The sequence below is a fragment of the Salmo salar genome, chromosome 09, assembly GCF_965601325.2.
Source record: "Salmo salar chromosome 09, fSalSal1, whole genome shotgun sequence".
NCBI lineage: Eukaryota > Metazoa > Chordata > Actinopteri > Salmoniformes > Salmonidae > Salmo > Salmo salar.
Window position 1 is genome coordinate 85,280,304 of NC_138299.1, and position 72,089 is coordinate 85,352,392.

Below are 72,089 nucleotides of genomic sequence, written 5' to 3' on the forward strand. Positions count from 1 at the left end.
GTTGTAATATTAATGCTTGCTCTCAAAATTGGTGTTGCTACTGTACATTATCCATGTAAGAAGGAACTTCTATTTCAGTCTCTCTCTCTCTCTGCGACCTCTCTCTCCCTCTGGGACTTCTCTCTCTCTCTGGGACTTCTCTCTCTCTCTTGCTCTCTCTCTGGGATGTCTCTCTCTCTCTGGGACTTGAAAGAGGTGCAGATTTGAAGTACATTTTGGAGCACATTTAATTTCATTGGACAATATAACCCAGCCGATTTCAATTGCAGATTAATGATAGATTTGAGTGAGTCAACAAATTAAAGTGTATTGAGATGGCTTTGTGTTGAAGTCCAACCCTCACTCCATTCACTCCTACCTGCCATTATCTTCCTGATTAAGTTACCATAAACAACGACCCTTAGCAGTAGCAGCTAGAGTCTGCTTGAATCTGATAAATGTGCCCATTACCCTATTTCATTTCTAAGAAATAAATGAATGCAGTAAAGTGTGACTGGAAGTGGCTTCTGAGGGAACGTTGATTTAAAATGCAGTGTGGGTGAGGAAAGAGGTTCTCCTCACAGTGTCACTGCACTGCTGCAGTATTAGACCTGCCAGAGAGAGGAGGGCTGTCTGTATACACAGGTGTGAGCCATGTGGTTCATCAGCTAGAGTGGGGGGCTGTTCATCCCGTCGAGATGTGTAATTAAGTATTTAATGAATTTGGGATCTGTTGCCATGGACGAGTTGGAGCACTTGGCTCCGTTCAAGGACAGAGTCAGTCCTCAAGTTTTAAATTGGGAATTAGGGAGGAAATGCCAAGAAATGCCAAATGTCCGTGACTGGTTAATGTAATGTAAATGTCATCCCAGAGGACGTTGGAGAAGTGTGGGTATGACAGACACTGTAGACCAGGATGCTTGGGCCTGGGCCTCTATTGTCAGCTGGATGAAAGCCATATAGAAAAGACATGATTTCATAATGCCTCTATAAGGGTCCCCAATGTGGTTGTGTATGTTACATACGTCAAGGGCCTGATCTTATTTGATGTGATTTCCCGAAAATGCGTCAACCAAAAGGTATTATAACTCCATGCTTTTATTACAGTTGATGTCGGAAGTTTAAATACATTTTAGCCAAATACATTTAAACTCAGTTTTTCACTTTTCCTGACATTTAATCCTAGTAAAAATTCCCTGTCTTAGGTCAGTTAGGATCACCACTTTATTTTAAGAATGTGAAATGTCAGAATAATAGTAGAGAGAATGATTTATTTCAGCTTTTATTTCTTTTATCACATTCCCAGTGGGTCAGAAGTTTACATAGACTCAATTAGTATTTGGTAGCATTGCCTTTAAATTGTTTAACTTGGGTACAAACGTTTCGGGTAGCCTTCCACAAGCTTCCCACAATAAGTTGGGTGAATTTTGGTGCATTCTTCCTGACAGAGCTGGTGTAACTGAGTCATGTTTGTAGGCCTCCTTGCTCGCACACACTATTTCTGTTCTGCCCACAAATTTTCCATGGCATTGAGGTCAGGGCTTTGTGATGGCAACTCCAATACCTTGACTTTGTTGTCTTTAATCCATTTTGCCACAACTTTGGAAGTATGCTTGGGGTCATTGTCCATTTGGAAGACCCATTTGCGACCAAGACTTAACTTCCTGACTGATGTCTTGAGATGTTGCTTCAATATATCCACATAATTTTCCATCCACATAATTTTCCATCCTCATGATGCCATCTATTTTGTGAAGTGCACCAGTCCCTCCTGCAGCAAAGCACCCCCACAACATGATGCTGCCACCCCCTTGCTTCACAGTTGGGATTGTGTTCTTCGGCTTGCAAGCCTCCCCCTTTTTCCTCCAAACATAACGATGGTCATTGTGACCAAAAAGTTATATTTTTATTTCATCAGACCAGAGGACATTTCTCCAAAAAGAATGATCTTTGTCCCCATGTGCAGTTGCAAACCGTAGTCTGGCTTTTTTTATGCCTGTTTTGGAGCAGTGGCTTCTTCCTTCCTGAGCGGCCTTTCAGTTTATGTCGATATAGGACTCTTTTTACTGTGGATATAGATACTTTTGTACCTGTTTCCTCCAGCATCTTCACAAGGTCCTTTGCTGTTGTTCTGGGATTGATTTGCACTTTTCGCACCGGAGTACGTTCATCTCTAGGAGACAGAACGCGTCTCCTTCCTGAGCGCTATGACGGCTGTGTGGTCCCATGGTGTTTATTCTTGCATACTATTGTTTGTACATATGAACGTGGTACCTTCAGGCGCTTGGAAATTGCTCCCATGGATGAACCAGACTTGTGGAGGTTGTTTTTCTGAGGTCTTGGCTGATTTATTTTGATTTTCCCATGATGTCAAGCAAAGAGGCACTGAGTTTGAAGTTAGGTCTTGAAATACATCCACAGGTACACCTCCAATTGACTCAATCAGAAGCTTCTAAACCCATGACATAATTTTCTGGAATTTTCCAAGCTGTTTAAAGTCACAGTCAACTTAGTGTATGTAAACTTCTGACCCACTGGAATTGTGATACAGTGAATTATTAGTGAAATAATCTGTCTGTATACAATTGTTGGAAAAATGACTTGTGTCATGCACGAAGTAGATGTCCTAACCGACTTGCCAAAACCATAGTTTGCTATCAAGAAATTTGTGGAGTGGTTGAAAAATGAGTTTTATTGACTCCAACCTAAGTGTATGTAAACTTCCGACTTCAACTGTAGGTAGACATGTTTATTGCCTTCTGTAATATGAACACATCCAGGACTGCAACAGAGAACATATTATTGTTGTCAGTATGGTGGCCCTATCTCAGCAAGCAAGTGCAACACAATCTTTTAGAGTATTTTTGTAAGAATTTCAAGGGGATTTTTTAAAAATCTGCAAAAATTCTCAAGTTCATATGGACATTTGCTTTTGCACCAATAGGCCTCCTACTTGGAGACAAAAGTTTGTCTAAAACAAACGTTTGGCTAAATGATCATGGACTCTTTAAAACTACCCATCAAGACAGGATATCATATGAATTTATCAAGATCTGCTAACTAATTGGTGTCAGAGAGGCACAACTTGAAATATCAGCATTTTTCAGATCTCACATTAGCGTTGCAGTCTCCCTGACAGCTTCAACCTTAGAGGAATGTTTGTTCACACTATAAATCAACTGTAGGTGTTCAACTTCTTCTCAGCCACGAGGTGGTGTTTTAACAGTACATGTTTGTGATGTCAGCTATTTCTCACTCTTCAGAGCTGTTTTGCTTAATTAATTAATCCACAGGTCCTGTATTTGAGATCGCATCCATGCAGGGGTATATGCTTTTAACCCCTCAATCATTGCTAACACATCTCCTATTATGTTGAGGGTCAATTTGACCCTCTTCCACTTTTGAGTTGCCTAAATGCTAGTTAACCTCTCCTTTTCTCCATTAAATTAAATTACTTTTCCTCATTTAGGGTCATGAACCTAACTTCAAAATGTGGACAAACTGATGTGTTGTGGAATGTCTGTGTAGATTTTGTATACAAACATGATGTTGTGGGTCATTTTGAACCAGAGGCTTTCATGTGTATAGCTAATTTTCCCACAACATCGGCCACACCCTAACTACGGACATTCTCTAGCGGTTGGAGGACTAAATCACCTCAAGCTCAACATATAAATGGACTGGAAAATAACGGTATGTTTTGTAACTTAAGACACCCTTCTAGCTAGCTGACCGGCAATTATTTTATTGCAATTTACATTAGCTAAGTTAGGTTTTGAGAGTTTTCCAAAAAAGTAACATGTATACAGATTTTGTATATCATAAATTCGCCTGCGCGACAGACCACACATTGTAACGGCCGTCGAAAGGAGAGGACCAAGGTGCAGCGTGGTACGTTTTCATGATGGTATTTATTTATTTATTTTATCTGAACACTGAATCAAAAACAAAGTGGAACAAAACGCACAGCTCTGTCAGGTGAAAAACACAAGACAGAAAATAACTACCCACAAAAACCCTGTGGGAAAAGGCTACCTAAGTATGGCTCCCAATCAGAGACAACGATAGACAGCTGTCCCTGATTGAGAGCCGTACCCAGCCAAAACAAAGAAATACACAAAACATAGAAAACGGAACATAGAATGCCCACCCTAGTCACACCCACACACATCATTTAATATCCAACTTTTTACCTCAGAAATATAGCTAACTGATTTGCTAATGTTGCTAGTTTGGTTGCTAAATGTTGATATAACTGCTAAGTGAGCAAAAGGAAATAAATTGTAAGCGTTAGATAATACATATCAAGAAAACAACTGAATGTTGTCAAGCTTTACCCTATCAAAATTGGAGTCCTCTGACAGGGGCATTTTGCACAATCTGCAAAAATGTATTTTGAACTTTGAACCATTAACTTTTTGACACCTATCACCGTAGGCTATGTTTAATCTTACAACAGCTACGTAGAGGCAGTATTTAGTCAAATATTACAATTGCATCAATATTAAACTAATTGTAGCCTAGTGGTTAGAGCGTTGGACTAGTAACTGAAAGGTTGCTAGATCAAATATCCGAGCTAACAAGGTACAAATCTGTCATTCTGCCCCTGAACAAGGCAGTTAACCCACTGTTCCTAGGCCTTCATTGAAAATAAGAATTTGTTATTAACCTGTCTGGGCTAGAGGGCAGTATTTTCACGGCCGGATGAAAAACGTACCCGATTTAAACTGGTTACTACTCTTGCCCAGAAACGAGAATATGCATATTATTAGTAGATTTTGATAGAAAACACTCTAAAGTTTCTAAAACTGTTTGAATGGTGTCTGTGAGTATAACAGAACTCATATGGCAGGCAAAAACCTGAGAAGATTCCAAGTAGGAAGTGGCCTGTCTGCGATTTTATAGTTCTCCTTTTGCTTGTCTATCGAAACTACAGTGTCCGTGGGGTTATGTTGCACTTTCTAAGGCTTCCATTGGCTCTCTAAAGCCGCCAGAAAGCGGATTTGGGCGTCTCCTGTCTCAGGGCAAAGTATAGTAACTCAGTGGTTACTATACTGGTGTGCCTGAGGACAAAGGGAATGGAAATGCGCACTCACGAGACCTCGCCATTTTTTCTCTTCCTTTTTGAATGAATACAGCATTGTCCGGTTGGAATATTATCGCTATTTTACGAGAAAAATACCATAAAAATGTATTTTAAACAGCGTTTGACATGCTTCTAAGTACGGTAATGGAACATTTAGAAATTGTATGTCTCGAAATGCACTCGAAATGCACTACCCTTTGGATAGTGACCTGAACGCACGAACAAAACGGGGATATTTGCACATAACTATGGATTATTTGGAACAAAAACAACATTTGTTGTGGAAGTAGCAGTCCTGGGAGTGTATTCTGACGAAGAACAGCAAAGGTAATCCAATTTTTCGAATAGTAATTCTGAGTTTAGGTTGTCCCGACGTTGGCAGGTGGCAAATTAACTAGCCGTGATGGCTGAGCTATGTACTCAGAATATTGCAAAATGTGCTTTCGCCGAAAAGCTATTTTAAAATCTGACATAGCGATTGCATAAAGGAGTTCTGTATCTGTAATTCTTAAAGTAATTGTTATGTATTTTGTCAACGTTTATCATGAGTAATTTAGTAAATTCACCGGAAGTTTTGGGTGGGAATGCTAGTTCTGAACATCACATGCTAATGTAAAAAGCTGTTTTTTTAATATAAATATGAACTTGATTGAACAAAACATGCATGTATTGTATAACATAATGTCCTAGGAGTGTCATCTGATGAAGATCATCAAAGGTTAGTGCTGCATTTAGCTGTGGTTTGGGTTTTTGTGACATATATGCTTGCTTGAAAAATGGCTGTGTGATTATTTTTGGCTGGGTACTCTCCTGACATAATCTAATGTTTTGCTTTCGCTGTGAAGCCTTTTTGAAATCGGACAATGTGGTTAGATTAACGAGTCTTATCTTTCAAATGGTGTAAAATAGTCGTATGTTTGAAATATTTGAAATTATTGCATTTTTGAGGTATTTGTATTTCGCGCCAGGCGATTCCACTGGCTGTTGAATAGAGTGGGACGCTAACGTCCCACCTAGCCCATAGAAGTTAACTGACTTGCCTAGTTAAATAAAGGTAAAATATAAATTATAAAAATAAAATCTCCCCTGGCTCGTCCCACTCTCCATGCCATCCTGCGGTGGGGCGACCAGTCCAAGTCTCTCCAGGTACACATCGACTTGGGGGCTGATGTGAGTCTCATGGACGTTACCCTGGCATCCAAGCTGGGCATCCCCACTCAACCCCTCTCTATTCCCATGGGTGTTAGAGAGATGGATGGGTGCTCTATAGGCCGGGTCACCCACCAGACCACCCCTGAGTGTTGGGGAACCACAGCGAGACGATCCAATTCCTGCTGGTTGAGTCTCCACAGGTTCCCATGGTATTGGGATTATCTTGGCTCCAGTGACACATTGACTTCCTACTGGTGCCACAGTGGGCTGGAGCCCATCCTGCCACACTCTTTGCCTGAAGTCAGCTCTGCCTGCACAAGGATGTCTTCTGGGGGGGCTTAGAAATTGCCCCGGGCCTCTCCGCCAGCTCCGCAGAGTACTAGGACCTCTGGGAGGGGTTCAGTAAGGCTCAGGTAACTTCTCTTCTGCAGCACCACCTGGTATTCAAGAAGGTCAAGCCTGAGGCACTGGCATGCCGCTATAGTGCTGCGGCTACACCCCCGGAAGCCGAGACCGTTCCCCCCTGCTCCAAGGTCATTAGCCCCTCTGCTGTTCATCCTCTGTTGCCCGTACCCTCTGTATTTTTCCTAACTTTTCTGTGTCTAGAGTTAAAACCATGTCTGAATGCTCCTTGTCTCCTGTTTCCAGGCCCACCCCTCTCCACCGTCTCATCGACGGCACATGGTGAGACGTCTCCTGAAGGTTCGACCTAGGGGCAGGGGAATCCAGTACCTGGTTGACTGGGAGGGTTATGGCCCCGGGGAGAGGTGCTGGGTCTTTGCTAGGGACATCTTGGACCCAGGCCTCAACTCTGAGTTCCATCGCTGTCACCCTGCTCAACCAGCGATGTGCCCAGGCAGGACGCCACGGTGCATCCCTAGTGGGGGTACTGTCACGCCCTGATCTGTTTCACCTGTCGTTGTCCTTGTCTCCCCCACTCCGGGTGTCATCCATCTTTCCCATTATCCCATGGGTACTTACACCTGTGTTTTCTGTCTGTCTGTGTGAGTTTGTTTTGTTCCTCAAACCTACCAGCATTTTTCCCCTTGCTCCTGCCTTGGTCTATTTTCCTGTTTTCTAGGTTTCCCAGTTTTGTTTTTTCTGCCTGCCTTGACCCAGAGCCTGCGTGCCATCCGGTACATTCTCCCCACTACTCTGTATTACCGACCTCTGCCTGACCTGACCCTGAGCCTGCCCGCTGTCCTGTACCTTTACCTGCCCGTGTTCCAATTAATAAACTTTTGTTACTTCGACATTGTCTGCACCTGGGTCTTACCTTCAAACGTGATACAACCCATCTTGTGTATTTCTTCTCTGTATTTAATCTCAGCAACACAAACAATTAAAACACTGTTGGAGTTCATTAAAATGTACATGACTGAAATTAAAGTTGTATTTATTTAAACTCATTCATATTTTAGTTTAAACTTTTATCTACTTTCTCAAAGCATAAGATTAATCTGCAAAACAAATGAGACATTATTTGGTTACAACACTGAGTATGTCGGTGAAGAACCATTTTTTAAAGTACACAGGAAAGGTGCACCGGGCTACACAATGAAAAGTTGACATGCAAGTATTTTTTTTTACAGATTTATATTTTTAAACAGATATATATTGTAATTGAATAAAATAGTAAGTTGGCCGATAATATGGGACGTAATATTTTGCTAAGCCGTTTATCAAAAAGCTGATAGTAGTAGTATTTCCAATGAAATGTCAAACATGCTAATTGCTGACCCGTTAGCTAACATTTTTACGACACCAATAATCACAAAACATTGATGGCTTGATCACAAGATAACACTGTTGAAGGTAATATATTTCTTTAACGCTGTTGAATATGCCGATAGTACGGGGTTCCACACTAGATATTTGCATAGTTCCAAATTAAACAAGTGTATTTGATGTATATTGTTTTGACTGGTTCTGTTTGCATTTTTATAATTACGCTTGGGTGAAGAGGAGTTGTCCCAAGCTTCTCTCTCTCAGTGCGAGAGCAGCAGATCTCTGACACAGACATTCAAAAATGAGCTTCAAAAGATTTTCAGTCAATGAAGTCTTATCACAAATTCTGGACTTTGACAGTGAAATAGAAGAGGTTTTTCAGAGACCGAGGACATTTCAGAGATGGAGGACAATGCTGATGATGATCCAGATTGTGAATTTTTCTTTGGTTAAGAGGATTCAGAGGAGGAGTCTGCTATACCATCCCCTCCATCAGATGAGAGAGAGAGAGCATGCAACAACCATCATCCAGAGAAGAGAGGACATGGAGGTTTAAAGATGGTAATATAGAACGGTCATCGTCACCACAACAAAGTCAAGGTAGGCTGTAAGCTTCCAACATAATCAAAATTGTTCAAGGCCCTACAAGACTTTCTCTGCCCCCCTCGCCAAGACAGTAAAACCAGCACCAATTGTGTAGAATTGTGTAAAATGCAATAAATACATCTGCAGAAAGCACAAACTTACATTGTGTTCAACATGTGGAGAGAAAGACTGAAGGGATCATTTTGACCAATAGGGTCAAATCCAACCTACAGTTGAAGTCGGAAGTTTACATACACTTATGTTGGAGTCATTAAAACTCGCTTTTCAACCACTCCACAAATGTCTTGTTAACAAACTATAGTTTTCGGTTAGGACATTTACTTGTGCATGTCACAAGTCATTTTTCCAACAATTGTTTACAGACAGATTATTTCACTAATAATTCACTGTATCACAATTCCAGTGGGTCAGAAGTTTACATACACTAAGTTGACTGTGCCTTTAAACAGCTTGGAAAATTCCAGAAAATGATGTCATGGCTTTAGAAGCTTCTGATAGGCTAATTGACATCATTTGAGTCAATTGGAGGTGTACATATGGATGTATTTCAAGGCCTACCTTTAAACTCAGTTCCTCTTTGCTTGACATCATGGGAAAATCAAAATAAATCAGCCAAGACCACAAGTTTGGTTCATCCATTGGAGCAATTTCCAAACGCCTGAAGGTACCACATTCTTCTGTACAAACAATAGTACGCAAGTACAAACACCATGGGACCACACAGCTGCCATACCGCTCAGGAAGGAGACGTGTTCTGTCTGATAAAGATGAACGTACTTTGGTGCGAAAACTGCAAATCAATCCCAGAACAACAGAAAAGCACATTATGAAGATGCTATAGGAAACGCGTACAAAAGTATCTATATCCACAGTAAAACAAGTCCTATATCAACATAACCTGAAAGGCCTCACAGCAAGAAGAAGCCACTGCTCCAAAACCGCCATAAAAATCCAGGCCTACAAACCAGGCCTTACAATCCAGGCCTACAAACCTGACTCAGTTACACCATCTCTGTCAGGAGGAAGTGGCCAAAATTCACGCAACTTATTGTTGGAAGCTTGTGGAAGGCTACCCAAAACATTTGACCCAAGTTAAACAATTTAAAGGCAATGCTACCAAATACTAATTGAGTGTATGTAAACTTCTGACCCACTGGGATTGTGATGAAAATTTTTAAAGCTGAAATAAATCATTCGCTCTACTATTATTCTGACATTTCACATTCCTAAAATAAGTGGTGATCCTAACTGATCTAATACAGGGAATTTTTACAAGGATTGTCAGGAATTTTGAAAAACTGAGTTTAAATGTATTTGGCTGAGGTGTATGTAAACTTCTGACTCCAACTGTAAGTGTTACTGTTTCTGGGAAATACAAGAAAAGTGCCTACTTGGGGAATTAGAAAATGAAATGCTTGTTTGTGAGAGGAAATTATGTTTAACAAATAATTCTTAAGTATAGAGTTTTTGAAATCAAATGTTCTTTTATTTCTTCTTTCTGAAAGGTCTGACAAGACAAATACATTTTGGCTCTTTTTACTTGATTCTTTGACTGTCTTGAGTTTGTTTAAACTGTGCGGGTCAATCTGACCCATACCACAATGGACGTAATTTTTTTTTAGCAAAGCACAAGGGTTAAACCAGTCAAAACATTTTGGCTCTTTTTACTTGATTCTTTGACTGTCTTGAGTTTGTTTAAACTGTGCGGGTCAATCTGACCCATACCACAATGGACGTAATTTTTCTTTGTCTTCAACCTTGTGTTTCGTTTTGGGGTTCGTTGACTTTGTTAGACCTTAGCTGCAGCTTGGGGTCACTTAGTCTGATATGTTAATTCTTCACTCTCCTGTCTTATACCCTAGGGTCAGAAGTGGGCGTAACCGCCTTTAGGGCAATTCTCTGGGCGGACCAAGTAAAGGGGCAAGGCCTAGATTTGACTAAAATCCTATTTTAGACACTACCTTCACATCTCATCTTTACCAAAACATTCTCTTTGATTTGGATATTTTCCACACAACGTACAATGTATAAACATCAGGCATATACTGGGAAAACTCTTAAAGGTACAATGTTTTCATAATAACGTCATCTCTTAACCTTTAAAAAACAATTCAAAAGTTACATACATTTTCATATTCCACCTCTCGTCAGGACCACCATTGTGGCTGACGGAAACCATTGTTCCAAAGTCCCTTTATTGCATGTTTTAATGTTCTGAGGCCAGTTCTCCATAGTGAGAGGACAAAGGAATTTCTCAGTGGCCTAAGGTTTATTATGGCGTGAGGGGTCATAAAACCCCCACATCTTCAGACCCCTAGATCTCTCCTCCTCTGTTGGGGTTTTGGGAGATAATCTGTAGGGTGGTGGTCTCCTGTACCCTGACCTGATCAGGACAGTCATGACAGTCCCCCTCTGGTAGGTTCAACTTGGAATGATTCTGCATGTTGCAACCCACCATAAGAATGACCATCGGATGTCCTGGTCTGTGGATCATCAGAGCAGCCCCCCCCCCCCCCTTTGGTGGTTCACCCTGGTAGGCTTTCCGCAAGCTGTGGATCACCACCAGAACGGACCTAGGAGGTCTGGCAGTGGCTCTGTGTTCCGGCCCGTCGTCCGGTTATCCCGGCTAGTGGACCTAGGCAGTAACTTGGCAGACGTTAATAATGCACAACACTCAGGCAATACATCATTACATTTCCTCCCCAAACGAGCGGCGTCTTTGCTCTAAGGCTTCCTAAGTGTCAAAGGTAATGAAACGAAAAATGTGAATAAAAACATAAAAGTATACGAAATATGTCTACCACACCTTAATCATCTAATATGGACTATGTTCTATATATGTCCAAGGTCTAGGCTAAATAGCTCTATCATGGCATTGTCTCTAATGTCATGTCTAGGGTGATCCTACTTGCAGGTGGGTAGTTAAGGCACTTGGAAAAACTTGGCCCCTGAAGGCCAAAGCTTACATTAGGGACATTACTGGGCTGACCTAGCGAGTTCAGGAGAGGAGGCTGGGACTGGGCCCTGTAAGAGGGTTTCCGGATCCGTTGCCAACTTTCCAAAAATCGGGATCGCTTCCGTCCCACGGGTGATCCTAGTATAAGACCTCATTAGGTCTTCCATTGCACGTGTGCGCCTGTGTACGTAGTAGGTGCACACGCCAAGGGAAATGAGACCAAGGATCATAGTCACAGTCAGGATACTGTCCGGCACCGTCCAAGAGTGGGCGACAGACCAATCTTTTGGTCTGTAGTCAGTCGGGTCGACTAACAGTGCCTCATCCAGTACGCTAAGATCAACAGTCATGGGTCCCTCGTACTGGATTTGGTATTGAATGGCTTGTGGTAACTCAAGGGAACGTTTAGCAAAAGCGTCCGGCATTTCAATCTCTGTGTCTATCCGGTCGTCGGGAAGGTGGTATAGAGCGAGGTCGTCTACGTGAATAATCGCCCCCTCTGGTACCGTAACAAAAACAGTCTGGTTGGGGAGGTTCAATTGGGTGATGGAGTCATGGCGTTCGTAAGTCATAGTGGCGGACGCGAACGGTGTGTTGACCAACCATCGGTTCCCTACCACCTCCACTTGTGTGGTGGTGGCCCCATCCTGGCTGTTAGTTTGGCTCTACAGCGTTCTTCACTGGTGATAGCTTTAATACCACAAAGACGCTCGGTGTTATCCCTGACAAATGGTTTGCTAGGACAAAGGTAGTGGACATCTTTGGTTAGAGTACACATTAGCAGGTTAGGGGTGAGATAGAAATCTGGGTTGGTTTCCTGGTAAGCTACAACTGGGGGCGTGGCAATCTTTACGTGGGTACTGTCGCGCCAAAATCCTACATTGAGAACCGTTTTCAATCTATAGATATTCCCCAGTTCAACAACCGGCAGCGTCAGTAGAAAACCCACTTCATTACGATCAACATCAACGTGTATTGGGATGGTCGACCCCAGACTATAGGCCAAATGTGACTGTAACGGCCTTATCGTGGTTGAAGTAGCTGAGGTCAATATGTCGTGCACCATTGAGAGGGGCACTAGATATGAGGGGATTCTATTCATGGCCAAGTGGTCCATAGAAGAGCTAACTTCACGGAGAAAATCCTCCAGTAACAATCGAACCAATTGGACATGGGCATAGTCATGGTTCATGACCTCTGCTAGCTTTCCTACAGACAGGATAGTTTTGTTCAGGAGAGTAGTGTGTGTGTTGACCACCAGAATAGTGTCCTGGAGAGACTTTCCCACATGTTGCAACCTAAGGGCCTGTGCCTTCATCTGTTGCTGGATAAGTGGCATTTCTTCAGTAATCTCCCTAACATTCCTCTTGACTGTGGCTAGACTGACTGCGTTGACGGCAGTGGTACCTAGGGCAAATAGTGACCCTTCGGCTGCCCCTATCGATAGTAGCGCCCCGACGAATCGTTTTTCTCGCCTGGGCTCAGCTAGTTCTGACTGTGTTACTGTGAACTTTTGGAGTTGGGCCAACATATGGGCAGTGTCTAGCTGGGCGTGCTTAATTGCCTGGCTGGTCCAGTCAGCCCCGGCCCAACTCAAATGCGCCGCAGGTGAAATGTGTTGGCGGTACACATTCTCTGCATCTAGGCGGACATATACCCTCTGCGTGTGTACTCGGCAGTGAGTTATGAGGAGTCCTGGATCGTCGCGGAGAACGATTCCCGTAGGGGGTCCGTTCGTGATTACGTCTGCTGGGTTGGTTTTGACCAGGGCGCAGAGTGTCAGGATCATCCAAAGGAACTCCATCCTACAGAAACGCATAATCAGAGATTGTTGGATTATTTCAGTTATTTGTATTCGTAAACAAAAATTGTTTTGACAACTATTTTTCTGTTTTTCTTATTTTTAATCAGTACAGCGCAGGACGATATCACTAGTGACAACAGATGTATATCTGGTAGCTGGGAAGAGAATAAAAGATATTAGGTGCAACGTACTGGTCTCCTGGAAGGGATCAGCTGAGGGTACATAAGAATTTTCTTAGTACCTCTGGTTTTGCTAGGGTTTTTATCTATTCGGTGCTGGCTAGCACCCCTTCTATTCCCATGGGGGGAGTGTACAACTTGATTTGGTTCCGGTGGACCCACTTTAATGTGGCGTTTTGTCGACCTTTGCTGATTTTGATCTGGTAAGCTACAGGTGATAGCTTCACCACAATCTCGTGTGGCCCCGTCCAGTGGGGCAGGAACTTTGTTGCGACGCCCGCGGGTTTGGTGTATATGTAGTACCACACCTTATCTCCGACCTCGAACACCTGGTGTGAGGCCTTTTTGTCGTAATAGGTCTTGTCACCTTCTGCACTTCTTTCCAATTGTCCTTGAGCGTACGCAAAGGTAGTCTGGAGATGGTTCCGCAAGTCGGTCACGTATTGATGAGCCGTGTAGGCGGTGGCTGCGGCGACATCTCCGGGTTGGTACAGGAGATGCAGTGGAAGGGTCATTTGCCGGCCCGTCATCATCTCAAAGGGTGTCATTCCCGTAGACCTGTTGCGTGTGGCTCTGATTGCCATCAGTACCAATGGGAGTTTGAGGTCCCAATCTTTGTGGTTGGCTGCCACATATTTCCTCAAGATTCTGACAATTGATTGGTTGCTCCTTTCTACCCCCCCCCCCCCCCCCCCCGAGCTCCTAGGGTGGTACGCGATGTGGAGTTTAGCTTTGACTCCCAGGAGTTTCCACAGTTCGGTCATTACAGCTGCCGAAAAGTGGGTTCCTCTGTCGCTGTCCACGGTTTCTCCTGGCAGGCCGAAACGACTGAAAACGTGGTTTAGCAAAAGAACGGCAGTGGTTTCCGCTGTGTCATTGGTCGCCGGCAGGCACTCCACCCACTTTGTGAATGCGCAAGTCACTGTGAGGAGGTACTTGTTGCCTCTGGCCGACCTGGCAACTGGGCCGACCCAGTCGATCTGGATCGAGCTCCAGGGGTAAGACACACCCTTGCGTTGCAGGGGTGCTCTGTGAAGTGGCTTGGTTGGTTGAAACTGGCAGCAAACTAGACACCCCCTCACGTATCGTGCCACGTCTTGTTCCATGTGAGGCCAGTGGGCCACCTGTCGCAATGTTTCACATGTAGCCTTGACCCCCGTATGGCCTCCACATGGCTCGTCGTGGGCATGAGCTATCATTATCCCCCTCTGTGTTTTAGGAACCACCCACCTTCGAGCGGTGTCGGTTTCTGAAACATACACCAATAGGTCATCTACAAGTGTGAGGTGCTGTTTAGTTGCGTACAGCGAACGCAAGTCGTGTGAACCTGCCAAAGCCAGTTCAGGCACTGGGTGGTTGACAGGATCCGACAGGAATGCCATCAAAGTGGCGAGGGACTCATCTTGGTGTTGCATTGCTACCAGGTCGCCATTCATGAATGAATGCGTTAGCAGCACATTATGTTCGTGCGAAGACGTCTTCCGTGGTGCTACATGGCTACGTGTTACCGCAGACACCATAGCTTCCTCAGTGGGTTTCTCGTCTCGAGCATCAAACACCCAAGGGGTGCCGTGAATTGCACCAGATTTCGCCATGCTGTCAGCATGGTCGTTGCCAAGTTTGTCACGACCAGGTGATTTGGAGTGTCTCTTGACTTTCTTCCAATACACCTGTATGTCGTGTTTGGTGATGAGGTCATCACAAGCTAGAATAAGCTCTTTGTTTTTCACCTCTTTACCACTTGAAGTAGTCATGTGCTTTTGTTTCCAAAATGGCAAGTGGCATAAGAAGGTGAGTCTCGCGTAGTTTGAGTCGGTGCAGATCGCCAGTTCTGCCAATTCGTGTTTTACCGCTGTTTGCAGGGTGATCAGCACGCCAGCCACTTCTGCAAACTGGCTGGTCTTGTTGCCGAGCTGAAATTTAAGTGGTTTGCACGGAATGTCATTGTGCCATACCAATCCCACCCCAGCTTGCAAGTGGTCTAGATGGCGGTAAGAACAGCCATCTACAAATGCCATCGGCATGTCGAGACACACGTTCTCTTCGAAATAGTGATGGTTCGAAGGCAATGGCGGAGCGATGTCACGCGGGGGTGGTCCGGAGTCGGTTTCATCGTCACCACAGTGTTGACACACCGCCAAAGCACTGCCCAAAGGCAGGTTTTTTGCTTTTGGCGTAGTTGATTACTACATCATGGCTCTGCAGCGTCATGAGCCAAGCCGCTATCCTGCTGTTGTGTACAGCACCCTCACGGATTCGTTGGCTTTTCAGAAAAGTCACAGGCTGGTGACATGTTTCTATGATCACCTTTTGTCCGCCGACATAACTGGTGAAGTGTTTGATTGCCCAGACTGTCGACAGCAGCGCTTTTTCGCAGTCTGAGTATTTGTGTTCGGCGGGGTTGAGTGTTTTGCTCGCGTAAGCAACCACACGTTTGTCTTGGTCGTATTTTTGGTACAACCCAGCGCTAAGGCAGTGCTCTGAGAAACCGACTTCCAAAAAGAATGTCTTGTCTTTGTTGGGGTATACCAGGCAGGGTGCCTCGCAAAGCAGGTTTTTCAAGGAAGCCACCGCTTCGTTGTGAGTGGCATCCCAAACGAATGGCGTGTCTTTCTGAAGAAGGTGAGTCAACGGTTTTGACAAGTCGGCGTAGTTTTCGATGAATTGACGGGAGTAATTACATACTCCCAAGAAACTGCGCACCTCGTGAAGGTTTGTAGGTGTTTTGATGTTGCGGACTGCTTGGATTCGGTTAGACTGTGGCAGGATGCCCTCGGCACCCCCCAGAAGCCCAACGTAGTTTACCTTGGTCCTGCACCATTGTCCTTTCATGATGGCCAACTTAGCCCCTGCAGTCCCGAGTTGGGTGAGAACGTGGTCCATTTCATTGAGGTGATGTGACCAAGTCTCACTTCTCATGAGAACGTCGTCCACGTAAATTATCGTCCCCCTAGAGGCTGCGTCTGGCATCGCCTTGTGCAGGAAGATGTTGAACTCTGAGGGGGAGTTCGCATACCCGAATGGGCAACGATTGAACGTGAAGAGCTTGTTCGAGAAAGAGAAAGCCAACGGGTCGACTGTCATGGTCCAGAAACCATTTGCCACGTCGACGGTGGAGAAGTACTTGGCGTTTGCCACCTTTGGCAACTCTTGGTCGAGCTGTGTCATTGGCCAACGAGACAACGGAACCAGTTTGTTGAGTTGTCTATAGTCAATGGTAAGACGCCATTTACCCGTTGGTTTCAGAACGGGCCACACGGGAGCGCTGTACGTACTGTTACATTCCCTGATTATCCGTTTAGCTAATAAGGAATCGATAATCTCTTGTACTGCTGCGGATGCTGCGAGCGGGATTTTGTATTGTCTAACAAACGTAGGAGTTGCTCCGGGTGGCGTAGGAATACGCACCACATGGATACCCGTAACCCCGCAATCCAGCGAGTCTGTCGACCAGATCTCACTGTGTTTATTAAACAATTCTCTCAACTGATGGCGTTCAGTGTCATTGACAAGAGCATCAGCCTCCGACAGTAGTTGTATTACCTGTGCATGGAAACCAGGATATGGTTCGGCGACATTGTACAGGTCTTCATCGGGTGGTGACGGCATGTCACTTTTGGAAGAGTCATCGGTTGTTACCTCACAAGAGTGTACTTCGCATGCCGGAGGAGACGCAATATCATCCTCCGTGACGATGGAGTATATTAACAGGTTGCTGTCAGGATCGACATCCAGCCGGAACGCCGATGTGTCGTCCAGTGGCAATACGGGAGTTAGTGGTATTGCTTTTGACTGACAAGTAAACAGTGTACCTCCCTCGCCATCTAGGTCTAGGGAGGACGGAAGAGGCCCAATCACGGGAACAACTAGTTCAAAATCATGGAAGGCGTAATCGATCAATGTTCCTAGCTGAGTGTGCCGAGGAATGGAAATATCCGCTTGAGTCAGATTTTGTACCAGGAGGTAAGTGGATCTAGCGGTTAGTTCCAACAGTGGGTTGCCATTGATAGTTAGCCCCAAGTTGAATAGTTTTGGAGAGGGTTGGAAGAACGCAGTGGTGGCTTCCATCCGGTATCCGGGCGCCAGGTTCAGTCTTACAGAAGGAGGCCCCAATTCACTGTGGGCCGAATGGCCAAGAGAAAGAGGCTGAAATCTCCTGTCATCTACCTTCCCTCGTTCTCTTAGATCCGGATGTGAGCTAGGTTGCTTGGTTTGGTTGTCCCGCGATAGCGCGTGACTGTTCTGGAGTTCCTCCAGATGATACCTAAGGGTGGTGTTATGCTGCATCGCAGAGTCCACCTGGGAGTTGAGGGTGTTTATTTTCGACACGTAGGTGTCGCCCTTGCTTCGCTCGGCCTCATACTTATCTGTCATGGTTTGCAGGGAGAGGTCGTGAGTGTGGAGTGAGAGATCCAGTGATGCGATGTCCTCCTTTTGTTTAGAGGTCACATTTTCCAACTTTCTCACCTGGTCTTTCTCATCCTTCATTAAATCAGCGACTTCAATGAGTTCTGCTGTTTTGTCCTCCAACTTGGTCATTGTGTTCATTAACTGATCGTCTTTGGTCTGCAGCTTTTGGAATAGAGCGGTTTCATTCACAACCGCTTGCAGGGCATCAATTTGCTCGCCCCGTTTTCTAGCTAGCTCGTCCGACTCATCTAGTTTCGCGTGGACTTCATCGTATTTAGTTTTAGCTAAACCGAGTTGTTCTTTTAGAATACGGACTTGGTCAAGAGTTTGTTCGCGTTCTTTGTTATAAGTGTTAGACAGATCTTCCAATTTATCTGTTCTCACACACAGTTCCTCGGCTAGCAGTAGCTTATCTTTTTCGGCTTTCGATGCCAGCTCCCTGGTTCTCTCCACCTGTACCCTGAACTCCCCAGCTTCCTGCTCGTGCCTCTGCTGGGCACTGAGGTACTGGTGCACTGTCCATCTCTGCTGGTGGGCATAGTTGAGGGCTAAACTGGAGAGAACCTTCACAAGGCCTCCGCCCGATGGTCTATTTTGAAGAGCGTCTGTCGCAATGTCTGCATTTTTCTCGCTTATGGCATTGAAATCTAACATTTTCAGCCCCTCGGCATAGTTAGGATTTGCATCGTTGCTGAGGTCCGCGATCAATCTTTCCGTGGGTGAAGGTCCGCTGATTAGAGGGGACATGGGTGGACACCCATCTAATGGATTGCTCATTATTATGATTGTCAGTTACTTCAATTTACGTAATGTTTGGGTTTTTTAGTTGGAGGCTGCAAACACGATTTAACTTAGTTTGTAAACGTCAATGAATCATCAAGACTGGGTCAGTAATGTGAGTTGGTTATTACCGAACTTGCCAAAACAGGTTTAATTGATTAAATCGATTTTAATGATAAATCTAACCTGTATAAGCTATTTGGGAATTTTAATTTTAATTCACCTGAAAGAGTTGCTATCTCTAAGTTAACGTTGAGAAGTTTAACTATGTCTCATTGGTTACATTTACATTTAAGTCATTTAGCAGACGCTCTTATCCAGAGCGACTTACAAATTGGTGCATTCACCTTATAATATCCAGTGGAACAACCACTTTACAATAGTGCATCTAAATCTTTTAAGGGGGGGTTAGAAGGATTACTTTATCCTATCCCAGGTATTCCTTAAAGAGGTGGGGTTTCAGGTGTCTCCGGAAGGTGATTTAGATGCACTATTGTAAAGTGGTTGTTCCACTGGATATCATAAGGTGAATGCACCAATTTGTAAGTCGCTCTGGATAAGAGCGTCTGCTAAATGACTTAAATGTAAATGTAAAGTAGACCCCCCTTCACACTGCTTTGGTCAGATATACAACAGGGGTCGTTATCTTCCGACCAGTATCTGGGTGAAATGGAACGACACACACACTTCTCTCCCGCACTATAGCTATTAATGGAATGTATGTATCTTGCTACACAATTGATATGGAATAACCCAACAGTGCGGCCTAGTCCTATCTTAGACTCCTCACAGGGGGCGCCATTTGTCGTGACGTTGTATTAGTTAATGTGACGACTGTTGCTCATCGAATGATTAACGGTTTATAATTGCGTGATTAAATGAATTAAGCGATGAATCAAGCAATTATTAACTCATCAACCTGGGGCACCATGGGAACAGTATTTTGATTGAGTTTCTATTTCCCAAATTAACTCAAAGGATATCAGAATATCGATTTTACAACAGTCGCTAAATTAATCAATTTCCTCTACAGTCTCATTCTGAACGTCGCATAATCCGGGAATCTGCACGGACCCGGGCTTCACCAATGAGTTTACCACACCAATCTTAGTTGATTATTTATTTACTAGCAAGCTAAAATGATGATAAAATTACACATACACAAAACACAGTCTAGATATTGATTAGGACTTAGTATAACGGGCCAACACACTATGGCGCGTGTTACCCAAAATGGGGATTTAAAAGAGAGAGAAATCAAGAAATTACACGAGAGAAATATACATTTGGATTCATTTGTCAGCCATGCTTATTTAAACCTAGCCTTGCCCCGAACTGCCGCTCTTATGGGTCAGAATATAATGATGTAATTACGTGTTGGAGGTCTCAGGTGGGAAGCTCCGCGTGTGTCGTTTAGGCTTCTCAATGACGCACTTCTCCGGCGCAACTCTCTGGTTGTCCTCACGATGTCAGTGTCCTTCTTGGCTAAGTGGTCTGATCCCTCGCCCTTGATCTGAAAGGGGTCTTCTGAGGACAGACAGCTCTGTAGCTCAGAGCTCACAGCTTCGGACTCGAACGGTGTATATACCACAATTCAATGGAGAGTGTGGTTCGGCTTGAATTCACCCGCTTAGACACAGCTACTCGTCCGTAGCTCGTGTAGAAAAAGATTTCTTTGTCTTCAACCTTGTGTTTCGTTTTGGGGTTTGTTGACTTTGTTAGACCTTAGCTGCAGCTTGGGGTCACTTAGTCTGATATGTTAATTCTTCACTCTCCTGTCTTATACCCTAGGGTCAGAAGTGGGCGTAACCGCCTTTAGGGCAATTCTCTGGGCGGACCAAGTAAAGGGGCAAGGCCTAGATTTGACTAAAATCCTATTTTAGACACTACCTTCACATCTCATCTTTACCAAAACATTCTCTTTGATTTGGATATTTTCCACACAACGTACAATGTATAAACATCAGGCATATACTGGGAAAACTCTTAAAGGTACAATGTTTTCATAATAACGTCATCTCTTAACCTTTAATAACAATTCAAAAGTTACATACATTTTCATATTCCACCTCTCGTCATGACCACCATTGTGGCTGATGGAAACCATTGTTCCAAAGTCCCTTTATTGCATGTTTTAATGTTCTGAGGCCAGTTCTCCATAGTGAGAGGACAAAGGAATTTCTCAGTGGCCTAAGGTTTATTATGGCGTGAGGGGTCATAAAACCCCCACATCTTCAGACCCCTAGATCTCTCCTCCTCTGTTGGGGTTTTGGGAGATAATCTGTAGGGTGGTGGTCTCCTGTACCCTGACCTGATCAGGACAGTCATGACACATGCTTCGTCAAAAAATAAGCTTTAGCATGAGGGTCTGCTATACCAATTGATGGAAAGCGGTGTTTGGGGAAAACGTACAGTACGACATTATAAAATCCATGTAGACAAACAACAAGTGTATGGTTGAAATTGGCAAAAAACACAGATTTATTTCCACTGGGCCATGGGGTGAGAAAGGGATGCAGCTTGAGCCCCACCTACTTCAACATTAGATCAATGAATTGGAGAGGGCACTCAAACACTCTGCAGCACCCGGCCTCACTCCACTAGAATCTGAAGTCAAATGTATACTGTTGGCTGATAATCTAGTGCTTCTGTCCCCAACCAAGAAGGCCCAACCAAGGAGGACCTACAGCAACCCATAGATCTTCTGCACAGATTCTGTCACACCTGGGCCCTGACAGTAAATCTCACTAAGACAAAAATAATGGTCTTCCAAAAAAGGTCCAGTTGGCAGGACCACAAATACAAATTCCATCTACACACCATTGCCCTAAGGCAGACAAAAATCTATACCTACCTCGGCCTAAACATCAGCACCATCGGTAACTTCAACAAAGCTGTGAAAGATCTGAGAGACAGGCAAGAAGGGCCTTCTACACCATCAAAAGGAACATACAATTTGACATCCCAATTAGGATCTGGCTAAAACGACTTGAGTCAGTTATAGAATCCATTTCCCTTTATGGTTGTGAGGTCTGGGGTCTGCTCACCAACCAAGAATTCACAAAATGGGACAAACACAAAATTTAGACTGTGCATGCAAAATTCAGCAAAAACATCCTATGTACAAAGTATAACACCACCTATTGCATGCAGAATTATGCATTTTTGCCGATAATGATCTAAATCCAGGAAAGAGATGTTAAATTCTTCAACCACCTAAATGGGAGCGATTCCCAAACCTTCCACAACAAAGCCATCACCTACAAAGAGATGAACCTAGAAAAGAGTCCTCTCAGACAGTTGGTTCTGGCACTGTTCACAAATACAAGCAGATCCCACAGAGCCCCAGGACAGCAACACAATTAGACCCAACCATATCATGAGAAAACAAAAAGAAAATGACTTGACACTTTGGAAAGAATTAACCAAAAAACAGAGCAAACTGAAATGGTATTTAGCCCTAAACAGAATGTAACAGCTGTCGTGCGAGAGAGTGGACCAAAACGCAGCGGAGTTAGTGTTCATCATATTTAATTATAAAACAGAACACTATACAACTACAAAATAAGAAACTGACAGCCAAACAGTCCTGTCAGGTGAAACACAATGACAGAAACAATTACCCACAAAACCCCAACGGAAAAACATGCACTTATGTGTGACTCCCAATCAACAACAACGAACTTCAGCTGTGCCTGATTGGGAGCCACACACACGGCCCAAAACAAAGAAATACAAAAACATAGAAACAGAACATAGAACGCCCACCCAATGTAACACCCTGGCCTAACCAAAATAAAGAACAAAAACCCCTTCTCTATAGCCAGGGCGTTACACAGAATACCTGACCACTCTGACTGACCCAAAATTGAGGAAAGCTTTGACTATGTACAGACTCAGTGAGCATAGCTTTGCTATTGAGAGAGGCCACCGTTAGCAGACCTGGCTATCAAGAGAAGAATTCTATATCATACACTGCAGTTGAGGAACAATGGGAAAGTAATTCTAACATTAGGCTAACTAGCAATGCAAATGGATTTCTGATTCGAATAATATTACTACACAGATTGTACACGTACCATTAGCTTGCTAACTAACAGTATGCTTTAACTTGCAATATTGCTTTAACTTGCAATAAAAATGACTTTCTAACAAAATGATAAACTTATATCTGGAAAATATAGCTAGACTCTTACCCGTTTATACATGGATGAATGCGTCACGGCAGACTGGAACCATTGAACTATTGTTTTGCAAGCTTTGTGTCAAGTCAATCCGGTTCACACAGACAGTGGCGTGTGCAAGAAGTAGCCCATCACTTTTGACTGATCTGTCAATAGCGCTTGCTAAATTCAGGGCATCAATGTTGTTGAGAAAAGTAGCAAAACTTTTGTAGTTCTCGATGGCTAACGTTATATCTTTCAAAAACGGTGTGGTAGAAAGGACTGTCACCACATACTAAACAGCTCACGTTATAAACAGAAGCGTGCTACATTGTAGACCAATCCAAACTCATCTCCGGGCATGTCCAGCCCATACATTATCTCAACCAGTCATGGCTAGTGGGAAGGTTCCTGACTTTTTCCATGGCTAAACCAACTAGGCTCGTAATTTAACAATTTGATTTGTATTTATGGATGGAAAACACATTTATTATTAGGGCACATGAATGTTCACATGTTTCAGAAGGCATTTCTCCCCCCAAAATATTTTTTTTACGTTCAAATGCTGCTCCTATGAAGTAGTGACGTGCGACATAAGCCTAGTTTCCTGAAACGAGTCACATATTTACATAGACCCACAAATAATTTGAAAACAAATCCAATTTTGATAAAAGCCCATATCTATTAGGTGAACTACCACAGTGTCACATCACAGCAGCAAAATTTGTGACCATAAGGGCAACCAGTGAATGACAAATACCATTTTAAATACAACCCATATTTATGTTTATTTATTTTCCCTGTTGAACTTTAACTATTTGCATATTGTTACAACATTGTACATAGCCATAATACCATTGGAAATGTCTCTATTCTTCTTTTGTGAGTGTAATGTTTACTGTTCATTTCAGATTATTTCACTTTGTTTATTATCTATCTCACTTGCTTTGGCAATGTAAACAATAGTTTCCCATGCCAATAAAGCCCAATTAATTGAATTGAATAGAGAGAGAGAGAGAGAGAGAGAGAGAGAGGAGAGAGAGAGAGAGAGAGAGAGAGAGAGAGGAGAGAGGAGAGAGAGAGAGAGGGAGAGAGAGAGAGAGAGAGAGGTAGCAGAAGTAGAAATGGGAGAGAGAGCAAAAGAGAGAGAGACAAAATGTCTACCTGCTCTCTATTGAAGCCTAATAGCAGCAATGGCCTCTGCATTAAAGAGGAACATATATATATTTCAATGAGAACATTTTTAAGTACCGTGGGATTAAGTATGTGCATGATCACTGCTCTGCCAAGGGTGAGAACAGTCTCTTCTAAGCCACAGATCATCTCCACCAGCTCTTCATGCTAAGCTCACTAAATTAAATTTGGCTTGTATTTCCGTCAAACCCCATCTGAAGTGTGCCAACACTGAACTAGATAAGCATCCTGGTTGGGTTAAATCCTCCTTGGGTGGTTGTCTTTCCTTTCCCCCTCCCCACTGTGTTTAATATTAGATTGCCCCCTTGTGGCTTGAGATGCAGCAAGGTAACTGTTGGAGGCGCACACATGGTTAATTTCACTGCAGGAATAGCACAACAGTTTGTAGAAGTCAGAATAAATTATATCTTAACGCAATATGTCTATCACCATTGTTATGCTGATACTACTCTGTCTGGCCTTGGCCTGAGGGTGCCTCAAACAGGAGTCTATAACATTAAATCATTATGAAATCATCAGTGACTGTATAGTGAAGATCACAATAACCCCAGTTGCCAGAGTAAGTAGTATCACCTCCTTCTACTGAACAACTATTGAGACAGATTAAAGCAATGTCTGATGCAAGAATAGTTCAAATTACAAGAATAGAGAAAATACAAATGGTTTCCTGCTTATATGCCTTAACTATAGCCTACGTAACCATCAAACACAAAGTGTCTATGCCCTCTTGAAGTTTTCATTGGAACTTTTAATATTCCCCTCCCGTTTCAAAATGCACATTTGTCCTCCAAAGTATTCTAAGGTTGCGCTTTGATCAGGAGAAGAAAACATTGACTTTTATAAATGCAGAACAATGGATAGAATAGACCTTGGTTCTCTATGGTGTTTAGGTGAGAGCGTGACTGGGGGGGGGGGTGTTCTAGTCATTGTATTTCTATGTTGGTGAGTTGTATGGTTCCCAATTAGAGGCAGCTGGTAATCGTTGCCTCTAATTGGGGATCATATTTTTCCCACCTGTGTTTTGTGGGATATTGTTTTGAGTGAGTGCATGTAGCACTACGGTACATCACGGTCATTGTTTGTTTCTTGCTTTGTTTAAGTTTCACTAAAATAAAGATGTGGAACTCCAATCACGCTGCGCTTTGGGCCGTCTCTCCTCACGATCGTGACAGAATATCCCACCACACAAGGACCAAGCAGCATGTTCATGAGGTAAAGGAGTTTTGGACATGGGAGGAGATCGTGGGAGGACACGAGTCGCAGAGGACGCAGGAAGGACAGCGACGACACCGGGGACCGAGGCCACAGAAACCCTCAGAGTGCCAGAGCCCAAAAGGGAGTCTCTGGAGGAGTTCAATGAGGGATACCGGAGAGAGGTTTTGGCTATGAGTATGCTGCAGCGCAGGCGTGCTGAAGAGCGTGACACTAGTCCGATGCCATCTGTGCCAGCTCCCCGCCCTGAAGAGCCAGAGACCATCAGGGAGGCGATGGAGAAGTTGGAAGAGAGAGAGAAGAGAGAAATGTTATGTAGGTGTGTTCTGCACAGCATTCGACCTGAAGAGCTTGTCAGTAGTCTGCTGAGTCCTGTGCCAGCTCCCCGCGCCCTTCCTGAAGTGCGTGTCAACAGTCCGGTGCCACCTGTGCCCGGCTCCATGCACCAGGCATCCAGTGCGTCTCACCAGTCCGGTACGTCCTGTGCCAGCTCCCCGCACCCTTCCTGAAGTGTGTGTCACCAGTCCGGTGCCACCTGGGGCCGGCTGCACGCACCAGCCCTCCAGTGCGCCTCCCCAGTCCGGTACGTCCTGTGCCAGCTCCCCGCACTCGCCCTGAAGTGCGTGCCACCAGTCCGGTGCCCCCTGTGCCGGCTCCATGCCTCAGGCCTCCAGTGCGCCTCCCCAGTCCGGTACATCCTGTGCCAGCTTCCCGCACTCGCCCTGAAGTGCGTGTCACTAGTCCGGTGCCCCCTGTGCCGGCTCCATGCATCAGGCCTCCAGTGCGCCTCCCCAGTCCAGTAAGTCCTGTGCCAGTTCCCCGCACTCGCCCTGAAGTCGGTGTCAACAGTCCGGTGCCACCTGTACCAGCACCACGCACCAGGCCTCCAGTGCGCCTCCCCAGCCCGGAACCTCCAGTGACAGTTAACAGTCCAGAGCTTCCAGCGACGATTCCCGGTCTGGAGCTTCCAGCGACGGTTCACGGTCTGGAGCTTCCAGCGACGGTTCATGGTCTGGAGCTTCCAGCAACGATCAACGGCCCCAGTCCAGGCACAGTGTCCAGTCCCGCTCAATGGTCGGAGCATCCCTCTGTGCCGGTGCCCAGTCCTGGCACGGTGTCCAGTCCCGCTCCATGGCAGGAGCCTTCCTCTGCACCGGGGCCCAGTCCAGGCACGGCGTCCATTCTCGCTTCATGGTCAGAGTCTTCCTCTGTGCCAGTGCCCAGTACAGGCATGGCGGCCAACCCAGCTCCATGGCCGGAGCCTTCCTCTGCGCCGATGCCCAGTCCAGGCACGGCGTTCAGCCCGGCACCATGGCCGGATCCGGGGTCTGGGTGGGGGCTACGACCCGCACCGGAGCGGCCACCGACACTAGGCACCCCCCCACCCTCCCCATTTGTTTTCAGGTTTTGTGGCCGGAGTCCGCACCTTTGGGGGGGAGGGGGTACTGTCACGCCCTGACCATAGAGAGCCCTTGGTTCTCTATGGTGTTTAGGTCAGAGCGTGACTAGAGGGGTTTTCTAGTCATTGTGTTTCTATGTTGGTGAGTTGTATGGTTCCCAATTAGAGGCAGCTGGTAATCGTTGCCTCTAATTGGGGATCATATTTAGGTAGCCTTTTTCCCACTTGTGTTTTGTAGGATATTGTTTTGAGTGAGTGCATGTAGCACTACGGTACTTCACGGTCATTGTTTGTTTCTTGGTTTGTTTAAGTTTCACTAAAATAAAGATGTGGATCTCCAATCATGCTGTGCCTTGGTCCGTCTCACCTCACGATCGTGACACCTGAGGTACAGCGTCTTCTCTCCTGTAATAGTAGGGATTACTAACACTAGAGAATTATCTCTGGAAAGAGACCACTAACTCTAGAGCAAAAATAATGAAATAACAGGTTGTTTCCCCCTTAGACAGAAACCTTTCATCCTTGCCTTGCTAATGTTGAATGAAATAAACAAGTCCAGTCTAGCTTTGTTTATTTTGACGCATACTTTAAGAATGTACTGCAGAAAACAACTCGATGAAACAAATGTGTGTGTGTGTGTGTGTGTCTGCGCATCGGTGACTGCAACTATCCAACCATCTCTCATTGGCAAAAAAAAGGATCTTGCCATTAACTGACACTTTATGATAATAGGGCAATATGGCAATGAATAATTGAAAATATTGTCAAACATGAAATTAATATCCAATATAGGCATATAAGTAATTGATGTTGTTTTTCACCTCCTATCTGCACCTGTACCATCAGTCCAAATAAATGTAGCCACCCATTTTAACCCAGAGAAGCTGTGAATTGATTAACATAAACTTCTATCAGGAAATGAGGGTGTCAATGTGTTGAATGTGTGCTTTATTTTCCATTATCTTGACTGCATTTCCAAAGATCTCTTGAGTAGGGTGAGGAAAGTCAATGGTGCCAAGGAGGGCGACAGAGATTGAAAGCTAATGGTGGAATCTGCTAAAGCAGGGAACAGTGTCAAAGCACTGTGAACTCCTCTCTCTTGACAAAAATACTTTTCAAATGCATGAGAAATTCACTCTCTTCTTCACGTAAAACACAAACTTACAGCATCCTCAGTAAATTTAGAATTTCCAAAAATGGCAAGCTCTCGCTATTAACAATATTTACCATAACTGTAACAGGAACCACACAGGGTTTTGATTAGTCTCTAACTGACTAATTAGTGAATATGATTACCGCCTGGTAAACTGCTCATTCACCTCTTTCTGAAACAGGAGATCTCATTACAACAGCCATCGTTTGCAATCAAATGAGTGTGATTAATTAATAAGGGAATAAGATTTTGACTAGATTGAATAATTACACATGGGGCTGCTCCATGTTGTGGAGAGGTTGATACAAATTAAGAGGTGGGAAGTTCCTTAAAGGTATGCTATTCTGAGGTGTATTCTGTAACCCACAAGGCTCCATGGTTCCTTGAGATGTGCATAGCCAGTGGGCTCCACCCTGGTCACTCCCTAGCCACACCCATTGTCACTTCCTCGTTTGAGGGGGTGTGTCAGAAGGGGAAAAGCATCTTGGCTATATTTCGTGGTTGGAAATGTTGGGTAAGGGTGATTCCGTGGCAAAAATAAAGTTAGTATTTTCCAAATGAAGCCACATATATAATTATCTTTAAAACTAGAATCCTTCATTGGTGAAACCTCCCCGTCCGTTTGGGATATTACAACAGCAAATAAGTTACTGCAAACAACAAACACAGTTTTTTTTCTGACATCCTTGCACGCGCAATGGATCAGCCCAATATGTAATGCTTTTTTACCACACTGCCGGACGCTCCTCTCCTCCGTTTCATCAACAAAACAAAAGCAATAACAAAGGCGCTGGGGGAACAGTGGTGCTGTTTCCCAATATGAGGATTCAATCTTTAAGGTCTACAGTACTGTATGTTGGAGTGCAGGCTTTATTTGATCAATTTAAGTAGGAAAGTGCATGAATTTTGGCTGTTAAATAGTAGGATGCCAACTCTCAAGGCTTTTCGGTCAATCATATTTCATGGCTTTTTCGGAAAGAGCACAGTGTTTGTTAAGAAGTTGATATGTTAAAAAAGCAATACAGACCAAATGTAAGTGTCTTAAGATGTGTTCTGCAGTCTTGTAAAGCGGGGGTTATTGGGACAGGCAATTGTAACATCATAGTATTTCAGAAAAAGGTATTGTAAAACCTCACATCAGACCCTGAAACTGTCTCTGTGAAGCTAACTTTCTTCAAGGTTTAATAAGGTATATATATATATATATATATATATATATATATATATCAGTGTCAGTAGAATTGTTTTCATTACGATACCGTCACATCCATAAAGACTGTGCATCATATCTCAGCTTCAGAAGACTGTGCATTCACCACATTCTGCATGCTTGTTCTGTGTTGTGTTCTTCACATTATCACCGAAGCAATTGTTGATATCTTGAAAATTATTTGTTTTAGGTAAGATGTTCTTAGAAAACATATGTCGAAAAGCATTTCTCATACATGGCAGTAGTGTTTTTTAGATAGAAAGGAGACACGTATTTGATTTTGCATTTCCAGATGATTCAGAGACTGAGCCTATACATTTGAGAGATATTTGGGTTTTATTCTGTATGCTATCTGATGGGTTTGATTCTGTATGCCAGCTGATGGGTTTGATTATGTATGCAAGCTGATGGGTTTGATTCTGTATGCTAGCTGATTGGTTTAATTTGGTATGCTATCTGATGGGTTTGATTCTGTATGCCATCTGATGGATTTGATTCTGTATGCTATCTGATGGATTTGATTCGGTATGCTATCTGATGGATTTGATTCTGTATGCCAGCTGATGGGTTTGATTCTGTTTGCTATCTGATGGGTTTGATTCTGTATGCCAGGTGATGGGTTTGATTCTGTATGCCAGCTGATGGATTTGATTCTGTATGCTATCTGATGGGTTTGATTCTGTATGCTATCTGATGGGTTTGATTCTGTTTGCTATCTGATTATGAATACACATCATTATTTGCAAGACATTTGTGCCCTCCATTAGTTTTCCATTTAGGTGTTGGGTGTATTGCTATCTGACCGTTAAAATTCAACAAGACAGATTGGTAGTGATTGTTAGCACTAGCTTTGTTCAATACGCCTTTGGATATCTTCTCTGTGTGCACAAACTTGACAAAACAACATAGTGGATTGGCACTGAGAGAGAACAGAATAGTATTTTAGTAGTATACACAACCAGAAACCCTTGTAATGAGCACAACCATGGCTGGTAAGGAGGACAAGTGGGAATGGGATACACTGTGCACCTGACACAGTCGGAGGGGTGACGAGGCCTACTACCCAGGGGACTAGATTGGAGCACAGCCTGACAAGACAAAGGCCTGCTGGAAATAGTTACAGAGCAAGAGTTTTCTCCTGCTGTTTTTGGCAGCGCTCTTGTCAAGCCCAAACTTGCAGGTATCGTTGTCTGTGCTCTAACTGAATGTGACTGCATTATAAAACATTTCTGCCAAAGCCCTAAAACCTTGTTAAGATGACATCTCTTTTGATTAAATCACGGTGCATGTACCTCTGATGATTTAGGCTAAATGCATTAATTATAATTAATGTTAGCATCGCTTGGCTAACATGCCCATTGGATGTTGAAAAGTACTGATGTAGATTAGCAGAGAAAAGCTTCAGTCCACACATCTCTTTGGGATAAAAGAAAGTTAGAGGATAGTTCTGGAGGACTTTAACATTTTCAGGGTAAAGAATGACCATTTTACTATAACAGCATTGGTAACAGCCAGTGGTGTAAAGTACTTAAGTAAAAATACTTTAGAGTACTACTTAATAAGTCGTTTTTTGGGGTATCTGTTAATTTACTATTTATATTTTTGACAACTTTTACATTTACTTCACTACATTCCTAAAGAAAATTATGTACTTTTTACTCCATACATTTTCCCTAACACCCAAAAGCACTCGTTACATTTTAAATGCTTAACAGGATGGGAAAATGGTCCAATTCACACACTTATCAGGAGAACATCCCTGGTCATCCCTACTACCTGATCTGGCGGATTCAATAAACACAAATTCTTCTTTTGTAAATTATTTCTGTGTGTTGGAGTGTGCCCCTGGCTATCCGTCAATAAAAATAAAAAAAGATAATTGTGTCGTCTGGTTTGCTTAATAGAAGGAATTTGAAATAATTTATACTTTTACTTTTACTTTTGATACTTAAGTACATTTTAGCAATTACATTTACTTTTGATACTTAAGTATATTTAAAACCTAATACTTTTAGACTTTTACTCAAGTAGTATTTTACTGGGTGACTTACCTGAGTAATTTTCTATTAAGTTATCTTTTCTTTTACTCAAGTATGACAATTGGGTACTTTTTCCATCACTGGTAACAACACTCTGACTTCAGAGAGTTCCCCACAGTTTTGACAGTATTTCAATGCTGTGCTCAAACATCCACATTAAAATACTCATATCTGAGATGCCTTTGACATCCAGAGATCTACTTGTTGGGCTTAAGAAAAGAAGAAAGGGGAGAGATGACAACAGCATATCATTGCCAGATTTACACTATATATACAAAAGTATGTAGACACCCCTTCAAATGAGGGGATTCCGTTATTTCAGCCACACACACCCGTTGCTGCCAGGTGTATACAATACAATCGAGCACACAGCCATGCAATCTCCATAGTTAACGATTGGCAGTAGAATGGCCTTACTGAAAAGCTAAGTGACTTTCAACGTGGCACCATCATAGCATGTCACCTATCCAACAAGTCAGTTCGTCAAATTTTTGTCATGCTACGTAGAGCTGCCCCGGTCAACTGTAAGTGCTGATATTGTGATCGTGGAAACATGTAGGAGCAACAACTCAAAGTGGTAGACACAAGCTCACAGAATGGGACCGCCGGGTGCTGAAGCGTATAGCGTGTACAAATAATCTGCCCTCGGTTGTAACACTCTCTACCGAGTTCCAAACTGCCTCTTGAAGTAACGTCAGCACAAGCACTTCTCGTCGGGAGGTTCATGAAATGGGTTTCCATGGCCGAGCAGCTGAACGCAAGCCTAAGTTCACCATGCACAATGCCAAGTGTCAGCTGGAGTGGTGTAAAGCTCACCGCCATTGGACTCTGAAGCAGTGGAAACGTGTTCTCTGGAGTGATGAATCACTCTTCACAATCTGGCAGTTAGACTGACAAATCTGGGTTCAGAGGATGCCAGGAGAAAGTTACCTGCCCGAATGCATAGCGCCAAATGTAACGTTTGGTGGAGGAGGAATATTGGTCTGGGACTGTTTTTCATGGTTCAGGCTAGGCCCCTTAGTTCCAGAGAAGGGAAATCTTAACACTACAGTATAAAATTACATTCTAGGTGATTCTGTGTTTCCAACATTGTGGCAACAGTTTGGGGAAGGCCCTTTCCTGTTTCAGCATGACAATGCCCCAGTGCTCAAAGTGAGGTCCGTACAGAAATGGTTTGTCGAGATTGGTGTGGAAGAACATGACCGGCCTGCACAGAGCCCTGACCTCGAACACCTTTGGGATGAATTGGAACTCTGACTGCGAGCCAGGCCTAATCCTCCAACATTTGTGCCAGACCTCACAAATGCTTGTGTGGCTGAATGGAAGCAAGTCCCCGCAGCAATGTTTCAACATCTAGTGGAAAGGAGAAGAGTGGAGGCTGTTAAAGCAGCAAAGGGGACCAACTCCATGTTAATGCCTATGATTTTGGAATGAGATGTCCACATGCCTTTGGTTATGCAATGTACCAGAAATCAGGATTTTGAAGGGATTTTGAAGTTTCTAGACTTATCCCAGCCTCCATAAGCATTGAGAACACTGATGAACAATATGTACATTTGGTACCTCGATGGTAACGTTTTCTCTCACATACGCCTTCAGCCATAACATCAGGGAAATGTCATGCATACTAACTGATCTGACCAGTGATTTCATCATTCCTTTTGAATGCTGTTTTATAGACCATCACTACCCGTGCACTATGCCTGTGGAATAATGACAGAATGATTACATGATCTTTATGGGGATACTGATGTGTACCATTGAGATTGGTATTTCTTTGATTATTTAATTAATGTAACGATTAATCTGTATAGATGGATAGAATGTAAAGTTAAAGATACTGTGTATAAGCTTGCCAGCCAAGCAGTTAAATGATGTCATGTTTTCACAGTATGCTGCCCTGGGTAAGGGCGTCTCCATGTCCTTGATGATACAATGATAAATTAATTAGTAAATGGGCTTTATGGATGCAAAATACCTCCACTGTGTAGATGAAGGCTGTTTGGCCTATAGGGTTTACAGATAGCTACAGGGCCAAGCCTCTCCTGTCAGGCTAAATGTCACCGGCAAAGAGGGACATCTCGTCTGTCAGCATCTATGCCCAGGAGCATCTGAAACGCACTGCGTCCATAGTGACCTTGCAGCGGAGTCTGCAAAGTACCACCCCATCGCTCTTCAGTGTGATATTGTGTGTGTTTGAGCGTGTGTGTTAGTGGTGCATGTGTGTGTGTGTGTGTACGTGGTGTCTGTGTGTATGTGCGAGTGTGCGTGTGTGTCCTTCCCTCCTCACACAGGGCCACTTCCTGCCCTCCACTGAGCGCCTTCTGTCCCTCCCCAGCTGGCCCAGGCCTCCCTCACAATCCCCACTCTGTCTCTGCCTGGGACAGGTACTCCCCAGACCCAGGCCTGCCCTCCCTACCCAACCCGCCTCCGCTGCCCATAACGGGGTTCTTTATGGCAGTGCCAGGCTGCAGAGAGAGGGCCTCCTCCCCATTCAAAGTAAAATAACCCCAGCGTCCCAGCCTCACTGTAGCCCAGAGCGCCAGCCCTAGGCCTGTTCACATGGCTAACTATAACTTTTCTCTCAACCATTAATTAACAACTTGTCCTTTTGGGGGCTTTCAGCTTCTTACAGGAGACCACATAAATACAAACTCAATACTAAGTAATTTTTACAAGCATGACTTGTTTGACAGATTGTTTACTCCTGCACAATGCATTTTGATAGGGTTGTAAATTTGCTCACTTGTGTTTTGGATCCCACTGCATCCTACTGTGTAGTAGTCTTGATTAACGGTGATGTACTTAGCTCCCACTGCATCCTACTGTGTAGTAGTCTTGATTAACGGTGATGTAATTAGCTCCCACTGCATCCTACTGTGTAGTAGTCTTGATTAACGGTGATGTACTTAGCTCCCACTGCATCCTACTGTGGAGTTGTCTTGACTAACAGTGATGTACTTAGCTCCCAATGCATCCTACTGTGATTAACAGTGATATATATATATATATACTGCAGCTGTGACAGGTGCCCAGCTGGAAGTGTGCCCTAAACCTAATGTAGATTAGACTGAAGTGCCACAGGGAGCAGAATCTGCTATGCAAAAAAGAGAGAAACATAAGTGAAGCTACATTGCCATCTTGTGGAAAATGTTTTACTTACATGCTCAGAGCAATGATTTGTTACAGTATAGTTGGCCACAATATAAATCAATGTACCATTACACTGGACAAAAATATTAACACTACACGCAAGATTTTACTGAGTTACAGTTCATATAAGGAAATCAAGTCAATTTAAATAAATAAATTAGGCCCTAATCTATGGATTTCACATGACTAGGAATACAGATATGCATGGTGGTCCCAGATAGCTTTTTAAAAAGTTAGGGGCGTGGATAAAAGAAAACTGTCAGTATCTGGTGTGACCACCATTTGCACCGCGACACATCTCCTTTGCATAGAGTTGATCAGGCTGTTGATTGTGGTCTGTGGAATGTTGTCCCAGTCCTCTTCTATGGCTGTGGGAAGTTGCTGGATATTAGCGTGAACTGGAACATGCTGTTATACACGTCAATCCAGAGCATCCCAAACATGCTCAATGGGTGACATGTCTGGTGAGTATGCAGAGTATGGAAGAACTGGGACATTTTCAGCTTCCAGGAATTGTGTACAGATCCTTGCGACATGGAGCCGTGGATTATTATGCTGAAACATTAGGTGATGGTGGCGGATGAATGGCACAACGGGCCTCAGGATTTTGTCACGGTATCTCTTTGCATTCCGATTGCCATCTATAAAATGCAATTGTATTTGTTCTCTGTAGCTTATGCATGCCCATACCATAACCCCACCGCCAGCATGGGGCACTCTGTTCACAACGATGACGTCAACAAACCTCTTATCCACACGAAGAGCACACTTCTGCAGCATGCCAGTGGCCATTGAAGGTCAGCATTTGCCCACTGAAGTCAGTTACAACGCCGAACTGCAGTCAGTTCAAGACCCTGGTAAGGAAGACGAGCACCCAGATGAGCTTCCCTGGGATGGTTTCTGACAGTTTGTGGAGAAATTCTTTGATTGTGCAAACCCACAGTCTGGGTGGCTGGTCTCAGACGATCCCGCAAGTGAAGAAACTGGATGTGGTGGTCTGGGGCTGGCGTGGTTACACGTGATCTGCAGTTGTGAGGCTAGATGCACGTACTGCCAAATTCTCTAAAACGACGTTGGAGGCGGCTTATGGTAGAGAAATGAACATTAAATTGTCTGGCAACAGCTCTGGTGGACATTCCTGCAGTCAGCATAACAATTGCACACTCCATCAAAACTTGAGACATCTGTGCCATTGTGTTGTGTGACAAAATTGCACATTTTAGAGTGGCCTTTTATTGTCCCCGGCACAAAGTGCACCTGTGAAATGATCATGCTGTTTAATCAACTTCTTGATATGCCACACTTGTCAGGTGGATGGATTATCTTGGCAAATGAGATTTGCTCACAAACATGGATGTAAGCTAATTATTGCACAAAATTTGAGATAAATACTATTTTTGTGCGTATGGAACATTTCTGGGATCTTTTATTTCAGCTCATGGAACATGGGACCAACACTTTACATGCTGCGGTTATACTTTTGGTCAGTGTAGATTAATACAAACATACGGATTTAGTATCTATAGTTATCAGTGAGAAACAGGTTTTCAATTGTATGCTGCGTTCAGTTCCCTAGCACTATTATAAAGGCTGCCATGTTGTTTTGTTCTGAATGAGAAACTTTGACAAAAGTGAGGCGATTGTATTGTCGAATCCCCCTACTGCCTTGATAGCCTATCCGTCTCCTCTACAGGCTAAAATGACTTATGCATTTTTGTGCTTCTAACATCAGCAGTTTTATTAATAATTTATACCAGAGGGTATACATAGCAGCATGTTATTGTTGGCCTGCACTTTGTCTTAACTGCTCCATTTGTTATCAAGCTTTGCAAACACTGTGACACATAGTCCCACAACAGTGTTATCTGGTGGACACCTTGGCACACAGCTATACAGAGAACTCACAAGAGCTACTACTCATTGTGACAGGAATATGGCATTTATTCAAAACAGTTTGTCAACAAAAAAGCAGGCTTCAAATGCCACCTAGAACAACTACTGTAGGAGAAGGATCAATACAATTAGACTTCCATGCCTTTTACGTTTTAACCCTTTACTTCCTCCAGGAAAAGGGCATATAATGCTCACAATCTAGCCTGTGACACTAGGGGTCAGTATTGCATTTTGATTGGATATTAAACACTGCGGTAAGATTCAGTCAGGGCTGGGGTTTGTTTTCTCTCTGCCCCAGGTTTTCAGTCATTTGGAGGTCTTATAGCAACAGTGCACCCACTCACTCCCTGCATCACATCACCTTGGCTTAACCTTTTCAGATCACAAAGTGACAACAGACACATGAATAGCAAACAATGCTAACCCATGGGAGGATGGGGAGTGCGTGCTCACTGCAGAATGTCATGGCAGAGATTTAGTCATAATGATAGATAGTCATAATGATAGATAGTCATAATGATGGATAGTCATAATGATGGATAGTCAATGATAGATAGTTAATGATAGATAGCCAAGGATAGATAGTCATACTGATGGAGAGTCATAATAATGGATAGTCGTGTTGATTTATAGTCATAATTATGGATAGTCAGAATGATGGGTAGTCAGAATGGTGGATAGTAAATAATAGGTAGCCATGATGTTGGATAGTCAGACTGATGGATAGTCATGATGATGGAGAGTCAATGACATATAGTCATTGATAGGTAGTCATGATGATGGACAGTCAGAATGGTGGATAATCAGAAGGTTGGACAGTCAGAATGGTGGATAGTCAATGATAGGTAGTCATGATGATGGATAGTCAGAATGATGGATAGTCAGAATGATGTATAGTCAGAATGATTGATAGTCAATGATAAATAGCTAATGATAGATAGTCAATGATAGATTGTCATACTGATAGATAGTCATACTGATAGATAGTCATACTGATAGATGGTCATACTGATAGATGGTCATAATGATGGATAGCCAGAATGATAGATAGTCATACTGATAGATAGTCATAATGATGAATTGTCATAATGATAGATAGTCATAATGATGGATAGTCAGAATGATGGATAGTCAGAATGATGGTTGTCAGAATGATGGATTGTCATAATGATGGATTGTCATACTGATAGATAGTCATACTGATAGATAGTCATAATGATGGATAGTCAGAATGATAGATAGTCATACTGATAGATAGTCAGAATGATGGATTGTCATACTGATAGATAGTCATAATGATGGATAGTCAGAATGATGGATTGTCAGAATGATAGATAGTCATACTGATAGATAGTCATACTGATAGATGGTCATACTGATAGATAGTCAGAATGATGGATTGTCATACTGATAGATAGTCATAATGATGGATAGTCAGAATGATGGATTGTCAGAATGATAGATAGTCATACTGATAGATAGTCATACTGATAGATAGTCATACTGATAGATGGTCATACTGATAGATGGTCATAATGATAGATAGTAATACTGATAGATAGTCATAATGATGGATTGTCATAATGATAGATAGTCATAATGATGGATAGTCAGATTGATGGATAGTCAGAATGATGGATAGTCAGAACGATGGTTGTCATAATGATGGATTGTCATAATGATGGATTGTCATACTGATAGATAGTCATAATGATGGATTGTCAGAATGATGGATTGTCATACTGATAGATAGTCATAATGATGGATAGTCATACTGATAGATAGTCAGAATGATGGATTGTCATACTGATAGATAGTCATACTAATAGATAGTCATAATGATGGATAGTCAGAATGATGGATTGTCATACTGATAGATAGTCATACTGATGGATAGTCATACTGATAGATAGTCAGAATGATGGATAGTCAGAATGATGGATAGTCATACTGATAGATAGTCATAATGATGGATAGTCAGAATGATAGATAGTCATACTGATAGATAGTCATAATGATGGATAGTCAGAATGATAGATAGTCATAATGATGGATAGTCATAACGATGGATAGTCAGAATGATAGATAGTCATAATGATGGATAGTCATAATGATGGATTGTCATAATGATGGATAGTCAGAATGATGGATAGTCATACTGAGAGTTAGTCATAATGATGGATAGTCATAATGATGGATAGTCAAAATGATGGATAGTCAGAATGATGGATAGTCAGAATGATGCATAGTCATAATGATGGATTGTGATAATGATGGATAGTCAGAATTATATAAATAGTCAGTGATAGATAGGTTATTGAATAATAGTCATAGTGATAGATAGTCATAGTGATATATAGTCATACTGATGTGTAGTCATTTATAAATAGTCAGTGATAGATGGTTAATGAATTATAGTCATAGTGATAGATAGTCATAGTGATATATAGTCATATTGATGTGTAGTCATTTATAAATAGTCAGTGATAGATAGTTAATGAATAATAGTCATAGTGATAGGTAGTCATAGTGATATATAGTCACATTGATGGATAGTCAACATGATGGATAGTCATAATGATGGATAGTGTTCTAAATAAACAGAGTAAAAACTAACGGACAATTAGTCAAAGCTCAATCCAAGTGTATTCACCGACTGGGTCAAACAGCTGCAAAGACAAAGACATGTTTAGACAAGTACATATATTTATACCCTCTACTGGGCTGAGTCACCTCCTTGCACATCTAGACAGCCAATATATCTCTGTTGCTAGGCAGGAACTTAAGTGATGTGTCTAATAAAACCATTCTTTCTCCATTCATGTGACCTGACCTGATCTTGGCCTACATTCCTCACTCATCAACAGCTATCCACCCTTATCAGTGACTGCAACCATGTGATTGCCTTTTTCCCTTACTTAGTAACTTTCCATGCCCCTGGCTCTTATCCAAACTCCATTGACCCCACCATATACATTCCTCATACATGCTACCATTAACTTCTATTATAGCAAGTATTTCAAACTAGAACCCAACAATAGTTATAATGATAGATAATGATGTTGCTCACTCCCTCCAGCACTGTATCTCTTTTCAAAACATTGTTCTCTTTAACTGTCTTACAGCACACAGAATTACCTATTTTGAACTCAATAATGGTAATGATAGTGATCTTTAGTTTTGATGTGAATCCATTGGCATATTCACCTAAGGATTGTAGTTTTTTAAATGCTACTTGAATGAAATATCAGTTAAAACATTATATACAGCAATAGTATACTACATATGGAGGCATAGTGGGTTCTTGCATAGCGCACAATAAAGGCTATCTTTAAGCCAGGCACATTCTGCTTCTCATTGCAGTGTGACATACACAACGGTCTAATCTCACTTTAAAAACCCTCCAGTAGGATCGTTTCCATGGACACCACAGTTTCCTCTAATCAGTGCAGGAGAATCATTTTACCTTAAAGAGTCAGCTTCATGTATGATCTATCTATCTATCTATCTATCTATCTATCTATCTATCTATCTATCTATCTATCTATCTATCTATCTATCTATCTATCTATCTATCTATCTATCTATCTATCTATCTATCTATCTATCTATCTATCTATCTATCTATCTATCTATCTATCTATCTATCTATCTATCTATCTATCTATCTATCTATCTATCTATCTATCTATCTATCTATTCTACCTGCATCACATATAGGATACAGATTAAAATCTCCATAGATGTCCTCCCCACGACATGCAATCCATTTCTAGTTTATATTCAATATCTGGTAGTTTCCAAGACAACGTGTTAACTTACTTAGTGAGGAGTGAGAATAAATGCTATCTATACCTGAGGTGCAAAATATTTGGTCCTCCATGCACATGCTGCAGATAATCCTTTCTATTTCATGTTTTATTTATTTTTACCTTAATTTCACCAGGAAATCAATTAACAACATATTCTTATTTACAATGACTGCATGGCAATTATTATATTTTATTATAGGCAAAAGGCCTCCTGTGGGACAAAGGGCAGGGATTAAAACTGTAAGACAGGAAAGACACCACAGACAGAAGAAAAAAGCACAGATACATCAGCAGATAGACAGTGGAAACAAAGCACAACAACGAGAGACACCACCACACTACATGAAGGGAGGCCTACGGCAAAAACACATGGTACAACATGGTTAAGAGCAGACAACAGAACAATATGGTTAAGAGCAGACAACAGCACAGCATGGTTAAGAGCAGAAAACAACACAACATGGTTCAGTACAACATGGTTAAGAGCAGACAACAACACAACATGGCTAAAGCAGACAACAACACAACATGGTTCAGAGCAGAAAACAACACAACATGTTTAAGAGCAGACAACAGAACAACATGGTTAAGAGAAGACAACAGAACAACATGGTTAAGAGCAGAAAACAACACAACATGACTAAAGCAGACAACAACACTACATGGTTAAGAGCAAACAACAACACAATATGGTTCAGAGCAGACAACAACACAACACGGTTAAGAGCAGACAACATAACAACATGGTTAAGAACAGACAACAACACAACATGGTTAAGCGCAGACAACAGAACAACATGGTTCAGAGCAGACAACAACACGGTTCAGAGCAGACAACAACACAACATGGCTAAAGCAGACAACAATACTACATGGTTCAGAGCAAACAACAACACAACATGGTTCAGAGCAGAAAACAACACGGTTCAGAGCAGACAACAACACAACATGGTTAAGAGCAGACAACAGAACAACATGGTTAAGAGCAGACAACAGCACAGCATGGTTAAGAGCAGAAAACAACACAACATGGTTCAGTACAAAATGGTTAAGAGCAGACAACAACACAACATGGCTAAAGCAGACAACAACACAACATGGTTCAGAGCAGACATCAACACAACATGGTTAAGTACAGACAATGACACAACATGGTTCAGAGCAGACAAACAACACAACATGGTATAACATGGTTAAGAACAGACACCAGCACAACATTGTTAAAGCAGATAACAACACAACATGTTTCATCGCAGACAACAACACTACATGGTTCAGAGCAGACATCAACACAGCTCAGAGCAGACAACAACACAACAAGGTTAAGAGCAGACAACAGAACAACATGGTTAATAAGAGCAGACAACAGCACCGCATGGTTAAGAGCAGACAACAACACAACATGGTTAAGAGCAGACAACACAGCATGGTTAAGAGCAGACAACAACACAACAGGTTTAAGAACAGACAACAACACAACATGGTTAAGAGCAGACAACAACACAAGATGGTTAAGAGCAGACATCAACACAACATGGTTAAGAGCAGACATCACAACATGGTTAAGACCAGACAACAACACAACATGGTTAAGAGCAGACAACAACACAACATGGTTAAGAACAGACAATAACACAACATGGTTCAGAGCAGACAACAACACAACATGTTCTGTTGTTGTCTGCTCTTAACCATGTTTTGTTGTTGTCATGTTGTGTTGCTTCCATGCTGTGTTGTTGCCTTGGGTCTCTCTTTTTGTAGTGTTGTGGCGTCTCTCTTGTCGTGATGTGTGTTTTGTCCTATATTTTTATTTTATTTTGTGTTTTTAATCCCAGACCCCGTCCCCACAGGAGGCCTTTTGCCTTTTGGTAGGCCATCGTTGTAAATAAGAATTTGTTCTTAACTGACTTGCGCAGTTAAATAAAGGTTAAATAAAATAAATAAATAAACATGCTTCAAAGCAGACAACAACACGATTAAGAGCAGACAACAACACAACATGGTTGAGGGCAGACAACAGCACGAGGGACAAAATAGGCAGAGACAAAGCACATCACACATAACAGCTACAGCTGTCAGTGAGAATCTCCTTGACTGAGTCCTTGAAAGCTGAGACAGAGATCAAACTTTCCAGCTTTAGTGTTTTTTGCAAATCGTTCCAGTCGCTAGCTGTAGCAAACTGAAAAGATGAGTTACCCAGGGATGTGTTTGCTTTGGGATATTTAACAGAGTGTGATTGGCAGATCTGCTGCTTTATGTAGAACAGTAGTGTCAAACTCATTTTCCCCCGCGGGCCGCATTCTGTTTTCACCGAGGTCCGGGGGGCCACACTTAAAATGTATTATATTTCCTCACTGTAAAAATTTGCCAAAAATGTTTCCTCAATCCATATCTTTTGGAATTGTGAAAGCTCCCTGTCTGTCTAGCTTTCGCTTCGATGACTGTGAGCAAGCTGGACAGAGTGAAGAGACGATAAATGACTGTTAGCATGCTGGACAGAGTGAAGGGACTATAAATGACTGTTAGCATGCTGGACAGAGCGAAGGGACTATAAATGAGTGAGGGCTTTAGAAATTAGCATCAACTGGTGGGTCTTGAATGTTGTATACAGAGATGGCCAGTTTACATAGGAGTATAGAACAGAGTGCAGTGATGTATCATATAAGGAGCATTGGTGGCAATGATTCAAATGGTGCTCTCTGCTAACATGTACATGGCTAATGATTCAAATGGTGCTCTCTGCTAACATGTACATGGCTAATGATTCAAATGGTGCTCTCTGCTAACATGTACATGGCTAATGATTCAAACGGTGCTCTCTGTTAACATATACATGGCTAATGATTCAAACGGTGCTCTCTGCTAACAAAAACATGGCTAATGATTAAAACGGTGCTCTCTGCTAACATGTACACGGCTAATGATTCAAACGGTGCTCTCTGCTGACATGTACACGGCTAATGATTCAAACTGTGACAGAGAAATGCAAAATTACATTTTCATGTTTAGACATGGGGAGGTGCAGGGCTGACTATTCACACTCTCGTCCCCACGAATTGTCAATAGTGGATAGAGCTGGTCCGTCTGTGCTTCATTGTATCAGTCTTCTGTGTGTCACATCAAGCTTTAGGGAAATGGCAGTAAATAACTGTCACGCTCACACAGACTCAGGCATGGAAACAAATAACCTGTGTATTCGGCAACTTTTGCTCTGATTATCTATTTTTTCCACCAAAACAGCTCTCTTGAGTTATGAAGTAGTGTATTGTGCCGGTCGCTAGCTGGAAGGATATTGCTTTACTTTGTTGTCATATCCATGCTGTGTAGCCATAGCCGTCACTCATCAGACAAATTCTCACTGCCCACCTCTGAGCTTGTTAAAGTCCAAATCCACTAGTGAGCACCAGAAAAGAACAAGGTAATCATTTTCACTGCTGCTTTGCCCTCGGGCCTTTTTCAATAAATGACAGCAGCTTTAAATTGTACTACTGACTTTGCAGTGTCAGCGATCTCAGTTGTTAAACTGTAGTAAAAGGGAGTTGCGTGTGTGATTGTATGTATGTCTTTTGTATTTGGTTTATGTCTTACTAGCTTTTTCATGCAACACACTTCAACAAACTTTCTTGCAACAATTCATTTGTCAAAAAGTTACATTTGTGTGTGCCTGTGGGTCTCTACAATTGTAAGTAGACAGTGTGGTATGTAAACCTTTTTCTCATAGCCCTGAAATTATCATCTTGATTCAAGTTATCCTCAGGATTCGCGTATCAAGGACACAATCATATGAAACTGTCATGTGGGATGTTTTGTGAGCATTGGTTTATTGTGTTGGTCTTGTATTTGTCTCTAGTGTTGATAAAATTAATAAATACTGAGAGGCAGGCTTCACAATGCTGCTCTGACCAGCATGCAAAAGAGAATATGTCGTCATGGAAACAGACTATGTCAATGATTTAGTCTATTAGTTGGAGGGAAATAATGGCGCTAATAAGTTGTGCATCAATTTGTTGAAGCCGGATGGATCTATATGAAATGGGAATACATTTGCATTTTCCTGGTCCTTTTATCACAAGGACAGATGTAACATGTAGCGTCACTGCTCCAAAGCTAAATTAGACTCCCCTGTGGTGTTTGGTACTCGGACCACTTGGTGTGTTTGTATAGTTGGTCAGACTGGCTGTCTTTTCTTTTATTTGAGTCATTCTGTAGATTCACACATCTAATATCTAGCTAGAGCAGTGGTTTTTAACCTTTGTCCAAAAAAAAATGTTTTCAAAAGTAATACAATTTTGCAGTAGTATTAATAGTATTATAAGGAATTCAGAATAACTTTTCACAATGCAAATTGTTTCTAATAATAATACGCCTTCAATCTCATAAAATGTACTTAACATTTTTGGAACCATTCCTCAGTCTAGTAAGATATTTTCTAAAAAAAAATCCTGGTTATTTTCAAGTTCTTTAAAGGGAAAAGAGGGAATGATGGAAACGTTTTGTTCTTTCTCTCCTTTCTCTAAATACCTTGATAGACTGTCTGTCTATTAACAATGCTGTCAGCCACCACTGACTCAGTGGGCAAAACTGGAAGAAATGACTTCATTTCAACCAATTTTTACATTTTAATTACATAATTACAAGCAGTTTTGCCCACTGGGGGACCAGTCCTGGTAGACACTATTGCCTGCCCTACCCAACACTCTACCTACAGCCAAAGGAGAGCAACATCCAGATGTGCTGTATTCAAGGTCTATTGTTAAGTGATGTCAGACAAATTATTCAGAAAGTATTCACACCCCTTGACTTTTTCCACATTTTGTTGTGTTACAGCCTGAATTTTAAATGGTTTAAATCATGATTTTTGCCACCGGCCTACACACAATACCCCATAATGTCAAAGTCGAAGTATGCTTTTCAATTTTTCTATAATATTGAAGCTGAAATGTGTTGAGTCAGTAAGTATTCAACCCTTTTGTTATGCCAAGCCTTAATAAGTATGTCATTGGGTATGTCATTTTCACCTAAAATGACATACCCAAATCTAACTGCCTGTAGCTCAGGCCCTGAAGCACGATATGCATATTCTTGGTACCATTTGAAAATAAACACTTTGAAGTTTGTGGAAATGTGAATTGAATGTAGGAGAATGTAAAACAATAGATCTGGTAGAAGAAAATACACCATCTTTGAAATGCAACAGAAAGGTCCCACATCTAGCCATCACTCTGGTTGTAACAAAATGGCAACAGTGTATGTGCAAAGTTTCAGACGGATAACTTGAAGTATGAGCAAACTACATGACTTTTAGTGTGAAGTCACCCAGGTACATTTGGGCAAATCGTGAAGGAGACATTTACATTCACATTACATTTTTCTGCAAGAATATCGTCAAATCTGTATACTTGGACTTTGATTTAGCTTTTCCAGTATTAGTAGCCATATTATAAGTTCAACATTTGCAAAACACCCAGTTTTCATAACTTCATAACTCTCCATATTCTTATCATTTTTGTCCAAAAGGAAAAGGCTTGCAGTCGCACAAGGTTAGCAGCTACATTTTCGATCGATACGGGGTTTCCCGATAAGCCTGTGAAGCCCAACTCATTGGCTATCTAGCTAGCTTAGTTTGACCCTAATTGGTGCTTATTTGACAAAGTTACAGTTGATCAAGTGAAGACGACCCGTGTCATCGGCGTGCCATGAAGGCAACGCTCTCTGAACAAATTTTGTGTCCTATAGGATATACTTCACCCCTAATGATATAGTGAAGTCTGGTTACGTTCTAGGATTTCTGAGGAATAAATACGAACGTGATTTGACTGGTTGAAACATCGTTTAGGGCTAGATTTTCACAGACTCCTTTCTTTGCAAATTGAACGAGAGGAAATACATAATCGATTGTGCATGCTATATGGACCTTTTTATGTTATGAAAAATGATTTTATTAAACAAAACAACACTTCATGTCATCTCTGGGACCCTTTGGATGATAAATTAGAGCAAGATTTCAGAATGTAAGTACACATTTCACCTTCAGAGGTGAATTTATCAAACCTATCGCCGTGAAAAAAGTGTTTTGTTGTTAGGAGCTCTCCTCAAACAATAGCATGGCATTTTTTCACAGTAATAGCTACTGTAAATTGGACAGTACAGTTATATTAATGAGAATTTAAGATTTCAGCCGATATAAGACATTTATATGAATTGACATTTGTTGTTTCTCTAAAATCTGCGATCCTGACACAAGGCGCTGCATGATTTACAAGTGTCCCGTTGACGGTACGCATATCCCTAAGAAGTTTTAACAAGTTTCATAATAAGTTGCATGGACTAAGGCGCATGTGCAATAAAAGTGTTTAACATGATTTTTGAATGACTACCTCATCTCTGTACCCAACACATACTGTAAGGTCCCTCAGTCGAGCAGTGAATTTCAAACATAGATTCCACCACAGAGACCAGGAAGGTTTTCCAATGCCTCACATAGGACACCTGTTGGTAAAAAGCTATACTTTGAATATCCCTTTGAGCGTGGTGAAGTTATTAAATACGCTTTGGATGGTGTATCGATACACCCAGTCTCTACAAAGATACAGGCGTCCTTCCTAATTCCGTTTCCGGAGAGGAAGGAAACCGCTCAGGGATGTCAACATGAGGCCAATGGTAACTTTAAAACAGTTACAGAGTTGAATGGCTGTAATAGGACAAAACTAAGGATGGATCAACAACATTGTAGTTACTCCACAATACTAATCTAATTGACAGAGTGAAAGGAAGGAAGCCTGTACAGAATAAAAACATGCATCCTGTTTGCAACAAGACACTAAAGTAAACTGCCAAAAATGGCAAAGAAATTAACTTAATGTCCTGAATACAAAGCGTGATGCTGGGGGCCAACATATCACTGAGTACCACTCTCCATATTTTCAAGCATGGTGGGGGCTGCATCATGTTTGCTTGTATTCGTTAGGGACTTTTTTTTAGGATAAAAAAATAAACAGAATAGAGCTAAGCACAGGCAAATTTGGAGAGGAAACCCTGGTTCAGTCTGCTTTTCAACAGACTGTTACGCTCGTCGTTAGAAATGGACCAAGGTGCAGCGTGGTAGGCGAACATATTCCTTTATTTTTAGTTTAGTTTTATTTTTCAATTTTTTAAAATATTTTTTCTTCCACTTTGACGTTACAGACTATTTTGTATAGATCGTTGATCAAAAAATTACAAATCCATTTTACAACAAAATGTTGAAAACATCAAGGTTTTTGAATACTTTCTGAATACACTGTAATTGACTGAGATTGTTGATAGCACTTGCCCTGGACTGTATAGAAAGTACATTCTATTGAATAAAACATAGCAATTCAGTGTCAGGAGGCAAATCATTACCATTCTGATCTTGGCCTTTTCATTGAGACCAATTAGAACCTATTTTATGTTAACATTAAAGTTAATATTGAAGTAACTCCCTTCTTATAGCGCTCCAATATTGAATACAAATTCAAAATCAAATAATTAGATTTAATATCATTACAGCACAATAAATATGGTTGTTTTTAATGATAGATTCCACAAATTCTCACATTTTGTATCACTAATAAGATATAGAACCGGTTGATTTTTTTTCTACCTTCTGGATTATGTATTTCAACAACTTTCTTACATATTCAGATTGATACAACAGGGTTTAAGGCTGATGCCACCTGAGGACATATAGGATTAGATCACAGGATTACATCATGGGATTCGATTGACCCTGCTTTTTACAAGACTGTTTTATTTCAAGGCATGCAGTCTACAACTTTCCCTCTGCTCCTCTCTCTCTCTATCTCTCTCTCTCTCTCTCTCTCACTGTCTCTCTCTCCCTCTCTCTTCCTCTCTCTTCCTCTCTCTTCCTCTCTCTTCCTCTCTCTCTCTGTGCCTCTGCCTGTGTCTATGCCAGGGTTATCTGTGGCTCATTTCCCCACACAGCAGAAATAGATTGGCTGGCGTCCTACTGACAATCCCCACGCAATGCCGCCATCCTCCTCTTTGTAATGCTAATGTCTTAGTCCTTTCCTAAAATATCTTCATGGGGTTATTTTGGGACATTGCTTAGGCTTTGTTGTCGAGGACTATAAACACTTTAATGAATCCCTCTTCATATTAATCTCTTCCCTTAATTTCCTGAGAATGGGGTTTATTGTTGGGTGGCATTGTTTCTGGACAAAAATAAATGTTGGGTTGGTTGAGTGGAAAGGTGAGTGGTGGATTGATGCTCAGACTGGATGTCTTCTCTATTTGAAATATGTCATGAATGGGGCCATTGGCTATCCAGGGCATCTTGTCCTGTACTTTGCATGTGTGGATCAGAGTTTACATTACATTCTAGTCTTTCCTTGTCCTTTACCCAGAGGAGAACAAAAACAGGTTAGCGCTCTATGCTGTTTCCTGAATGTAACCGATTGTTAATGAGCCATTGTATATATGCCACATGTTTACTTGTTGATTCTACGTGTGTTCCTGCTCCAATATCTATGCATGCCAATATCACAGTGTAATTAATATCACACTTATGGAACAATGTAAATTATGTTTGAAATGATTCACTCCAAGATTTGCAGGAGGAGGATTTCTTGTAAATACCTGTTTCTCAGTTCAATGATGGAATGAGGTTCATCCAAAAAGTTCTACATTATTAAACCTTGACATTTCTGAACACATGATAGACCATATTTAATTATCCCTCTCTGTCCATTTTCTATTTAATTTTCTTCTTCAACTACAAGGCAGTGTGTTTTATGAATATACGTTGATATTGATTTCTTGCTCATCTTAATCAGCTGTAATCAGTTGTAATTATCTTTAATCATGAGCTGACCTACATGATTATGGCTGTAATAATTCAAGGTGGGTCTTGGTTCCTGGTAACGAGGTGAAAGAAGGATCTCTTTCTTCATTTACTTGGGGAGAGAACACCACCTACAGAGCCTTCAGAAAGTATTCACACTCCTTGACTTTTTCCATATTTTATTGTGTTACAGCCTGAATTTAAAATGGATTAAATTAAGATGTTTTGTCTTTGGCCTACACACAATACCCCATAATGTCAAAGTGGAATTATGTTTTTCAAAATGTTCAAAAAGGAAAAGCTGAAATGTCTTGATTCAATAAGTATTCAACCCCTTTGCTATGGCAAGTTTAAATAAGTTCAGGAGTAATCATTTGCTCAACAAGTCACATAATTATTTGCATGGACTCACTCTGTGTGCAATAACAGTGTTTAACATGATTTTTGAATGACTACCTCATCTCTGTACCCAACACATACAATTATCTGTAAGGTCCCTCTGTTGAGCAGTGAATTTCAAACACAGATTCAACCACAAAGACCAGGAGGGTTTTCCAATGCCTCGCAAAGAAGGGCACCTATTGGTAGATTGGTAAAATAAAAAAGCAGACATTGAATATCCCTTTGAGCATGGTGACATTATTCATTACAATTTGGATGGTGTATCAATGCACCCAGTCACTACAAAGATACAGGTGTCCTTCCTAACTCAGGAAACTTCCCAGGGATTTCACCATGAGGTCAATGGTGACTTTAAAACAATTACAGAGTTTAATAGCTGTGATAGGAGAAAACTGAGCATGGATCAACAACATTGTAGTAACTCCACAATGCTAACCTAATTGACAGAGTGAAAAGAAGGAATCATGTACAGAATAAAAATATTCCAAAACATGCATCTTGTTTGCAACAAGGCACTAAAGCAATACTGCAAAAAATTTGGCAAAGAATTTTACTTTTTTTCCTGAATACAACGTGTTATGTTTGGGGCAAATCCAACACAACACATCACTGAGTACCACTCTCCATATTTTCAGTCATAATGGTGGCTGCATCATGTAATGGGTATGCTTGTTATCGTGAAGGACTGAGGAGTTATTCAGGGTTAAAAAAAAGATACGGAATGAAGCAACACATGCTAAATCCTAGAGGAAAACCTGGTTCAGTCTGCTTTCCACCAGACACTGGGAGATTAATTCACCTTTAAGCAAGACAATAACCTAAAACACATGGTCAAATCTACACTGTCGTTGCTTACCAAGAAGACAGTGAATGTTCCTGAGTGGACGAGTTACAGTTTTGACTTAAATCTGCTTGAAAATGACTCTCGCAATGGTCAACAACCAATTTGATAGATCAACAACCAATAGAATTTAAAAAATAATAATAGGCAAATATTGTACAATCCAGGTGTACAATCACTGTCAAATGTGATTCTAACATGCATTGACTCAGGGGTGTGAATACTTATGTAGATGACATATTTCTGTGTTTCATATTCAATTAATTTGCAAAGATGTATAGAAACATGTTTCGACTTTGTCATTATGCGGTATTGTGTAGATGGGTGAGGGGAAAAAATGCATACTTTTTAAATTCATGCTGTAACACAATAAAATGTGAAATAAGTCAAGGGGTTTGAATACTTTCTGAAGGCACTGTACATGTAGGAAGACTAATCAAGATGTATGACCTCGATTTAGAATATGATTATGGAACAATGGAGGAGAATCAGTCACAAAAGCCCCCATGGTGACTTAGTTGGGAAAATGCAAATAATCAGGTACTGCCTGACTCAGTGAGGCTGATGAATCATCCAGCCATCCAGCACACAGTGGCTAAATGCTGCCCCACATTTCAGCAGCAGCAGCTCTCCTGTACTGCCACCTCTCCTCTCCTGCCTTACCCTCCTGAGCCCTCTGGATATACCGGTGCCCCTCTCATTACCTGCAGCTGCTCTTCCATCTCCCCCTGCCCTCTCTCCATTAAGCCAGCCTGGCTCCCACTCAACCACCAGCTGCATCCCCAAAAAGCCCTGTCTGTGTCAGTTTGATGACCTTAACCATTGGGGCACGGAACTCATTGGGCGGCACGGCGATCTCCAATTGTGTGGGGTGTGCAGAACCTTTACTCAATTACGCCATGTCACCCCATTGAATGTGTTGGGAGGGAAGATGATGCATCAAGTACATTGCCGGACAGGAAAATAATACCTATTCTACTTTACCTATTCTACTTTTTCTACTCTGCTTTACTTCACAGTGTCCGGCCCCCTACCTCTCACAGTGTCTGGCCCCCTACCTCTCACAGTGTCTGGCACCCTTACCTCTCACAGTATCTGGCACCCTTACCTCTCCCACTGTCTGGCCCCCTTACCTCTCCCACTGTCTGGCCCCCTTACCTCTCACAGTGTCTGCCACCCTTACCTCTCACAGTGTCTGGCACCCTCAGCTCTCACAGTGTCTGGCACCCTCACCTCTCACAGTGTCTGGCACCCTTACCTCTCAGTGTCTGGTCCCCTCAGCTCTCACAGTGTCTGGCACCCTCACCTCTCACAGTGTCTGGCACCCTCACCTCTCACATTGTCTGGCACCCTCACCTCTCACATTGTCTGGCACCCTCACCTCTCACACTGTCTTGCACCTTTAGCACAGTATCTGACAGGTTTTTTAGGCTGCAGGTTGTGGGATCTCTGTGTGACTTCTGCTGTTGGACATTTAGGTCTGGACGCAGTTCACTTTATTTGGATAGTATTGATTTTCCATCCTTAGATGCTCAACAGATGGTCATAAAATCAACAAACTACAGTGCCTAGTGAAAGTCTACACACCCCTTGCACAGTCTTCACATTTTGCTGCCAAATGTTCTACCGATGTACACAACCTACTCCACATGATGCTGCAACCACAATACTTCAAAATAGAGAGGGTTTCACTCTTTCACTTGTATTGAATTTGACTCAAACCTGTAGTTTTTAATTTAGGCCCAAAAGTTAATTTATTTGCCGTGTTGTCTTGCAGTATTACTTAACAGCCTTGTTGAAAACAGAATGGATTATTTGGAGTGGATTTTTTTTTATACAGGCTTCATTCTTTTCACTTTGTCATAAAGACCAGTAATGAGTGAATGCAATGTTATTGATCCTCTGTATTGTCAAGTATTGTGGTGGCAGCATAATGTTATGGGTATGCTTGTCACCGGCAGGGACTGGGGAGTTTGTCAGGATAAAAATAAATATGAAAAGAACTAAGCCCAGATAAAAAAAGTTAAAGGATCCCTGCCTCAGTCTTCTGAATACCTAACCCTGAGATATAGTTATATTTTTCAGCAGGGTAATTATACACATTTTAATGCCAAAGACACACCTGAATGGCTTTTCAATAGGTGTTGAGTGTTCCTGATTTAAATCAGCTTGAAAATCAGAGACAAGGTTTGAATATTGCTGTTCATCAATGACTCCCAACCACGTACTTCTACACCTGCATTGCTTGCTGTTTGGGGTTTTAGGCTGGGTTTCTGTACAGCACTTTGAGATATCAGCTGATGTAAGAAGGGCTATATAAATACATTTGATTTGATTTGATTTATTCAGCTTGAGCAATTTTCACAAAAACAAAAGATATTCAGTACCAATCAAAAGTTTGGACACAGCTACTCATTCCATGGTTTGTAGAATAATAGTGAAGACATCAAAACTATGAAAATACACATATGGAATCATGTAGTAATGAAAAAAGTTTTGTAGAAAATAGTAGAAAATGTAGAACATAGTAAAAATAAAGAAAAACCCTTGAATGAGTAGGTGTCCAAACTTTTAACTGGTACTGTGTGTTGCCGTAAGAGTTGTGCAAAGTTGATAGAATCTTATAAAAACATGTTTACAGCTGTAATGGCTGCCAAAGGTGCTTCCACCAAGTATTAACTCTGGGGTGTGAAGACATACGCAATCAATACATATTTTATTTAACATTTTTTATTTGGGCAATTAGTGAGAATTGTTCTTTGACTTTGGAAATGTGGAGTAGATAGACATCGGTAGAAAATGTTATACATTTTTGTATTTCATTTTAAGTTAGTGCTAGGGTTAGGGATAGTAGATAGTTGAAATGCTATTAATCCTGCCCTATCAGCATTTATACAGCATCTTTGTTTATGCAACTACTGTCCATGTACACTTGTGTATAATGCTTAATTCAAACAAGAGACTCATGAAGGACGGACATGGATGTCAATGTTCACATTGAGACAGCAATTGCAGGGATGTTGAAATAGCTTGCTACATATTTACAAGAACAAGAAAAAAACAACTAAGCCCTTTTTCCTTTTTCCACATTGACTTCAGTATTAAGGTTGTCACCGCTAATGAATTAGCTGAATAGCCTGTGTGTAATGTGTGATCATTAGTGACTGTACTCCTCACAGTGAACAAAGCTGCCAATACTATTCAATGTATCACTGAAAAATATATACACACGAGTACACGAATCCTCTGAGGGGAGAAAAACAAATCAGGTGAATGTTGTTTATGTGGGATTGTTAGAGCATAAACCTTGCTGTTGTTTGGGGGCCTGTCACAGCTGGCTGAGGGCGGAGTGGGGGAGTGTGGGAGCTTCACATGGCGAGGAAGAAGTGTCTCCTGTCTCGTTCCTCAGGCACTTGTGTTCTCTGTGGATTTCACCATGCAACACAACTGGGATGATGAAAAAGGCCTTTGCGTTCCCTCGCTGCTGGGCTCCTTAACACCTCTCCAGCTCACTGCCTTTTAATTACGATCCGAGAGGGTAAAAATGGTACATCAACTTGCCTCTGGAAATTGAATTTCATTTTCTGTCATTAATTTATGTATTTGTCTTTATGGCCTATTTTTGTTGCCGTGTTTCTGTGTTATGACACGAGAGCCGGGAACGAAGATTTAAATACAAGAAGAAGATACTTTTGAAAAACTGGGATTTGAAGAATTTCTCTTGTTACAATTCAAGAAGAAACGTCAAACTTCTACTGAAAGTGTTTATGAATTCCAGAAATGAATAATTTCCCCTTATCTATGGATCCACCAAGCCCATGTAATTCCATGTACTGTAGGTTGACATAGAATTAATTGAACAACAGCATTACTAAGATACATTCATTATATCCGCATCATAGTTTGCAGAGCAGAGATGAGTGTTGTGTGCAATGTTTATCTTCCCTTGAGTGACTATGCACTACATACACATTGATTCCACTTCTGGTGTGGGTATTTAAATATAAAATATGGCTCTTTGTCAAGCTATTTCATGTGCTACCCTGGGGTAAGGCTCCATCTGTTGCCGTCAACAAAACGTACTAAATACATGCTGTCCTGTGTGTCGACTCACCAAATGAATCCAGTGGAGTGATTCACCTTGTAGAAATGGATCCTTCAGATAAGGTGAAGGAAATAACTTTTGTAGAAATCGGTGTAATTAAGTTCTTTGAATCACCCTAAATAATGTAATGTGTTTCAACTACTACCAATATGAAAACAGAACACTGTCCAACAGTACAAAATCTTCTAACTTTTGGTTGAACATAAAGCCCTACCACTAAAGGTCTTCTTGACAACATGTCATCATGCTTTTCCCTTCAACCATGACACTTGAAAGTGAGAACAGAAGGTCTAAGATTTTATGTTTTCTGTCATGTGAGTTGGTCCATATGGTCAAGTCATACTATGTTGCCAGTTTATGCAGCCCATATATACAATCTGTAGGGTTAGAAAATGGGTTCGCATCAAGCTGTGTAATCTGACTAGATCTTCTATTCAAGAGTGAAAGGCGAACATACAGGATAACATACATATGTGCATATTCTTATAACTTTGTGAAAAATTGGCATTGACTATGCATGTCTGTCAGTGTGTACATGCCTCACTCTATAATCCAGTCCTGTTAGGCCTAATCACTGGCATTATGTATAACCATTCCAGTCCTGTTGGACCTAATCACTGGTATTATACATAACCCTTCTCCACCACTCATAATGAGGAAGATTTCTCATCGTCAAACTATTCTACACTCTCTTTTTAATTCCCTATGTCCATTTAAAATTAAATGTCTATTGACCTATTGAATTAATCAGCCTTTTGGTTTGACATGAAGGTAATTCTGTCAAATTAAGAGTTCTCTACCTCTTTTTTGAATTTAATTGTGTCCACATATCTTTGCCCCTGAGATATGAATGCCAGAAAGAAGGGTCTTCTTAATGAAATCTGCAGAGCTTGATGGCCAGGAGGAGAACCCAATTCTTTATCACATGTATTAGTCTAATCAATACCAGGGGTTAGAGATTAACTAAAGTCAGTTAAATAAATATGACTTGTTCCTAGATACATCCTTAGATGAACAATAAGTGTAAAGTCAAAATGATTGTAAAGTAGTAGACTCTAATCGGCCAAGGCAGGTGAAAGCAGGCTTATCCTGTTAAATAACTTAGGCATTATCTTAGACATTTTCTCCTACAATACACATGTGGCTGATTTCATTGGTGTGCAACTCCACATCCATTTATCAAGAATGACCTACAAGTTATATTGATCAGAAAGTGCTTAACCATGGACCACTGTAACAGCAGCAGTACATTTCCCAAGCAGTGATCCTAAGCCCAATATTTAAGTCAAATAAACAGACTGTATCACTTCCTTAGTATGTTTTCCATAGGTTTTTGTATCTCGATAAACATATTGTATTCACAAGGGTGTATGGAGACATTATTTGTCACCATCAACACATTTTCATCAAACAACAAAGTGTGATGCATTCAGTTCTAAGTTTTATGCAAGTGACACATCAAAGAGAAGATACGCTATTCTTTACCCAGTGGAAGATATTTAAAAAGTTACTGTGACTAAAAGAGGAAGAGTAACAGGATCTGGCAGAGCAACGCTAAAAATGATCATAGTTCCCTTGTGACAGCTAAGTTTAATGCAGAATGCTAGACCCAGGAGCTTTAGCTACAGATGTAGGATCTTAATTTGACCTATATTGTCACAGAAAAATAATCCTGCAGCAACAGAATTTGAACGTTTAGTCCATAATGTTGCTTGATTAGGCTTTTAGCTGGACAAAAGTAGGGTACATTAAAAGTGATATACTGTTAATATAACCGTGTTAGTGTGGGTTTTCAGTGAATTTATGTAAATCACGAAACTCATCTGCATTTCCTGTGGTGCAAGAAAATTCTCAGCAAAAAAGGAAAGGTGAAAGTAAGATCCTACACCTGTAGTCAATGAGAATGATGTGATAAGGGAACATGTATTAAGTTGTACCACATTTAAATCAGCAATGGCAGGCTGGAGGCCATGCACTGTTCAATTTGACAAGATAGGAATTCTAATTAAATGGACTAGGGCTTGGCCACATCAAAAAGTTGACCTACCTACTAATCGAAAATGAGAAACATGAACCCCATGACACGTTTATCGTAGGCAGAGGCTTATTCCCACAAGACATTGAATTAATATACTGTACTGTATTCACTTGTTTTCTGATAAGTGAAAGCTCAACTCTTCCTGAGTCAAGGGTAAAGTCTTCCACAGTTTAATTTGTACTGTTTCACAGTAGTAACATAGAATTCACCCATTTTGCTACTGACAATGAATCTACCATGGTTGCAGACATATATACATTATTCATACAGTAATTAATTTACATTTAGGTAATTTAGCAGACGCTCTTATCCAGAGTGATTTACATAATTTCCCTATTGGTTAACCCTTCTCTGAAGTGCTGAATGCCAAGAAGGACATCAGTTGTCTAATAAGAACTCACCTGGGATCAACCACAATATGATTTACGTATTTCAACTGTACTGCATAGCAAGGAAGAGCACTACACACTACAGTTACGTATGTGCATGTCAAGCCAACAGAATGCAGTGTATTCCAATTACAACCCCAACAACGGGAACAAAGGAACACAGGCAACCAAGCTATAAGTACCCATCCAATTAGCCTGCCCATCTGTTTGGTACCAATACCAGGCTACTGTCAAATGCCAAGCAAACCCATTAACATGGTCTTTCAGGGTTATTAACGCATTTGAGACGGGGGCCTTTGATTTTGCTGATTTGAGTGTGGTTGTGGATGGTACTTCCAGTGGGAATGCTTACATCTAAATTCTAAGTGTATGCAGGGCTATTGATTCTATTATGTAAATATTCTAAAGATATTGCTGGTCCAATTAGCTCAGGCAAGGTTAGTTCAATGTATGTCCTTGTTTTCCCCGGGCCTCTTTACTGGAGGCATCATGCTATATTGACACGTTGCAGGATGTCTGAGCTTCATCAATGTAGATTTGATTTGGCTACGTGGTCCCGTGTGGCTCAGTTGGTAGAGCATGGTGTTTGCAATGCCAGGGTTGTGGGTTTGATTCCCACGGGGGACCAGTATGGGAAGAATTTTTTTTTAATGAAATGTATGCATTCACTACTGTAAGTTGCTCTGGATAAGAGTGTCTGCTAAATTACTAAAATGTAAAAATTTACATTAATTCTTTAGAGTCGAAGACATTGGGGAAGTGGGGGTTCTTAGCTGACATATGGAATTGCTTTAAGATGGTCATACTATGGACAATGTTGCTGTTTAAATTTGAATTTTGGGTCCCCGTTAGGAATCAAAAAATATATAACAAAATGTTGGCCTTTACTACTAAAGCCCATAGAAACACATTGAATAACCCATTCATAAATGGCAAAAAGGGCAGTCCAAAAAAATAAGATAAAAAAAAGAACCAATAAAAGGTTTGGACACACCTACTCGTTCAGGTTTTACATTTTTTTTAAATATTTTCTACATTGTAGAAAAGTAGTGAAGACATAGCAACTATGAAATAACACATGGAATCATGTAGTAACCAAAAAACTGTTAAACAAATGTGAGATTGTTCAAAGTAGCCACCCTTTGCCTTGATGACAGCTTTGCACACTCTTGGCATTCTCTCAACCAGCTTCACCTGGAATGCTTTTCCAACAGCTTTGAAAAAGTTCCCACATATGCTGAGCACTTGTTGGATTCTTCTCCTTCACTATGCGGTCCAACTCATCCCAAACCATCTCAATTGGGTTGAGGTCGGGTGATTGTAGAGGCCAGGTCATCTGATGCAGCACTCCATCACTCTCCTCATTCGTCAAATAGCCCTTACACAGCCTGGAGGTGTGTTGGGACATTGTCCTGTTGAAAATCAAATGTTGGTCCCATTAAGCACAAACCAGATGGGACGGCATATCTCTGCAGAATAATTCACTGACAGTGTCACCAGCAAAGCACCCCACACCATCACACCTCCTGCTCCATGCGGAGATCATCCGTTCACCTTCTCTGTGTCTCACAAAGACACGGCGTTTGGAACCAAAAATCTCCAATTTGGACTCATCAGACCAAAGGACTGATTTCCACCAGTCCAATGCTCCTGTTTCTTTGCCAAAGCAAGTATCTTATTATTATTTGTGTCCTTCAGCAGTGATTTCTTTGCTGAACAGTTGATGTTGAGATGTGTCTGTTACTTGAAATCTGTGAAGCATTTATTTGGGCTGCAATTTGAGGCTGGTAACTCTTGTGGCAGTCCTCATGAGAGCCAGTTTCATCATAGCACTTGATGGCTTTTACAATTGCACTTGAAGAAACTTTCAAAGTTCTTGATTTCTTGCAAGACAGGAATGTCAATGTTCTGGCATGGCCAGCGAAGAGCCCAGATCTCAATCCCATTGAGCACATCTGGGACCTGTTGGATCGGAGGGTGAGAGCTAGGGCCATTCCCCCCAGAAATGTCAGGGAACTTGCAGGTGCCTTGGTGGAAGAGTGGGGTAACATCTCACAGCAAGAACTGGCAAATCTGGTGCAGTCCATGAGGAAGAGATGCACTGCAGTACTTAATGCAGCTGGTGGCCACACAAGATACTGACTGTTACTTTTGATTTTGACCCCCCCTTTGTTCAGGGACACATTATTCAATTTCTGTTAGTCACATGTCTGTGGAACTTGTTCAGTTTATGTCTCAGTTGTTGAATCTTGTTATGTTCATACATATATTTACACATGTTAAGTTTGCTGAAAATGTGTGAATGCAAGAGATATGCAAACTGGAGAAAAGTCGTTCAAGTTCTTGCTAGTTATTAACCAAAACCAACTTTATAAGGGATTTTATTAAAATAGGTTTTATTTGACTCAGCATTCTATGACGTACACTAAGACATTGTTGGCGGAACAAACTGATGCAGTTCAGTGCATGATTAATATAATTCACCAATACATTTCTTGGTAGTTCTAAAAATATTGCTTCTAGGTTGTAAATCACAGCTGGCCTGGTACATTGTTTTCTGCCTCCATTCGGGATGCAGTGTTTCAGTTTCAATGACTCAATATTTAGGACAAAAACGGACGAATGTAACTAAGGCTGGGAATGTCAACACAAACTAGCAAGGGCAATGATCACAAGTCAGTCATAACATGGCTAATAGGCTACCGTATCTATTTATGTACCAAGCTAAAAACATGGAGCCTAATTTTAGCTAGATAGCTAGCTAGCTAGCTGCTAGGCGGATGCAGTGTTTCAGTTTCAATGACTCAATATTTAGGACAAAAATGGACGAATGTAACTAAGGCTGGGAATGTCAACACAAACTAGCAAGGGCAATGATCACAAGTCAGTCATAACACGGCTAATAGGCTAGCATATCTATTTATGTACCAAGCTAAAAACATGGAGCCTAATTTTAGCTAGATAGCTAGCTAGCTAGCTGCTAGGAGGATGTCATGTCATTGGAGGAGTGGGTGAGTGACTGACTTTTTCCCCTCATATTGATTTTTGCTGGCTATATACAGCTTGAGATGCAGGTCTCATTTGGTTAGCTTGAACGACTTTTGTCCAGTTAGCATATCTCTTGCATTCACAAATTCACTTTAGCTATCTACTCTGACTTCAGAGCACTCTCGTCTTTGTGCCAGAGAGCAGAATAACAGATGAATTTAGGAACGTGCAACACCTGCTGAATATGACCGGTTTCAATAAACGTAGGCAAAGAAAGTAATAGTTAATCACGAACGCTCTAGATAACATGTAACAGCCTAACCAGCGCTGCTAGGGCGACTCTAAAATGGTCAGAGTGAGGTGTTCTCTCTTTTTTGTCTGGAAGCACACTGCATGGCTAAAAGTATGTGACAATTGCTCGTCGAACATCTCATTCCAAAATCATTGGCATTAATATGGAGTTGGTCTCCCCTTTGCTGCTATAATAGCCTTCTGGAAAGGCTTTCCACTAGATGTTGGAACATTGCTGCGGGGACTTTCTTCCATTCAGCCGCAAGAGCATTAATGAGGTTGGGCACTGATGTTGGGCGATTAGGCCTGGCTCGCAGTCGCCATTCCAATTCATCCCAAAGGCGTTCGATGGGGATTTGCTTCTAAGCAACGTTTTATGTGTTACTACCCACACTATTAGCCTAAAACATTTTTTATGTTATTACATACAGCCAGAAAGAACTTTGTATATCAGAGCGACGGTAACTCACCAGCATTACATGTCTGTCTTACTTACTACATTTAAGCGCGTCAACCCTCGCAAGGTTGCCGGCACAGACGGCATCCCTAGCCCGTCCTCAGATCATGCGCAGACCAGCTGGCTGGAGTGTTTACGGACATATTCAATCTCTCCCTAGCCCAGTCTGCTGTCCCCACTTGCTTTGAGATGTCCACTATTGTTCCTGTACCCAAGAAAGCAAAGGTAACTGAACTAAATTACTATCGCCACGTAGCACTCACTTCTGTCATCATGAAGTGCTTTGAGAGGCTAGTTAAGGATCATATCACCTCTTCTTTACCTGACACCCTGGACCCTCTTCAATTTGCTTAGATCCACAGACGATGCAATCACCATTGAATTGCACACTGCCCTATCTCACCTGGACAATAAGGAACACCTATGTAAGAATGCTGTTCATTGACTCTATCTCAGCTTTCAACAGAATAGTACCCTCCAAGCTCATCATCAATCTCAGGGCCCTGGGCCTGAACCCCGCCCTGTGCAAATGGGTCATGGAATTCCTGACAGGCCTCCCCCAGGTGTTGAAGATAGGAAACAACACCTACACTTCACTGATCCTCAAGACAGGGGCCCCACAAGGGTGCGTGCTCAGCCCCCTCCTGTACTCCCTGTTCACCCATGACTGCGTGGCCACACACGCATCCAACTCAATCATCAAGTTTGCTGACGACACAACAGTAGTTGGCCTGATTACCAACAATGACGAGACAGCCTACAGGGAGGAGGTGAGGGCCCTGGTGGAGTGGTGCCAGGAAAATTACCTCTCCCTCAACGTCAACAAAACGAAAGCGCTGATCGTGGACTTCACGATCAGAGGGAGCAGAGGGAGCACGCCGCTATCCACATTGATGGGACCGCAGTGGAGAAGGTGGAAAGGTTTCATGTTCCTCGCCATACACATCACTGATGATCTGAAATGGTCCACCCACACAGACAGTGTGGTGAAGAAGGTCCAACAACGCCTCTTCAACCTCAGGAGGCTGAAGAAACTTGCCTTGGCCCCTAAGACCCTCACAAACTTTTACAGATGCACAGTTGAGAGCCTCCTGTCTGGCTGTATCACCGCCTGTTACGGCAACTGCACCACCCGCAACCGCAGGGCTCTCCAGAGTGTGGTGTGGTCTGCCAAACGCATCACCGGGGGCACACTGCCTGCCCTCCAGGACACCTACAGCACCCAATGTCACAGGAAGGCCAAAAATATAATCAAGGACATCAATCACCTGAGCCTGTTCACCCAGTTATCATCCAGAATGCGAGATCAGTACAGGTGCATCGAAGCTGGGACCGAGAGACTGAAAAACAGCTTCCATCTCAAGGCCATCAGACTGTTAATTAGCCATCACTAGCCGGCTACCACCCAGTTACTCAACCCTGCACCTTAGAGGCTGCTACCCAATATACATAGACATGGAATAACTAGTCACTTAATGTTTCCATACTGCTTTACTCATTTCATATGTATATACTGTATTCTATTCTACTGTATTTTAGTCAATGCCACCACGTCATTGCTCATCCTAATATTTATATATTCCTTAATTCCATTATCTTACTTTTAGATTTGTGTGTATTGTTGTAAATTGTTAGATATTACTGCACTGTTGGAGCTAGGAAGACAAGCATTTCGCTACACCCGCAATAACATCTGCTAAATATGTGTATCAATACAATTTGATTTGATTTGAGAGTCATAATAGTTTGTAGGTCAAACTGTTCAGACGCTACAGATGTTTACGTGATAAGACTTTCGTGAGATGTCATGGTCTGACAAACACCGCTCTAGCTCCGCCACCTTTCACCACAGATGAGGAAGTGTGACACTGGCAGATGCAGTGGATTGAGAGGCATCCAATACAAAAATATATCTCTAGTTTAAACTGACGGATTTTGATGGGGATTTTTTGTTATGTAATTTTGTTTGATGCACTCTACAGGGTTAATTAAGTGAGGATTTGACACCTATTGATTTGCTTGATGTATTCTATTCTGTAGATGCCGTTATTTTCATATCTCATATTAGTCACACTTTATTTGGATAGTCCGGATTGTCCATCTGTAGATGCTCTACAGATGGTCATACTATTAACAGATAGTCAGTTGTTTATCAACAGATAGTTTGTTAATAGTATGACAGGTGGACAATCCGGACTATCCAAATAAAGTGTGACTGACATGAGATATGAAAACTGCTTCCTAAGGTTAGAGTTGGGGTTAAGTTTACAATAAGGTTTAGGTTAAGGTTATGGTTAGAATAAAGGTTAGGGTTCATATCTGTTATATTTTCTAGGACGTGTCTTGATAGGAAATTGAAGTTGTTTACTCTTTGGACTTTCAAACCACATTAGCATAAGTGGTGATAAGTGAAAAGAGAGAAAGATACATGATTATGCACAATGAATGACATTATTAATTACATGTACGGTAGTTTCAAAAACCACAAAGTCTATCTCAAACTCTTCACTTCACCCTGTACCTCCCTTCTAACACTTTAAATATAATGACACATTTGTATCCAAGGGGACCGTGTAAATGGTAATTGTGACAGTCAGTGTGCATTATAGATTTCTTAATTACATGAAATTCATGCATAGATTGACATAAATGTGCGCTTTCAACAGCTTACAGCAGGTAACTATAGGAGTAATATGACATTTATAATGAAGCCAGCACTCTCATTGGTTCCAACCACATAGGCTACCTTTATTGAATTGCAGGACAATGTTTCTTGTCAAGTTCAATGACACCATGCCAATAATGATTGCGCAATTCTATTGGAAATAAATCGTATTCTAATGATTAAGTATTACTGAACATATGACTTCTCTGTCACTGTTTCATGTTAATCACCTCATAGCCAAGAACATGAAGACCTACTCTACATTCAAACCAGAAACTGAAGCCGAGAGGGTGAGTTCCATGATGTGTTTCATCCATTAACAAACAATGTAGTGTAGTTAGAACTTTAATAGGAATATAAGTGAAAGCAAATGCAAAAAGGCGTTCTCCTGTGAAATTTCTCCTGAGCCGTGTGTCGTTATCTCTGCCATTACTCAGTTGGAGTGACATTGTTTGCCTTTCTGTATTCCAGTGGTACTGCTTCTATAACTCTATTATTCACAAGCAACATTTTGGGTCAAGTGACAAATGTGCTTTACTTTTGATGTTCATTGTTAAATGTAGTGAGCTGTACTGCTCAGATAGTGTTGTAAGACAGTGGACTAAAGGAGAAATGGACAGAGCAGATAAACTGTGGAAAGCATCGTGTTCATAGGCTAACGTTGATGACTAGAAGCATACCAGAACAGTCAAACTGATGTAGAAATGGGACATGATTATAGTACACTGAGTACCCATTGAACAGGACAATAGAAAGAACAGGAATTGTTACGGAAATGTCATTCTACTCAAGGCATACATACCATAAGCCTCGGGTGATGGTTTCTCTGAAGACATAGTGAGAGAAACAGTTCTGTACTTTAGTATGCGTGATAGCAATGCTTAGGAGAGGTAATGTATATTCGGTATTCACAAAAAGGCTACTGACATGTCCTCCCCTTGGCATCCCTCCACAGGCGCCCCTGTCACCATAAATGTCAGTTTCATGATGACTGTCAGTTCAGTCGAGCTGACAGTAGGTTGTTTCAATAACATGTCAATTTTGTCAAAGTCGACTTACCAGCAGAGAAATTACTTTTGGGTGCCTTTCTAATGGAGAGACAAGATATGATCTCCTGTTTTGAAACATGGCTAATGCTGAGATATTCCTCTTTCTTAAGAAACATAGTAGATGTACCACTAGTGTGGAATTTCCCAAATGATTATGATATGGTTGGGCATCCATTTCTCAGAGCAGACTTTCAGAGGTACATGGCGGTATTGGCCCCGTATCCCACATCATAATGATTATTATGATCATGGCTGGCCATTGATTCATCTCCAAAGCCTGCCAACATGTTTTCATTCAACTAATATTGTAACGTCCTGATCTGTTTCACCTGTCTTTGTGATTGTCTCCACCCACCTCCAGGTGTCACCTGTTTTCCCAATTATTCCCAGGGTATTTATTCCTGTGTTCCCTGTTTGTCTGTTGCCAGTTCGTCTTGTCTTGTCAACCAGCATGTTTTTTCCATGCTCCTGCTTTTTACAAGTCTCTGTTTTTCTAGTCCTCCCGGTTCTGACCTTTGCCTGCCCTGACACTGAGCCTGCCTGCCACTCTGTACCTCCTGGACTCTGTCCTGGTTTATGATCTTTTGCCTCTCCACGACCTGTCTTTTGTCTGCCCCATATTTTATAATAAATATCAGAGACTCAAACTATCTTCCTCACATGTCTGCATCTGGGCCTCGCCCTGTATCGTTATAAATATAATCACTAGCCAACTGTCATGAAACATCTTGGTTCTGGTTTCTGTTTGGTTCAGAGATGACGTTATTGAAAGAAAAAATGTATAATGAAAAACTGTTTTGCTTTCTCATCCAGTGTTATCTGTTGTGTCCAAAGGTAATTTGCTTAAAAATTGAGGATTAATTTCTAATTATCAAAGTATGTCAGTATTTAGTGATAATGGGTTGAATATAATGTGATAATTGAAGCAAACTAATTTACTCCCTGTAAATGGTTTCTCACCCCTCAGGGGGAGGTCCTTGCGCTAACTGACCTTGGAAGTTTAGATGGGGGAAATTATTCACAAGGTTTTGAAGTCATCCACAAGTGTTTTTCAGTAACTGTTTAGCGCTTCAGAGGAGTAACATAACAACATTGACAAACCAACACAATGTAAACAACGTGACAGGAAATGCATTGCAATCCTCTAAGCACTTTGAATTCTGGCGAGAGAGATAGGGGGCAAGAGATGGCGCGAGGGGTGAGAGAGTACAGTGACAGAGAGGAGGTTCAGGGTCAAGTGCGGTAGGGGTGGTAGGTAGCCTAGTGGTTAGAGCGTTGGACTAGTAACCGGAAAGGTTGCAAGATCGAATCCCCGCGCTGACAAGGTAAAAATCTGTCTTTCTGCCCCCGAACAAGGCAATTAGCCCACTGTTCCTAGGCTCTCATTGAAAATAAGAATTTGTTCTTAACTGACTTGCATAGTAAAAAAAAATGTTTAAGTGTGAGGGTACAGTGTGGATCAATGTAGTGCACTTACAATACCCAATCAATACTCTTCACCAACAGCCTCTGATCAATCAATGTTTCTAATGAATAAAATGTTGTGCACAGATCAACATAGACTTTTCTCCACCTATCGCTCTGACATTTAAAGACAAGATATGCACAGACTAATTTTTATTGTTTCCATGCAGTTTGATGAAATACGATGAGGCTGGTCAAGTTCAATTGACCATTGTGGCTGAAATTGATATAAGCACTGGCAATTAAGCCCCGTATTTTACCTTTGAAGTTATCCTACAGTATTCAAGGGCTTGGTTAGACCCCAGCCCTTCATGCGAATCAAAGAAACCATGAGTAGATGACTGCCCTGCAAGTGCTGCCCTCCTCCATGAAGCAGGTAGGGTAACCCAGGATGATGAATCACCCATTGACTGTGATCATTAAGGTTAACTTGTCAAAGACTTCAGCCACTCAAGTCATAGACTGTTCTCTCTGCAACCGCACGGCAAGCGGTACCGGAGCATCGTCTGGGACCAAAAGGCTGCTTAACAGCTTCTACTCCCAAGCCATAAGACTGCTGAACAGTTAATCAAATGGCTACCCGGACTTATTATCATTTTTTTGCACTGACTCTCTTGCATAAGCTCAATTTACACTCACTGGACTCCAACCACACACTCACACATACTACACTGACTCTACAACACATACACACGGACACACAAAACACACACACACATGCATATTGATGCCACACACACACAAACAGTACCAGTCAAAAGTTTGAGCACTTGTTGGCTGTTTTTCTTTCACTCTACAGTCCAACTTATCCCAAACCATCTCAAAAGTGTTGAGGTCAGGTGATTGTGGAGGTCATGTTTTCTGAGGCAGCAGTCTATCACTCTCCTTCTTGGTCAAATACCCCTTACACAGCCTGTAAGTGTGTTGGGTCATTGTCTTGCTGAAAAACAAATGATAGTCCCACTAAGCACAAACCAGATGGGATGACGTATCGCTGGAGAATGCTGTTGTAGCCATGCTGGTTAAGTGTGCCTTAAATTCTAAATAGATCACCGACAGTGTCACCAGCAAAGCACCCACACACCATCACACCTCCTTCTCCATGCTTCACTGTGGGAACAACACATGCGGAGATCATCTGTTCACCATCTCTGCGTCTCACAAAGACACAACGGTTGGAATCAAAAATCTCCAATTTGGACTCATCAGACCAAAGGACAGATTTCCACCTGTCTAATGTCCATTGCTCGTGTTTCTTGTCCCAAGCAAATCTCATCCTATTATTGGTGTCCTTTTGTAGTGGTTTCTTTGCAGAAATTCGACCACTAAGGCCTGATTCACTCAGTCTCCTCTGAACAGTTGATGTTGAGATGTGTCTGTTATTTGAACTCTGTGAAACATTTATTTGGGCTGCAATTTCTGAGGCTGGTATCTCTAATGAACGTATCCTCTGCAGCAGAGGTACTGTAACTCTGAGTCTTCCTTTCCTGTGGCGGTCCTCATGAGAGCCAGTTTCATCATAGCAGTTTATGGCTTTTACGACTGCACTTGAAGAAACTTTCAAAGTTACTGACATTTTCCAGATTCATGTCTTAAAGTAATTATGGGCTGTCGTTTCTCTTTGATTATTTGATCTGTTCTTGCCATAATATGGACTTGGTCTTTTACCAAATAGGCCTATCTTCTGTATACCACTCCTACCTTGTCACAACACAACTGTCACGTCCTGACCAGTAATAGGGGTTATTTGTTATTGTAGTTTGGTCAGGACGTGGCAGAGGGTATTTGTTTTATGTGGATCGGGATGGTGGTTTGTTTAGTAGGGTATTTGATTTATGTATTCCGGGGGGTTTTGGGCACTGTTCTATGTTAGTGTATTTCTATGTTCAATTGGAGGCAGGTGTTTTCTAGTTGCCTCTGATTGAGAGTCCTATACATAGGTATGTGTTTGTTGAGTACTTTGTGGGAGATTGTTCTGTGTATAGCCTTACCAGCATGTGATTAGTCGTTGTGTTTTCTTTGTGTTTGTTTTGGTTCTCCTTCTTGTCTGAATATAATAAAGAAGATGAGTGCACATTTCCCCGCTGCATTTTGGTCTAAATCCGACGACAACCGTTACAGAATCTCCCACCAGAAAAAGACCAAGCAGCGGAGTAAGGAGCAAAGGGAATTTGATATGGACTATCGGGAAAAGTGGACGTGGGAGGAGATTATGGCCGGAGAAGGTCCATGGAGAAAGTGGAGCGAAGACCGGGAACGCTACAGGGGAACACGACTGGCGTTTAAGCCGGAGAGGCACCCCCAATAATGTTTTGGGGGGGGCACACGGGTAGTTTGGCTGGGCCAGGCAGTAGACCTAAGCCAGCTCCCCGTGCTTTTTATGGGAAGCATTTGGAGTGGAGAGCGCCGAGGTATGCGGAAGTGCGCACGATCTCGCCCATACGCACACACAGTCCGGTGCGAGTGATCCCAGCCCCTCGCAAGTGCCGTGCTAGAGTGGGCATCCAGCCTGGTAGGAGGATGCCTGCGCAGCGCATCTGGTCACCGGTGCGCCTCCTAGGTCCAGGCTACCCTACGCCTGCTCTACGCACGGCAACCATCAGGCCCCTGCACAGCCCAGTTCGCCCTGTACCAGCACTCCGCTCGTACAGGGCTACTAGTTCCATCCAGCTAGGACGGGTTGTGCAGGAGGTGCGATCGAGACCACCAGTGCTTCTCCACGGCCCGGTATATCCAGTACCAGTACCACGCACCAGGCCTCCAATACGTCAGCCCAGTCCAACTCAGCCCATTCCTGCTCCCCGCACTAGCCATGAGGTGCGTGTTCCCAAACTGGCACTTCCAGTACCAGCACCACACATCAGGCTTCCAGTGCGTAATACCAGTTCCACTCGGCCGGTTCCTGCTTCCCGCACTAGCCCTGAGGTGCATGTCCCCAGGCTGGTACCTCCACTACCAGTCCCACGCACAGGCTTCCAGTGTGTCAGCCCAGACTCGAGTGTCCGGAAACAGTGCCCCGTCCAGAGTGTCCAGAAACAGTGCCCCGTCCAGAGTATCCGACGACAGTGCCCCGTCCAGAGTATCCGTGCCCCGTCCAGAGTATCCGACTACAGCGCCCCGTCCAGAGTATTCGGCAACAGTGCCCCGTCCAGAGTATCCGACAACAGTACCCCGTCATGAGTATCCGGTAAGAGTGTTAAGCCCGGAACCGAGTGAGACGGCCTACAGTTCGGAACCAAGGGAGACGGCCCACTGTGCAGAACCGAGTGAGACGGCCCACAGTTCAGAACCAAGGGAGACGGCCCACTGTGCAGAACCGAGTGAGACGGCCCACAGTTCGGAGAGGGGTGAATGGGTCTACAGTCCGGAACCGAGTGAGTCTGCCTGCGATCCGGAACCGAGTGAGTCTGCCTGCGGTCCGGAACCGAGTGAGTGAGTCTGCCTGCGGTCCGGAACCGAGTGAGTCTGCCTGCGGTCTGGAACCGAGCGAGTCTGACTATAACTCCAAACTGTGTGAGTCTGCCTACGGCCCGGAACCGAGTGAGTCTGCCTACGGTCCGGAACCAAGCGAGTATGCCTACAGTCTGGTGGCTGTAGACCAGAACCTGAGCGACCTCCAGTATAGGTGGGTTGGGGAGGGGGGGTGTAGCACAGGTGCCGTCGTTGACGGCAGCCACCCTCCCTTCCCTCCCTTTAGTTTAGGGGATTTATGTTTGTTTTGGGGTATTTAGTTTTTTCGTGTGAGGTCAATCCGGGGTCTGCACCTTTGGGGGGGAAGGGGTACTGTCACGTCCTGACCAGTAATAGGGGTTATTTGTTATTGTAGTTTGGTCAGGACGTGACAGAGGGTATTTGTTTTATGTGGTTCGGGATGGTGGTTTGTTTAGTAGGGTATATGATTTATGTATTCCGGGGGTTTTTGGGCACTGTTCTATGTTAGTATATTTCTATGTTCTGTCTAGTCTTTAGTATTTCTATGTTTAGTTAATTGGGGTTGGACTCTCAATTGGAGACAGGTGTTTTCTAGTTGCCTCTGATTGAGAGTCCTATATATAGGTATGTGTTTGTTGAGTACTTTGTGGGAGATTGTTCTGTGTATAGCCTTGTGCCTTACCAGCCTGTGATTAGTCATTGTGTTTTCTTTGTGTTTGTTTTGGTTCTCCTTCTTGTCCGAATATAATAAAGAAGATGAGTGCACATTTCCTCGCTGCATTTTGGTCTAAATCCGACGACAACCGTTACAACAACTGATTAGCTCAAATGCATTAAGAAGGAAAGAAATTCAACAAATACAATTTTAACAAGGCATACCTGTTCATTTAAATGGATTCCAAGTGACTACCACATGAAGCTGGTCGAGAGAATGCCAAGAGTGTGCCAAGCTGGCAAAGGGTGGCTATTTTGAAGAATCTCAAATATATTTAGAATTGTTTAACAGTTTTTTGGTTCTACATGATTCCATGTGTTATTTCATAGTTTTGATGTCTTCACTATTATTCTACAATTTAGAAACTAGTAAAAAATCTTTAATGAGTAAACAACCCTTGAATGAGTAGGTGTGTCCAAACATTTGACTGGTACTGTACATTCACATTCCTTCACCCATGCTGCTGCTACTCTGTTTATTACCTATGCATAGTCACTTTACCCCTACCTACAGGAACATATTACCTCAATTTACTTCAACTAACACATTGACTCGGTACTGGTACCCCTTGTATATAGCCTCATTATTGTGCTACTATTTTTTCTTTAGAGGAGCCAATCACTTTACACATAGAGTCAAACACTATAAAGGCTTTTTTTATTTAACTAGGCAAGTCAGTTAAGAACAAATTCTTATTTTCAATGACAGCCTGGGAACAGTGGGTAAACTGCCTGTTCATGGGAAGAACAACAGATTTGTACCTTGTCAGCTTAGAGATTTGAACTTGCAACCTTTCGGTTACTAGTCCAACACTCTAACCACTAGGCTACCCTGCCGCCCCATTATACTCAGCCCAGTGCATTTCTGAGTCATTGGTCAAGCTTGATGTGGAAGTAAAGTGTCCTCCTGCAATGAATTATCTGTACGTGAACATGCTTGTATTCGTGGGATGATTTAGTGGGATGAGGTACTTCAGCCCACAAGAGAGTCTGAATATGGAGTTCGTTATCATCAAGCCAGCAACTGTGTGGAAACTTTTCAAACCTGTTTCTTCTAGAGAGTGAAGGTCAAAGGGCAGAGCTTTAGGTAGCTTCAATTATTAGCACACTATTCAAGCTTCAAAACTCCACTGTAGTTTCATTCCAATTCAATGGTGCATTCAGAAAACTTTTGAGCTTCCAGTGCCACTTTTTTTGGTAGTATAACTTCTGTCTCTTATTTTACTGTGAACTTGGACTGTGAAACTCAAAGATAATGATGGTCTATCTCTGGAAGGATTTAATCCCAAATACCCATCTCCCCAGTAGAGGGATCTCTATGGATCTCTCAAAGCTTAGACAGAGAGATATTTTAAGAAAATGTCACGTTGAACGGTTTGAATTGAAAGGCTTGAGTGGCCTTACCCATTAATCCTGGATCTGGAAAACTCTTGTCAATGGCCTTTCATTGAAACTCCCTCGGTGGCCTACAGTGATGATAGCCATCGGCATGAAACATACTGTGTTGAAAGGTTCTCAGTGGACAAGGGTTAAGCCTTTTTCACTGTAGCCTAACCTACAGTCTGGCCACAAAGACAAGATATAACATAGTAAATCACTTCAAGGACAACTTTAGCTAATTAGCAACTTTGCAACTACAATGTCATTTTTTGCGGCTTTGTAACTACTTAGCATATTATCTAACCCTTCTCCTAACCTTAACCCCTAACCCTAACTCATAACCCTAATCCCTAACCTTATCCCCTAAACCTAACTTTAACCCTAACTTTAACCCCTAACCCCAGACTAGCTAACGTTAGCCACCTAGCTAACGTTAGCCACAACAAAGTGGCATTCGTAAAAATATCATACGAATTGCAATTTTCTAAAATATTGTACGAATTGTAATTCATACAAAGTGGATGATGGACATCCACAAGTTAATGCATATCAAACATAACATATCACACAGACTTACACTGATACACAGACACACACCAACACACACACACACACACACACTACATCCATCAGAGATGGGACCAAGTCACAATTTTTGCAAGTCCTAAGCAAGTCTCAAGTCTTAAACTTCGAGTCTCGAGTCAAGTCACTACTAATAGTGGGCAGGTCTCAAGTAAAGTAAAGTTCCAAAGCTCAGGTCTAGTCAAGTCAAAAGTCCATCATTTTGGGTTTCGAGTCCTCAAGTAATATCATATATAATTTAGTCAATTTAGCAGAAGCTTTTATCCAAAGCGATTTACAGTCAATGGTTAACCTCTATGGGCTACGTGGGACGCAGGCGTCCCACCCGTGGTGCACTCCATCAACAGCAGGTGCATTTCAAGAGCGGCAAATTTGAATCCAAATAAATGTCAAAATTCAAATTTTTCAAACATACAACTATTTTACACCCTTTGAAAGATAAACATCTCCTTAATCTAACCACGTTTTACGATTTCAAAAAGGTTTTACGGCGAAAGCATAAATTTAGAGTATGTTAGGACAGTACATTTACAAGAGTTGTGTGTAATGTTTTGTCAATT